This window comes from Meles meles, chromosome 16 (genome assembly GCF_922984935.1).
Source record: "Meles meles chromosome 16, mMelMel3.1 paternal haplotype, whole genome shotgun sequence".
Classification (NCBI taxonomy): domain Eukaryota; kingdom Metazoa; phylum Chordata; class Mammalia; order Carnivora; family Mustelidae; genus Meles; species Meles meles.
Window position 1 is genome coordinate 81,865,853 of NC_060081.1, and position 67,450 is coordinate 81,933,302.

At 60.3% G+C, this 67,450-nt stretch overlaps 4 protein-coding genes across 10 annotated transcripts in view; 3 read left to right on the forward strand and 1 right to left on the reverse strand.

The window, feature by feature from the left end:
- Positions 1-621: 621 nt before the first annotated feature.
- DIDO1 (death inducer-obliterator 1) lies at positions 622-49,522 on the reverse strand. 3 transcript variants are annotated; one of them, XM_045981694.1, is made up of 17 exons: positions 49,416-49,522; positions 32,757-32,923; positions 32,112-32,221; positions 30,537-31,353; positions 29,577-29,898; positions 27,513-27,725; positions 26,366-26,576; positions 17,485-17,941; positions 17,203-17,362; positions 16,075-16,191; positions 15,840-15,944; positions 15,488-15,623; positions 14,592-15,117; positions 14,019-14,172; positions 13,280-13,369; positions 12,255-12,450; positions 622-5,137 (listed from the first exon to the last, which is right to left on the reverse strand). In XM_045981694.1, exons 4-17 carry the CDS (start codon positions 31,349-31,351, stop codon positions 2,070-2,072), a joined length of 6,570 nt encoding a protein of 2,189 aa, XP_045837650.1. In that variant the 5' UTR covers positions 31,352-31,353; positions 32,112-32,221; positions 32,757-32,923; positions 49,416-49,522; the 3' UTR covers positions 622-2,069. The 3 variants fall into 3 exon arrangements, with proteins under 3 accessions (XP_045837650.1, XP_045837651.1, XP_045837649.1); XM_045981695.1 differs by having other exon boundaries at positions 49,390-49,489; XM_045981693.1 differs by lacking the exon at positions 49,416-49,522 and adding an exon at positions 43,642-44,198.
- On the forward strand, positions 42,237-44,175 carry LOC123926658 (basic proline-rich protein-like). The gene is made up of 2 exons (XM_045980595.1): positions 42,237-43,094; positions 43,129-44,175. The coding sequence occupies exons 1-2, from the start codon at positions 42,237-42,239 to the stop codon at positions 44,173-44,175; spliced, it is 1,905 nt and encodes a 634-aa protein (XP_045836551.1).
- On the forward strand, positions 49,438-55,570 carry GID8 (GID complex subunit 8 homolog). 5 transcript variants are annotated; one of them, XM_045981703.1, is made up of 6 exons: positions 49,438-49,878; positions 50,138-50,278; positions 52,368-52,497; positions 53,530-53,726; positions 54,187-54,384; positions 54,892-55,570. In XM_045981703.1, exons 1-6 carry the CDS (start codon positions 49,438-49,440, stop codon positions 55,063-55,065), a joined length of 1,281 nt encoding a protein of 426 aa, XP_045837659.1. In that variant the 3' UTR covers positions 55,066-55,570. The 5 variants fall into 5 exon arrangements, with proteins under 5 accessions (XP_045837659.1, XP_045837660.1, XP_045837661.1 ...); XM_045981705.1 differs by lacking the exon at positions 49,438-49,878 and adding an exon at positions 51,704-51,906 and having other exon boundaries at positions 49,955-51,409; XM_045981704.1 differs by lacking the exon at positions 50,138-50,278.
- Positions 55,571-60,907: 5,337 nt separating this feature from the next.
- SLC17A9 (solute carrier family 17 member 9) overlaps positions 60,908-67,450 on the forward strand; it is a 13,521-nt gene continuing 6,978 nt past the window's right edge. The window contains 4 exon segments of the mRNA XM_045981510.1: positions 60,908-61,099; positions 66,332-66,529; positions 66,930-66,993; positions 66,995-67,070. Coding sequence (XP_045837466.1) covers positions 61,032-61,099; positions 66,332-66,529; positions 66,930-66,993; positions 66,995-67,070 — 406 coding nt within the window. The 5' untranslated portion in view covers positions 60,908-61,031.

The window sequence follows — 67,450 nt, forward strand, 5'->3', positions numbered from 1 at the left end:
ATGGCCCCAGGGCACCGTGCTCCCCCAGCGTCTGTCCTGCAGAGCTGGGTCTTCCGACCCGCAGGGTCTGGGCGGCCAGCGGCTCTCTGTAGAGCGGCCCTCCACGTGGTCAGGGCTGGCCCCTCAGGCTCCCTGCGAAGCAGCAGGTTCCAGGGGCTTTCCTGGGCTGCCCCTCTGCCCCCGGGGTTGGCTGTGAGCTCCGCTGGGACGGGAGCCTGTCCCGCCGGAAGGGATGGCCTCACTTCTGCCCACAGCAGAGTAGGGGGCTCGAGTGGAGAAAGAGAAGTTCGGGCAAGGCGTCGCCGGACTGAGGACAGTAAGGCCTTCACCTCTGCTCCAGCTGCCGCCGCGGGCGGGTCCCCAGAGCCCTGACGGGACCTCGTCAGCCTGCTGCCCAGGCCACCGCCATGCACTCCACCTCGCCACGTGCTCCCCGAAGCAGCACTGGGCACGTCCAGCCGCACCTGAGCAGACAGAGCTGCAGGGCAGGTCACCCAACTCAAGGCCAGAGGTTGTCTGCTGCCTGAGGACACATGGTCGTGCCCCCCCCCCGCCCCCGCCCCCGCCCCCGGTCTAGCCCCAAAGTCCCAGCAGGGAAGTGAGGGCACACAAGGGACGGAAAACCTTCTGTAGACGTTTATTCTACCTCAAGTAACAAAACCTATGGAGTCGCATGTTTTAATGTACAGTGATACCATACTTTGCAGTATAAAATACAATTTACAGAAATTTCTATCAAGTAAACCTAAAGAAACACACTTGATTTTTACATTTGTGTATTTAAATTAGAAAAATTTGCTTTACATGTAAAAAACCCTTCACATCACATAGATAGATGTTGGAGCTCGGCACCGCTTCAATGCAATTCAACCTACTGACGCCGGGTCTGGAACCAGTCACGCGAGTCACCAAGCTCTCCGTGTTCGTTCTTATCGTTTGAACGTTTGTGCTAGAAAGTGAAAAATCGTAGTGATGTACAATGGAAGAGACTCCAAAGAATGAATGAAATTCTCTAATTTTACACTTGCAAAAGTAAGTCTATGAAAATATAAAAAAATTATCAAAGTGTATTTGTACAGTCAAATAAATTAGCAAGGGTTTCTCTGCTTCCCGCTTCGGAGGTACTTGACGATGTGCGACAAGGAGCAGCGACCCTCCGCTGTCGTGGAGCTACAGCACGTCACCGTCCGCCGTCTCTGACTTCACACAAATACCGTCCCACGTTCAGTGACAGACTGTACAAGCATCGTGGACAGGGAGCAGCCTGGGGCGGGCGCGCTGTCCCTGGGCCATGGGAAGGACTGTGGGGACGCCGTCTCACAAACCAAATGCTCCTGATTATGCAAATCAAAGTCAACCCCACCCCACCCCCGTTTTAAAGAACACTTAATTGGCTTCTTTTCTCACTTTCTTTAGGCTGGTAAAGGTTACACCCTTTTCAATAAATTGCTATTTAAAAAATGCAACAGTTTCTTCTTGGACAGATGTTGCTTTTAATCCTGTCTTTGAGGGGAAAAAACGTATAAGGTGATATACAAAACCAGCAAAACTAAGAAATGTTTTGTTTCCTGGTTGAAATTTGTAATTCAAATTTCCTTGTGACAAAAGACAAACGCATTTGTAAAGCTCTGTCTTTCCGCACACCCCAGGGAGGAGAACTCTCCCCAGGCTTTGGTGACAGCAGCTTTTAGAAACAGATACAGAGCGGATCTCGCTACAGGGATGGCTCTAAGGTCCACGGAAATTCCCTTAAAATTTACTATAGTCAAGTTACTGGAAAAGATAACTTTATAATCTGAAAAAGCAATATGCTTCTGTAAACACGTTCCCATTTCAGTCATTTTAAATGGAAATACCAAGTTCTTAGTTTTTAAAAAGCATCTGAGTTGTAAAGATGTGAAATTTTGTAAGAAACCACTATACACAAAATTACAGTAATTTCTGAAGTCCAGGATATTCCATTCTGCATCTAAGTTCATAGCTCACGTGCTCACCACAACGGCCGCGCCGGCTCTCCTGGATGGCAGCTGCGGGGAGGCCCGGGCCGGAGCAGCCGCTGCCGCCAGCCGCTAGTTCTGCCCCGCAGGGGTGGCGGCCCGAGGGGCGTCCGCTTTCGGGTCCCGGGAGCCCTCCTTGCTTTTGCTGCGGTCCTTGCGCTCCCGGCCGTGATCGCGGGTCCGGTCCCGGCCGCGCTCCCTGCTGCGAGAGCGCTCCCGCTCCCGCCGGCGCTCCCGCTCCCGGTTCCGGCTGCGCTCCCGGCTCCGGCCCCACTCGGACGCCCGCTCCGGCTCCCGGCCCCGGTCCCTGTCTGCCCCGCGCTCCCGACTCCGGTCCCACTCGCGGCCGGAGTCCTTGTCGCGGTGTCGGCCCCGCTCGTGGCCCCTTTCCCAGTCCCGCTCCCGGCTCCAGCGCCGCCCTCGCTCGCGCCGGCGCTCGTCCAGGGCCCTGCCGGGCCGGCTCTCCGGCGGCGGGGCCTCGGGCTCATCCAGAGGCTTTTCTTTGGGCCCCGCTTCGAACCGCTCCCTCGACCGCCCTTCGAAGGCCGGGCTCCTGTAGTCGTGGCCCTTGCCCTCTCGGAACTCGGACTCGGGGCCCTGCGCAGGCGCCTCGTCCCAGCGCTCGGGCCTGTGTGGCGGCGGGTGACTGGGCAGTTCCAGCAGCGGCCGGGGGGCTGCCTTCAGCCCCGGCGCTGGCGGGCCCTGGAAGTGGAAGCGGGGGGGCGCGGGCTCACTCTTCTCGGGAAAGGGCACAGACCCCCTCGGTCCGCCAAACGGAAGGGGTGCGGGTGCACGGGGGTTGGCAAACCTGGGCGGTGAGCTCACCCTCTGCTCCTCGAATGGCTGAGGCTGAACCCCCCTGGGTCCTGGCATGAAATTCGGCGCTTGGCCTCTGGGTCCTTCAAACTGATTGGGATGTGGCCCCCTTGGGCCCACAAAGTGGCCTGGGGGGGGCCCTCTCTGACTGCCAAACTGAGAGGGAGGGGGACCCGCTCGGGGTCCTTTAAACTGTGACAGCAGAGGCCTTCTCTGGCCTCCAAACTGGAGCGGCGCTGCACCTCGACCTCCCGCGAACTGGGATTGTTCTGCTCCTTCAAACTGAGGGGCAGGGCCGGCCATCTCATCGTATGGGCTGTCCTGGAATTCTCTTTTCTCCCCGTGGGGGTCCTTTCGCTCCTCAAATTGGGGTGGTGCTGATCCTCTGGGCCCCCCAAGGTGGGAGGGGGAGGGGCCCCTGCTGTCCCCATAGGGAGGGGGCCCATGTGGCCCTGAGAACAAGGAAGGAATGGGCCCCTTTTGGGCCCCGAATCTGGCCGGTGGAGGCCCTCGCGGCCCATCGCTATTAGAAACGATATTCTCTTCTGAAAACGGAGGCGCCGGCCCCCTTGGTCCTGGGAAACTGGGGCCATGAAGCCCCGATGTCCCAAACGCGCGTGGTGCGGGCTCACGCTGGCCCTGAGATGGGGGCAGAGGGGCCCCGCCTCTCTGTCCAGCTGAGGGGAACGTGGCGGCCCCCTCACCGGGTCTGCACTGCGGCTCTCTGTCTCCTTCGGCTTCGACCGCCGGGTGGTCACCTTTTTCAGCAAACTGAGCATTTCTCGGGCCCTCGTACTGGGTCGAGCCAAGCGGTTTTTCCTGAGCGGGACACACTGGTGCTGAGAAAGGGTCCCTCGCTCCCGGAGAGGGAAAGCTCTGCCCGTCGCTCTGCAGAGGGAAGCCAGGCTGGAAGGCAGAGCTGGGGGGCGTGGGCAGCAGCACCCTGCGGGCAGGTCTGGGCGCGCTGCCCGAGCCCGCCGAGGGAGGGCCACCGTCCGCAGGCGGCGCGACCGGGCTCGGGGTAGGCTCGTGCTTGGGGCCATCTGGCTTGGCGGGCAGGGCGGCCTCCGCACCGTCCTCCAGGGCTGCAGGGGGCCTGGAGCCCGCTTCGCTCTCGCAGTGCTCTGCGGCCAGCCGCCGGGCCTGCCGCGGGTCCCGACTCTGGCGCGGGTCGCAGCCGGGGCCCGCCGCGGGAGGGGCACTGGGGGGCGCGGCCGGGCGGCCCGTTGTCTGCTGCTCTTGCGGGACCAGCTCGGCCTGGGGCAGGGAGGCCTTTGGGGGCGGCGACATGAGTGCGTCGGCCACGGAGAAGTGCGCCATGGAGGCGCCCACGGCGGCCCTCTGCTGCCGAAGGGCGGCCTCCTGCTCCGCCACCTGCCTCTTCTGCTCCTCGATCTGCTTGCTGAGCTCCTCGATCATCTGCTGCTGCTCCGCCAGGGAGGGGGCCGCCCCGGGCGCCACCAGCTCAGCCGGCCTGTCCGCCGCGCCGCCCCTCCCGTCCACGCACATCCGGTTGGGCAGATCGTCGATGGCCACTGTGGCTTCTTCTAAAATGGTCTCGTCCTCCGGGTCGTAGGCCACCTCCTCCCGCTCGGCGGTCTCGGGGGCCTTCTCCGTGTCGGGGCGCCTCCCTCGCTCGAGCGGAGCGCCGAAGGCTCTCTCGGGGCCGTACTCCTCTTCGGGGTCATAGGGCCGGTCGTCTTCCTCGTCCTCCAGGGCTCTGTCTTTGGAGAACTGACCGAACTGCTGCACGATCGGATCCAGCAACGGTGCCGCGGGCAGCCCGCCTTCGGCCTTGGCTTTGGGGTCTGGGTGGGAGGCGGGGGCGGACTCTGCGGGCTCTCTGGCCGGGGGGTCAAAAGACTTCTTCTTCCCAAACAGCGTCTGCAGGATGTGCTCCAGGGGCGAGGCTGTTTTGGAGGCGGAGGAATTGGTGGAGGGAGCGGCCGTCGGAAGAGCCGTGGCGGCGGGCGCCGCGGGGCCGGTGCTCGGGGCTCCGGGTTTGAGCGAGGACAGTATCTTCAGCACGGATGACGAAGCGGACGCGGCAGGGGGCTCCGGCAGCGGGGGCGGCGGTGGAGGAGTCCCCGGGGGTGTGGTGCTGACAGCCATGTCCCCGGAGCCCACCTGGAACCTGGGGGGCTTCCGCTCGGACTGCGGGACCACAGACACTTTGGGATACACCGAAACCTCTGTCTCTTCCTGGGTCTGAGGGCGGGTCCGCTTGTCCTCTACTTTATCTGGTTCTCCCGCACCTGAAGGACGCTTTATTCTCTGGCAGATGACTAACCCAAGGATTATGTTGGGACGCGGCGACTCAAGACCTGAAAAACAAAACGGTTGTGAAATTTTAGAATCTAACCTCAGTCTTGGCTCTTCAGGCGCAAACGCCAACGACAGCGGTAGTGGGTGCGTCCCCACAGGCAGGAGGAAGGAACTCACTAAGTAAAATCAACGGTTGAAGAGCCGAAGTGCTGACTGGAAAAGACCGCCGTCCGGGTCCACACTGACCAGGCTGCCCGGCCCCCGCAGCACAACCACAGAGCCCAGGGCCCAGCTCCCGGGGTAAATTCGCCCCGACTGTCAGAGCTTACGCTACAGATCCGAACCTCAGATACAAAGCCGAAGCGACAGCATGACAGAGGGCACGGGGAAGGCCATCGTGCAACCGTCCGTCAACAACTAAGCCCCAGGGAGTAAGGCACAGACGCACTGGGAGGACCTGCCACAAAATCGTAGCCGTGTTCTCTCGTTTGCCTCTTGCTAACACATCAGAAAGGCAACAGCCCGTCCCGCCTTAACTGAGGATTTGTGCTACATAAATGAAGCTGTAGGTTCGAAGCAGAGGGCCAGGCCTACAGCTTGGTTACGACGCTAACCTCTGCACACGCCATTAGGAAAGTTCGACAGCTGCTGGTGTCCAGGTTCCTGTGAACGGGAAGGACCAGGCTGACTGAAATGGCTGAAGTAAAGGTTCTTCTGGGTTTAGAAAGACGCTCCATTAACATTAACTTAAGCAGATGCTCCCGGTCTTTGCAAGCACAGGCCGGCGCTGAGACAAGCAGCCCAGAGTGTTCAGAAACCCAGTGGGGGACAACAGGCCACACGGAAGACACTGCGGTTTCTGGGCACAGGACAGCTCTTAAACATAATCATTTCTTAAGTAAAAAAAGATTATTCCACTCTAAATCACACATCTTTCCAGGAATGTTAGTATTTCAATAATGATTCTCTACCCCACACTCATAAATCCAGACTACCAAAAGAGAAACAAACCCAAGTCACAAAAGAGTAATTTTAGGGAGAAAGGATACACAAAAATTTGTCAATAGTGAAAAATACTTAAAGTCAAACTGTGTACTCTCTGAGGAGCCAACGTTCCCGAAGCACACCTGTCTCTGCCGTACGTGTCACCTGTCGCCTGTCACTGCCGTCAGGCCTGTCTTCCCATTCTTTCTGGTTTTAAAGATGATCACAGGTGGCTTCAAAGAGTTGTTTTTGGACACCATTATGGAATTCTGAAATGTCTACTCATCTCCCCAAATCCCGATAGGGCTGGGTTGACGCACAGAGCACACAGGGTGGTAGATGGCCCACCCAGCCCCCGAGGAGCCAAGTCAGGTCTGAGCCGGGGAGACAGCCTCTGTGCACACAGCACGGTGCTTCCCTCCCTCCCTCCCATGTGGGAAGGGCCTCCTGCTGCGCAGCGGTCAGAGTGGAGATGCCCGTGGAAGACACCCACTCCTAACGCCAGGACCTGAACACCACCTTCATTAGAGACCCCACTTCCGGAACGTCCTCTCCCTGCCCCCCCCAGCCCCCAATAAAAGGCGCGTATCCAGGAAAGGAAGAGCCTGGCACAGGAGGGAGTAGACGCGGGAAAGTCAGGCAGCCCACCGAGTGTCCTGCCATGAGGGGCAATCTATCACGTTTGTTTCCTAATTAATACGAGCTAGCGATAGTTGAACTCGGAATGGCATCTCTTTTACTGTAACAGCCGTTTACGGAGCGCTGGATTGCTTACTCAGGCCATTGGGGGTACGATCAGTTGCTAAAGGCTCTCAGGGCCCTTCTGGACCTGCCAGCCGCACTCGACGGCAGCTCGGGAGCCTGGCTCCCCGAAGAACCGACATCTGAGCCAAAGTGAAGGAACATGCTCAGCCACGTGGGTGGGTGGGTGTGATCAAGGGCTGGGGAGTCTCGTGCAGGGGGAGGTCCCCAAGACCGCACTCAAGGCGGAGGGCCATGCCACGTCCTCAAACACCGTCAGGGCTCGTGGCTTGGGGTCAGGTCTCAGGTCAGTGAGCTGTGTGTGACGGGGAAGTCACTGTGTTCAACCCAGGAAGCCCTGCTGTGCGGTTCTGGTGCAGTGTGTCCCTCCGTCCCAAACCCCCGACGGCCTCACGTGCCGGCTGGAGAAAACCACCACGACACCCTAACCTCGCCACGCTCTGTAGACTCCAGCCTGGGCTGTCCTATTCATCACAGCCAGGATGGCGCTTCAGTTACTCAGCATTTACATTTGTTTTGAGAAGAGCAAGCTCTCCGGGCACAGGCAGCTAACGAAGTAGCTTACAACCCTCGCCTACCTACCTCACCCGCACAACCTGCAAGTGACCCGTAAGAAATCTGTAAGAAGCTCCGACTCGTATCAGTGTTAGTTCGGAATTTTGCCAAGTATTTTAAATTCAGAATGGGTGGTCACAAAAATGCACGTGTTCTGAAGCGGTCAGATCTCGTCATCGGACTCGTGTGCTCGTGTTATGGCTGCACGACTATCTGGAGTGTAACTAGCACTTGGCAGTAACGGATGCCCGTGAAATCAGCAGCAGATTCACTCATCTGTCTTGGGCCTTGGGATCCATCTTTACTGAGCTGATGGTGTCCCCCCAACTTGGCCATGCCCTCTACTGCCACAGGGCAGGGGCAGGCAGGAGAGATCTGGCTCTCCTCCAGAACGTCCCCCTCGCAGCCAGGGCCCTCTGCAGGCCTGCCCACTGCCCAGCGCTCCCCTGGAGAGGAGAGGGTGTCCGAGAAGCTGCAGCGGCGGTGACCACACTGGCTGCAGTGTGGAGACCGAAGGCTCCAGCCCAGGGCACGGAGCTGCTTCTCTGCAAAATTCCTCCCTTTGTCCATTACTAGAAGCAGAGATGCTTACTTACCCACTGCCCTTTTGAGGGTGGTTAGGGTTGTAACTCATAAAGCCGATGGAAACAAGCAACTAGATGGGTGGGAGATTGCCGCACAAGCTGAGCCAAGCGTGTCGTCCTCCATTTCCAGAGGAGCGATCACCGGGAGCAAGGGTGTCGGCACCCCCCGCTCCAAAATGCCGGAGCAAGAACGTCTTCAGGGGCACTGCGTGCGTCGCACAAGCCTCCTTAGCTGTACGGAGGCATTCCTGAATTTTCTCTGTGGTAGAGGCATTCTCTAGCCTCAGTGTCCATGGCTAACATCAGACCCGCGCAGAGAAAGTGGGCAGACTCAGGGACTGGGGATGGGGACATCTGCACGGTTGTGTGTCCACGGACTTCCCAACACAAGACCCAGACCAGGGCTGGGGTTCCTGTGTGCTGAGCAACAGGGAGGCCAGGGAAGGTGAAGGGGCGGCAAGTACAGCCTGGACCGCCCCCACATACCTCAAGCCCGACACAGCATGGAACAAAACTGTTTGAAGCCACCCGCAAGCTGACTCCTTACCCCCAAAGCTATCTAAAATGAAAGCTCTTCTAGTCTGAATCCATCAGAACAAACTTCTCACTCCTGCTCCACAGCAAGCGTGTGGGAATTAAGAGACCCTAGTTCTGCAGGAGACTTGCCTAGGAAGAGACGTGGCAAATACACGGGAGACACCAGATGCCTCCCCGACCCGCCACCACGACCACTACACGCACACGCACACATACGCACGCACTCTTCTCCCGTTTTCCATTTTTGAATCCCTAAGACCCGTGAAGAGCCCCTGGGCTCAGCGCACGTTTCAGGTCAAAGGGGAGTGCTGTGCGTCTTCGTCCGGGCTACGCGCCCAGAGCGGGTCGTGCTGGCTTACAACAGTAAGATGGAGACTTCCGTCCTCCATCCCAGTGGGCCTGTGACAGGTACCGAAGCTACCAGTTCAAATTCAAACAAACAGTGACCAGTTTCCAGGAAATACTTTTATTGATTTTGAAGGAGAAAGAGCGGTACATTGAATTCAATGCCGTGCTTGACCGTGAGGACGTGTGCACAGCCCCGGATTCTTTCGCGCGCGCGCAGGGAAACTGAGGGCGCTTACCTGACGACATGCACCTCACAGAAGTTTCCAGCTAGCTTAGAAAGCAGGTAGATGGGAATGCAGAAGACGGCACCGTGGGTTTCCAGGCTTCCAGGAAACCCGCCCTCTGCACTAAGCTCCTGGCCCCCAGCCCCCCCGGCACACACTCCTAGAAGCCCAACGCCATCAACAGGCGCTCGGGGCCCAGGCCTGTCGGGGCGACAGGGGACCATAAGATGAACGTCCAACGTAAGCTGGATCAGAACTCGGGCTTTCCAGGTGTCTTCTGAAACTGCGCCGTCCGGTTATTAAGAATGACACGTGCGACAGAACGAGACAGCCTGGCGTTTCTAAGGGACAAACGCTACTATTCACACGGACGGAAACGTCCTTAGAGAAGCAGAGCGTGCTCTGGGTTGTATTCTGACACGCTGCGTGGACACCCGGTGTGTGCACCGAGGAGCGGCCACGTGTGGACACACGCTCCGTGTTTACCGTCGGAAGCGCGACGCCGGGGAAGGACGCGGCGCTGGCCGAGGGGCAGGTGCACACGGAGTCCCCAGCTTGGGCGCCTTCTGTGTCCCGCTTCTCAAGCACGGACAGCAGGAGTTTGGGGGGAGAATCCCACGTGGACGACATCTATAGGGCCCCTGTACCTTGTCTCTAGGGATGAAGGGACCCTCGGCCAGCTGAACTTCAGGGAGGGCCGGGTATGCCCTGCTGCGACACACTGGCCGTCTCCACCTGAACCTCAGTAGGCCCCCGCCCAGACGGGAGGCTCCGCGGAGCCGGAGCCCCATGTCCACTGAGGCCTGTGCTCCACACACTTGCACAAAGATTAAGTGTGACAGGGGAGGTGCGGACCTGGGCACAACCAATTACTGGGTGTGTGACCTCAGGCAAGTGCCAACTGTGGGCAGCACGGGCCATCCCTGGGAGAAGGGGCTGCGGTGGGAGTGAAAGGTGCCCCTGCCAGGCTGTGGGCAGTGCTCGCCGGACGGCGCCTGCTCGAGTCCACTGGCTGTTCTGCTGAGGGACGCCACCCCCACCCCGGACTGGGCCTGTGCTTTCAAGGGATGCCACACAGAGACCAAGTCTGTGAGGACAGGGACCTCCGTGACGGGAGAACATCCCCACGCCCAGCCTTCCACACGCGCACACATACACACCACGAAACCAGGACACATGAACACTTGGACCTAGAGAGTGCCAAGTCACGCTGTGGCTATGTGAAGCAGGTCAGGCAGAGAACCTGGCCGAGGCTCAAGGCTGTTTGGCTGGGGAAGCGCATAAGATACACACAGGGACTAATGGTAATAACAGTATCAGGAAAACAAAAAAAATAAATGGGTGAAATTTAGAACCCCTTAGACTAGAAAAAGTCTTTAAAAGCTTATGCGCAGAATCTCACTCATCACTATGTTTCTCAGGCCCCCCGCCCGGTCTCGTATTTACTGTGGACAGAAGTCTGTGGCTGTCCAGGTGCCCCTTCAGGTGGCATGGGAGCTTCAGGAGTGCAGGTGGCCGTCACTGAGCATGTCCGGGTGCCCAGCGCCCATCACGCTCAGCAGACCAGGCAGGCGCCCTCCCCCACCCCCCTGTCCCCAGGTCACCCTGGAAGCGTCCCATGTGACCCCCGCCCCTCTGCTGGCTGGGCTGCCCCCACCGTGGCTCTGCTGGAGGATCTCCTCACCTGTGCACTGCGGGGAGCCCGCAACTGCCTCCACACCAAGCCCAGCTCCTGGCAGCCCTGCCCAGGTGGGGCCTCCACGCCGGCCTCCACCCTGCTCCCCGGGCAGCACCGTCTCCGGGGAACTCACCCGCTGCAGACCCTGCCGCCGAGACAGCGGGACGAGCCCTAGCCCGGCTTTAGGGAGGCCATGAGAGTCACCCGCAGCTGTCACCAGGGGACCCTACGCTTCTGCTTACGCTACATTGTGCACACGAGCTTCTATGCTGGTGACCGACCGGAGGCTCCTCCAGGGCCGGAGAGGCCAGCTTCTTCATCTTCACCCTCAGGCCTCAGGACGGTCATCCAGGGAGCCGCCCACACGCTTCCCACGGACGCTCGCCGAGAACCTCCAGGGAGGGCCTTCCGCCACCCACTAGGGGGCGCCTCTTCACCCCGAGGGCTCGCGAGAGGTCCCCCTCGAGTCCTTGGCTTTGAGAATGTACCGGGCCAGCAGCTGACCCCGACCGCGGGCCCCAGCCAATACCACGGCGGGCCACCTGTGTTGCGCAGGGACCAGCCGAGCACAGCTCAAGCGTTAACGCGCCCCGGTCAGGACCCGGGACGTGCCCACGGAGAGGGGGCGCTCTGGCCCCACAGCCCTGCTGGGCCCAGCGACAGCTCAGGCGCGGGAAGCGCGGCATGTGGCTGCGGCAGGAACGCTCGCCGGGACCGGTGACAGGGACACAGAGGTGCCAGGTCTAGGCAGTGCCACCAAGGGCCTGGCGTCCAGCCGTGGCTCTAGACCCAAGTACTCCGAGAGCGTTCACTGTGTGTCAGACGTGGCGTGTCTCATGTGGTCTCCATCCTTTGGGGACTTCGTGGCCGAGGAGGCACTTGAACGTGGCATCTTCGACCCACTGCGCAACTCAGTCACGTGGACCTCTCGGGGCTCACCAAGAGTTGGCCTCCCGCAGACCATGGTCCCTGGAGTCACCCTCAGCTCGACAAGCCTGAGGGCTTTGTCTTTGTGAAAGAGCTAATCTGTATGTGATCTTCTGAAACTACCATGTTCTAAGGAATGGAAACACACGGACCAGCTTTCCTGTCTCTCCGGCCTGGTGAAGGCTCAGCCCCAAGCTCCATGGCAAGCACAGGCGTCCCCCCAAGCCCACTGTAAGGATTACCTTCCTCTCTCTCTGGCCCTTTTCCGGCCTCCACTGACCCAAGGCCGTGACCGGCTGCCTGGACGCTGTGGGTTTTCCCCTCTTCCTGTCCCTTTTCTAAGACAATTCATGCCAATGGTAAGGGTATTTCTAGGGCCACTCTCCGGTGTCCCAGCAGCCGAGTACTACAGCTAGATGAGACTCCATCCGCATGCCTTGCTCCTGCGGCTAGAAAGCCCTGGTCTGGGTGAGGTGGCCCATCTACCCATGACAAGTCTGGCAGGACATGGTGTTGGGAGGAAAGGGCCGTGTGGGGTCAGGTGTGCCTGGTCACCCCTCAGAAAGTTGGTGCTTACCTGGGCCCTCAAAGGGCAAGAGTTTGGATGGAACAGGGTCCTTGGCACTCAGTGGGATCAGGTAGAGGTCCTTGACGTGCCTGCTGTTATTAGCTACAACGCCGAAGCGGCCACGGCTGCTAAAATAGGAGTAGAGAGAGATATAGGCCACCTCCTCCTCCTCGGTCGCCGGGTGGAAGCGGATGAGACACAGCTCCTGCAGCACAGACAGAGGGGGAGAGCGCGTTGGCCTGTGGCTTCGTGGGGAAGGCACCGCTCCCATCTTCCATCTAAACCTCAAAGGCCAACTGAAATGAGAGAAACGAGCACTTCTCGGCCCGTTCCCCACAGTCCTGCTGTCCAGCACGCCAGGATGGTGGAGCGGGAGGGACGGCGGGGACTCTGGCATCGGGTGGCTGGACTCAGACCTTGGTTTTGGCGGGAATCTCCAGGAGACCGCCCCTACTCCTAGCCCCGCCGTTCCCCAGACAGCCCCGTCATCGGCTGCGGCGCTAGCCCAGAGCAGCCTCTGGCACGGAGTGTGAGGACACCGGTCCTGATCACGCGGCTGTGTGATCTACACACGCGCCCAGAGCGGCTCCACAACAGGAAAGCTCAACAAGACCAGAGGGTCCAAGCCCCGGGTATGCCTGAGGAAAACCGCAGCCCTTCCCCACACATGCGCGCTCTGCTGCGGCTGCGGCTGCGGCTGCGTCTCAGGGGCTCATGGCTCACAGCTCACCCAGGGCCAGGGCCTCGTGGAACCAGACCTTCCAGCACCTGCCGGCTCCCTCAGTCACGGGAACCATGGGGAGACCAATGCCTGTATTACCCACTCACCTCGAACCACACACCCATTCCCGTACCGGATCACTCACACAACCACCCCACTGGAGATGGAATTTTCAACATTTACCTGGCAATATTTAACCACTTACAAGCTGACGTTGTAGGCACCAACCCATCAAGATGGAAAGTGGAAGAAGGAGCTGCATTGACACAGACGCCTTCCTCCACGGGTGCAGAGATTAGACTACGGCAAGTACCTTAGACACAGAAGACTTGAGTTTGCCGACATAATCCCAAACTGTTCTGGGTGTGATCCTTCCGCCAATGTGAATCGTGTCCGGCAGGTCCTAAACAGAACGTACTTTGGGTAAGTGACCAGTAAAATGATGTGGTTGTTTCCAGGCACCAAACTACCCGAGATTCCAGCAGACTGCACCTCCCCCACCGAACACGGCTAACGCTAGTGCTAAGCAGCGCCCGGTCAGTGTCCGGGATTAGGGCTCGCCCCCGCAGGAATGCGGCACGACGGCCTCCTGCTGAACAGGGGTCTGTGCTGCAGAACGTTTGTAGGTGATCGGTTGTGAACGTGGACGCACAGCAAGGACTCAGACATGATCCGGGAGTGACCTCTGCTCGCTAAGGTTGTAAACACTAGTGCTGTTCACACGGATTCTGGGAAAGCGAAGGGCTGCTGCGTGTACACACCGAGACAGTCACACGTGCCCTGCCACCCCCTCAGCCGGGAACGTGCACACACGGGCTCTGCGCCTCTGCTCAACGGAAGGGGGAGAAGAGCGACCCCAGCTTTTTCATAGACGTTGGGACAGTTTTCATTCGAATTTCTACCACTGTCCCAACGACTGAGCCTGCGGACTCTACCGTGCCTTCCCAGCGCTCACGCAGCCGGGACCTCTGCAGGAAGGCAGCCCCCGTCTGACCCCGGCCCTGGGTGGGACAGCTAAGGAAGACGTGTGCGCGCTCACGCTCAGTTCTGACCTCGCTGAGATAGTCACAGCACCCCGACACGGGATACGCCTTAGTGACAAACTTTGCCACACTCTGCATGTTAATAAATCCTTTCCAGATGGTGCTGAGTCGAGACAAGAAGAGGGTTGTGTCTCCTTCTGGAGGGGACCGTGACTCGGAGAGACTGTAAAACAAAACCACAGAAAACAGATCAATCTTTCTTCTCTGCTCAAACCATCTCCAAAATATAGACACTTTACGGAATTATAAGGGCAAGAGTGAATTCCCTTGAGCTTGGTAGCTTTTTCAAACTAGCTATTTCAACCGTAACGCCACAGACATTCTGGTCTAGAGAGAGTAGACGGAACGCGCCACAGACCTGAACGGCCGTGGAGCCACACCTCGGTTTTCAAGAGCTGTGTGTTTCAGGTAAGGGCCAGGCGTGCTAAAACCAGGCCTTCTCATGCCCATGCAAAGTGCCAAAGTGAAGTGTGTCCTGGGGGGGGGGGGAGCTGAACTACGGGCTCACCCCCACACCCCTCTTCTGTTAATCCACGGGAAATGAAACTCATGGCTTGCTCCCACTCCGTGTGTGGGACGCACCTGACGCGTGGGACCGGTGGCACCGGCAGGAGGTATCTGGGCTCAGGGGACGAGGACGGCTTCGCCAGAATGGACTTGGGCACCGTCACTGAGGTCACAGCAGGCTTCAAGACGTCTTGTCGGGGTTCTGCTGGGTGGGCACCATCCGGGCGGGCTGCTGCAGGGGCCGTGACTGTACATGATCCGCTGGATGCAGTCCTGGGGTCTCGGCCAGACACCGTGACCGTGGTGAGCACCGCGCCCCCACAGGTGGCCGGGCAGGAGGGACCTTCCAGGGCGGAGGGTTCCGGGTGGCTGTCTCCTGGCGGCACGGGAATATACTTCCTCTCCACGTGTGCATGAGCAGCGCCTTCCAGGTCCGGCTCGGAGGCATTTTCGGGCAGAGTTTCTGGCATCGCTTCGTTAGCGGAGCCAAGGACCGGTTCCGATGGCGGAGGCTCGTACTGCGGCTTCGGCTCCTCTTTCCTGGAAGCTGACAACTTCTGTTTTTTTGGAGCCGGCTCATCTTCCGATGAGGGAACCTGACCTGAAGCACATGAGGAAGACCTTCCTGAGAGATCCCACATTCAACAGCACAGCCTGCCCCGAGCAGATGACTCCTTATGCGAATAAAAAAGCCCAACACCGTAAGGTATTGTGTGAGAAAGCGAGCACGAGTAGGGAGAGCGGCAGAGGCAGGGGGAGAAGCAGACCCCTACTGCGCAGGGAGCCGACGCGGGGTGCGATGGCAGGCCCCCGGATCATGACCTGAGCCGAAGGCAGACGCCTCACTGGCGGAGCCCCCCAGGCGCCCCTGAAAGCAGCACCGCAGAGGCGAACTCCCTACACTTCAGGAGTATGATCCCGTCGGGATCGCTGACGTGCGCAAGAGGAGGCGAGGCCCCGGCGGCGCGCACCTGTGCAGATCTTGCAGTTGAGATCGAACAGATGCGCCCGGTGCTGGCCCGTGGTGTCCTTCAGCATGCTGCTGAAGACGTCCAGCAGCGGAGCAGCGCTCTGGTCTGGCACGGCCCTCACGGACTCCTGCTGCTCCTGCAGGGGAAGAGGGGACAGCTGAGCCGGTCACGCTTTCCTCTGTCTCCAGGGCAACAGCACAGAAACGGCCCAGGCCAGAGGAGCCACTGGCACGAAGGCGAGGGGAAGGCCGCTCCGCGCGGTGCTCGTTACGAGCTCAGGGTCCTGCCCGGTAAGCTGGGAGAAGGTCACTCTGACTCTGTTCTTGTTCCGTCCCAAGTCCCCAAGGCTTACGTCCGAGTCGGACACGGGTGGAGAGTCCTCCATGTCCGGCACAGGCTCCTGCTTCGCGGCGGTCTTCTTACTCTCGCTGGGCAGCTTATTTCTGGACTCCAGCACCTGACATGAGAAGGACACGGAGCCTGAAAGCCCGTTCAGGAGGCCTCGCTTGTGCCTTGCCCATCAACCGAGGCCCTGGGGACCCAGGAAGGCTTGGCACCGAGCGCCCTGGGCCCCTCCCAGCACTCACGGGCTTGGCCGGCCGCTCCCTCCACGCAGAAAGCTCCTTAGATGCCAGCTCCTCTGGCTTCATTCTCACCAGTTTGGCCGAAGAGATCTCCTCCCGCAGAACGCGATGGAAGAGTCCCTGTAAATGAACACGTCTTGTTTGCGCGTTCAAAACACGCCAGTGTCTGTTTCTAAAACACCAGAGAGATGCAAGAAAGACACAGCAGCAAAAGCAGCCTCTGCCGGAGGCCGGATGGTAGCAGGACAGGGCCGGAGGCCGGACGGCTGCAGAATAGAGGCCTGAAGCTCAGGACTGAGCCTGGCGGGGGGCCAGACAACACCGGTGCGAGTTGGCTAGTTGCACTTGTGTACCGCGCCACCGACTCTGCTAAAAAGACCCCAGAGAACAAAATCCACTTAAAAAGGTAGGTAGGCATATGCCTTTCTGTCTACTTGTGATCTCTCTGTCAAATAAATAAATAAAATCTTAAAAAAAAAAAAAAAAAAAAAGGTAGGTAGGCATAAAGGCAGCAAGAAATCACTTCTGCCGCAAGGTTACTATGGGGGCTGGAAGTCACACTCGGCTCCTTAGCACGCGTAGGAGTTCGAGGGGCCGTTGGAGAGGAGGCCTGAAGACGCGAGCCCCAGGCGGCAGGAGAGAACCCACCGTTTCCCAGGAACTCCCATTCCAGACGCAGCGGGAGAGCACTGCCCACCCATGGCTGCTAAGAAGACCCGGCTCCCTACCCCATGTGAGCACAGTCCGTCCACGTGGGAGCACCAACCGTTGCTCTGACACGGCCCAGACTGGCGGGCTCACTCAGCTGAGGGGATGGAATTAAGACCGAAAAGGTTGTCTGAAGCCCAAATACGGAGACACGCCTACACTTAAGACTAAGACTATGAATGTTACTTGGGAGCCAATGAAACGTCAGGACCGTGACTTCACAGCCACGTTGAGAAGCAGCTGGTGAGACCAGGCACGGCCTGAGAGTGCGTGTGGGAACCTGCACCCCCAGCCCAGGGAAGGTGCGGCGGCAACCTTGCGGCGGGACCCGAGCTCCCAGATGCTGAGTCCGGGGGAACGCTGCGAGCCGCGGCTGGGAGACCCCGCCAGCCAGCGGGCCCTGCTCCGGCTGCCTGCACACACCTGGTTTTTGGGGTCCTTGAGGTTGAACATGATGCTGCGGTATCTGCTCTTGTAGCGGTTGTCGGTGACCTGGAACAGGTTAAACATCTCCTTCTCGATGTGGAGGGCGATCTTCCCAACTTCGCTTTCTGTCATGATTAAGTCGTCACTGTCGTTGACTCTAGAAGGAACAAGAACAGCCCGCATGGGCCACGGTGCCCCCCACGGTCCCCGAAGTGTGGCGGTCACGATGTGACTGGACTCCTCTGCTCTAACAGTGAGAAATCAAGGAGAACCACCCACCTTTTCCATAAGATCTCCTTCAAGGAGCGTCTGATATTTTGCCGGATTTGCGAATTTGGCTGCGATAGGGCAGGGTTCGAGGTTCCCAGGCGTCCTGGGGCTGGAGATGCCAAGGGCACAGAAGCAGTCCCCGGCTTCCTGACAGCCCCCACCAACGTGGCCGAGCTGGGGAGCTTTTTGGAAGCAGCAGCCCCAGCTGCCAGGGCTGCCTGCTTGGGGGCAGGAGCGCCGGTGGAGGGCGTGGCCGAGAGCCAGGGCCGCTTGGGTCCAGGGCCCTTGAAACCCGAGGGTGACTTTTTGATGGCCACTTTGGCTGCCGCTGTGTTTGCAAAGGGCGGAGACTTCTTTGGAAGGAGATTTCTGGGTGGAGGTTGTCTGCTGCCTGCCGAGGGGCCCACAGGAGCCATTCTCTTGGGTGCCATGGTCCTCTCCTCCGCCCGCCTATCCTCCTTCGTGGCTGCAAGAGATGCACACACACTTAGCGAAGCCGCGCTACTGCGGGAGAGCAACTTAAAACAATGGACTCTTAAATCCAGGAAAGAAACGTTCCAGTGAAGGGCAGCCAGCAATATGCATGACCGTGACCTTATTTCAGAAGAATACGCTTTGCTACGTGTTCGGACATTAAACCGTCCACTAAAGCAACAAACCCTAGTTACCACAGGCTTAGCTTACATCACGAACACAGCATAAAAGCAGAAAGACAAACTGCGTTAATAAAAAGATGCAGAAGATCACTTTTGCTAAGAGTTCAAGCGTCAGTTTTTGTAAACGCGAATTTAGGAAATCTCAGGACAGGTCAGACACATTCCCCTTAAACGGACGTCCATCTGTCCCTCTGCCCACTCTCGGGGCCTCGGGAGGGGAACCGCAGGGACTGGGGCCGCACACAGGTGCTCACCACTGAGGATCAAAGTCAAGGGGAAATGACCTGGATAAAGAGGGAAGGCGGATGGGGGTTTGCGGCACGGGGACGGTCAGCCACTTGACACGCAAACAGAGAGAGGCCGTGTGACTGGCGTCCCCAAGGACAGCCTCTGCTTGGACCTCGCTTTGGGCAAGACAGAAAATTAGTGTTTTTGGTCTAAGCAAGGCTCGCAGTTGAAAGCTACAAAGTCAAAACCTCTCAAGCTGCACAAAAACCTATATTGCCGGCACTTTTCCTTCACCGAGAGAGGGAGGACGTGAAGGACTGACCACATCCACACCGTATCAGACCATCACAGTCAAAGTCTCTGGTGAGCAACAAGACGGTTCTGGGCCAGCGCTGCGGCCGCTGGGTCTTGAGGCCGGCCAGGTCTCCAGGGACACAGCGGGTCAGGGAGCCGGGGGCACAGGGCGCGCGGCAAGGCCACACACGGCCGCTTCTCCGCACGCCAGAGGGACGGATCTGGAGGAGCCGAGTGGCCAGAGAGGAGGGCCCAGCAAGCGGGCCAGGACGCCACATGGGGATGCCATCGAGGGCGGCAGTCAAGTCGCCGAAGGGACCCGGGGACAAACCCACCCCCCCCCCCCCCCCCCGGCACAGGCTCCTCCTGAACTTGGCGCGCAGCAGCCGGCCTCCTGACACCAAACCGGGGCTCCGTCCCACGCTCCAGCGAGCCTTCGGTTTTACCCGGGGAAGAAAGTCATTCCGGCAGTCACCAGTCGCCGCTCTAATGAACAAGGGCGAAAGTCTCAAATCTGAGGGAAAGAGGTGATCCTTCCCACAGAGAAGTCCAACCCGACAAACAGCGCTCCTGAGGCTGCCACAGGACCTTGGCCATCTCGGCAGAGGGCCAGAGCCCCCGCTCTCGAGGTCCTCCTTCCCCCAGCGGCTGGCGAGGCCAGTGCTGCAATGGGGGCTGAGAGCCCGGCACCTCTAGTTCCCCCAGTTCGCAGGAGAACCACCACCTCGTCGCCCATGGCCGACAGCAGCACTACAGGGTCCACACCTGGGGCAGCGTTCCGAGTCCTCTGCCGCCAGGCGTCACGGCTGACTTTAAACCCTGCACCTTCCACACACAACGCCCTCCAGCTGCGGGTCTCATGCCTGACCCTGCCCAGCGTGGCCTGGCCTGTCTGCCAGAAGCCAGGGCTTGCCGGCAACTCAGCGCCGCCCCCACGCCCATGGTCTTCAGTGGTCACACCTCTAAAAGCCTCGTGCCCCTGGGGACGGGAGCTTGGAAGAAAGTACACGACGGAACGAGAAGCGTCTCACAAAGCAGACGACAGGCACTCGGCAGGGACGGCGGTCAGCAGGTTTCCCCGGAGCACCTTATCACATCGAGCGCGCAGGCTTGGACAGTACCGCACCCCGACACCTAGAAGCCAACTTTCACCTGCTCAGATTGGCTGCAAGGTCCACTTTGCCTGGGGGACTGCTGGTTTGGGGTTGAATCGAATGGATGGAGGTCCCTTTTCTTGCAGGAAGCCCGGGGAAGGGAAGGGTGGCACAGCAAGGACAAGGGGCCCGGGTGGCATGGCCCACAGCGCACAGACCGCGAGCAGAGAGAGGCAACCACCTGCCAGCAGCTGCGAATGAAGGGGCAGCCACCATGAAAAGCGAGGCCCAGAAGAGTCTGGTCCCCGCCCTTCCCGAAGCCCATCTCTGCTGAGGGTGCTTTAGGAGCACACTGAAGAGCCGGTCTAGGGCACGTCCAGAAACCCCAGCAGAGGCGGTCACGTCCCGAACACCTGCGTCCCTGACAGCTTAAGGTGCTGCAGACGGAAACGCTGACTTGTAAAAACCCACACTGCAAGGTGTCCCAGCCAGAACTGCCCGTGGTCTAACCAGTATTTCCCTACTCACTCTGCAAAAAGCCAGGTCAAGACTAATTTTAGGACAGTCCCATATGTGATTAAAGTGACCTCTTGTCCACAAGCGGTTCAGTGGTAAACAAACCCAATCTTTCAAAGCCCATGACGGCTCTCCTCAGCCCTCACAACGCTGTTCTACAGACTCGTCATTGCTCATCACAGCCAACAACTGCTATCCCCTACCTGTGCTCCGGGAAGTCCATCGACAGCTACAATTAGGCAAATAAGCAAATTATTAGCACAACACCCTGACGCTGAGGGGCTCTGCCAGCAAGCTGGACGTGACCCTCTTCCACCCTGAAATGCTTCAGACGTTCGAAGGCCCAATCCGGCAAGTGCTGCGGACGCAGCTGCGCTCAGTCCCCTGGCAAGCCGGCACTGCGCTGGCTGCGGCCAGTGACTGGCCCCGGACGGCACCGCACTGTCCGCACAGGGAGCACACACCAGCAGCTGAGTAGAGCTAAAATCGAGTTTGCACATTCTTCACCTTAATTCACTGAACGTATTAGACCATGTGTTAACTTACAGGACAAGAAGTAATCGTGTAACCAACCAGAAGTCTTAGTCTAAAAAAGCAGACAAGGGTGTCTCCAGGGGACAGCTGATCCCCCCAAGCAGTGCAGGACTCTGTGGTCGGCAGAGAGGAGGGGCCCGAATCCCCCCGGAAGCTGCCGTGTGTGGGAGGCAGCCTGCAGGGAGCGTGCCGAGCCCGTCACCCCGGCAGCAAAGCCTCCTGCAGCTCCCACGCTCTGGGGCCTGCTTGTGGGGAAGGGCGGTGCTGCCACGGCACCAAGACAGGCAGGACCTCAGCAGCTACAGAAGCGGCCCCTACGGGTCGGGCCATCACCCTGGATGGAGCTGACCGTGCTGGTCCTGGCCACTCGCCTGTCGTGGAGACGAGCTCTTCTGGGTGCCGCCTGGCTGAGCGCAGCGGGTTTGCGTGTAGACACTCTAACCAGCCAACTTCCAACCAGCCCAATGCTGCGGCCCTGTCCCCGTGCCAGGCGGAGTGACGCAGCGGCATAGCTGGCCACTGGGTGGCACTGGCGGGTCTCTGCGGAGCCGGGAGCACGGGTCTCCGCCAGAGGCAGTCGCGGCGGCCCAGGTGAGGTTCCAGCTGGCAGGGCCCAGCCCGGCAGCCCCAGACACCCACATCTAGGGACAACCCTTCACAGGGGCCGCTGGGAAACCCTCAGAGCAGCGGCAAGTTGCTTTAAACTGTTTGAGCTCTGGCCCTGCCCCAACTAGTACTAGTCTACCCTAAAAATCCCCAAATTATGAAGTCCCACTGGTCTCAAGGGGGGCTCACCAGGTGCCTAAAGTAACTGGCTGTAGAAGCCAGAAAAAGAACAGAGAGAGCTTCTGGTGTGACGAGGGTTCAAGCATGGGTGCACTCCATGGGGCAGGTGAGGCCCCAAAGGCCTCAACTGAGACACCACGTGTTCCCTCTCCACTGGCTCTGAACCTCAGCCCGCTTCCCACCGCCAGCCACCTCCGTGTGCCCCCCTCATTCCCACTGGGTCCCCAGTGCGGCTGGCGGGGACAGTGCTCTGCGCTCAGCTCAGGGAGACACGTGCACAACGAGGTTCCCACTTCAATTCTGACCGGCAGGGCTTCTGGTGTGAGAGTCAAATGAACGGTGGCAAGAGAAAACCATCTGCTTCTTATGCCTTTGCTTAAAATCTTTAAAGTGAGTTTTTTCCTGGAAGCATAATCAAGTACCAATTTGCTTCTGCATCAAAATCCATGTATGATCCCCCAATTAACACTCAAGAAAGCCCAAGCTACATCCTGGCACTCTTCAGGCCAGGCCTCGTCGTTGTGTAGACCCCCAGGCACACTGTCTTGGCTTGGGCTCCACAAAGCTTTTCTAGGCTTTTTTCTTCCTGATGTCCAGTATATGAGTGACTGACACCTTGGTGGAGAGAGGAACAGAACTCTGCACTTGTGAAACAAAAAACCCCCCAAGGCTAACCGTGGAAGCGAGACCCCTTCCTCGCTGTAACAGCTCCACTCCCTGCATTCTGAAAGCAAGCCCGAAGCCTGAGTCAGGCTGAACGGGTGACCTACAGGAGGACCGGGCAGGCCGTCCTTCCACACGAACCACGCAGACAAAATGGGACCGAGGCCGTGCGGGGAGACAGGGGCTCCTTCACTCTTCTCCACCACACAACTGGGATCCGGTGAGCGGACCACTGTCCGAGCGGGAGTGGATGCGGGGCCCGGGACTCACTTGGGGCTGGATGCTTTCCCGAGAGCTCTCCTACTGGCTAACAGGCATGACCATACTTTTAATAAGGTGAAATTTTAACCAGTTACCATTGTACTCAAACTGTCTACTAGTTCATCCAACACGTCCCTAGGGGGCTGAGGCTTGTTAGAAGAGCTCACTGACCCTTCTACCCATCCCTGTCCCAAAGGGTCCCATTCCACAGAAAACCCCAAGGCTGCTGGCCCTGTGCAGACCAGAGTCGGGGCCCTGCGGCAGTTACCTTTGTGTGCTCCTGGCTGAATTTCTCCAGGTTCTCGGCACTAGAAGAGGGCCCGGCCTTCGTTTCAGGAGAACTTTGGTTTGCAGAAGCAAATAATACAGCTATGTGCAAGGGGACGCAACTTCACTTTAAGAATGCTCCAGCTTAATGCAAGCGCGCCGTAGAGCTTGTGTGCCACACTGGAGGGGTTACGGGGCACCGACACAGACGCCACCAAAGGGACTTCCCCACAGTATGTCTTTAGACACCATAGTAGAGCCACAGCTCCCCAAGGCCACGTGGAGTTCGCCGGAAGGCAGGTGGAGGGAGCCGATCCTCCTGGAAACTTCCAGCGGCTGCTGCACTACGAGACAGCAGTGTCCCGTGCTTGAACACATCCCCAGTGTTCAAGTCCACGTATGTGGGAAACCTTTCCCTGACCTGATTCTCCGAAGTTACCCAGTTTGTTTTGGTTTCAAGCTCACAAGGCGTGGGGAGTCCGAAATACCTAAAGAACATCACTGAGCGCCAAGGAAACCCCAGGCACACGGCCAGCATTAAGGGCAGTCGAGCTGCACCCTTTCTCAGTACGAGTTCTGGGTTTCCCTCTAATGGGGGGGTGGGGGGGAACCTCGGTTCAGATGTACCAGGTCTGCTTTGTCCCCGACTGTTCTTTTATTGCCAATGACGATTCTGGAATAGGTTGAAAATGGCTCTTGTGATACAACCCTAATCGCTCACAGGGAAGGATGCACGTTTCTACCAGACTCCCGGGTCCCAGTGCCCCCTGCGTATTTATTACAGGAAACTTGTTTCCACTCAGAACTTCGGAAGCGCCCCTCTGCAGCCGGTTCCCGTCCTCCCCGCGGCAATCCACGTTCTCCTTGCTCCACTCCACAAGCAGGCGGACCCTGAGTGGGTGCCCACAAATACAGGGAAAATGCTTCTATCTGCGGCAGACTGCTTTAGCAGATCGTGTGAGTCTGGGAGTCCCAGTTCTTAGGGTTCTGCATTCTCTCAAAGCTAGTTGAAACTGTAGAAATCTCACTTTCCAGTCAAGATCTGCTCAGAACCCCGTGTGTTACGTCCCCTAATGACCACTTAGGGGCCCGAGATACTAGGAATTGTGCCTACAAGCGTCAGAACTCCACTTCCAAACGCTAGCATGTCAGGGACATTTTAGAAAAAAATTTTAGCCCTTTTCTCTTCATGCCTTAATAGGAAGTTGACCCAACATTGAAAAAGAACAGAAATAAGGTCATCGAAACAGACACGTGGTGATTTAGGAGTGGTAAATAAAGCGGCAGTGGGTTCTACATGTGAGTAGCAGCCGCGCAGAGACCAGTGAGAACTGTGACTGTGAACCGCGTCACCTGGGACACAAAGCATCTGTGGGTCCTCTTGTGGGAGAAGCAGAGTGAGCTTCCCAGTCCCCATCTGTTCCATGGGAGGTCCCCTCACACCCTGCTCACGGACAGCTGTCGCTCCCCACGACCCAGCAGCGGTGGCCTGGCGGGGAGGGGGAAGTCTAGGGTATGTCCTGGGCAGTGCCTCTCCCTCAGCAGTGGGCGCTGTGGGCGGAATGGGGGTCGTAGCCACAGACTCAACATGGACGCAGGTCAGTGTAGGAATGCTTCCTTCCAAAAAGGGCCCAGGACCGGCCGCGCCCCAAACCTAGCCACCCCAGCCCAGAAGAACATGCTCTGCAGCCAGCCAGAAAGGCAGGTGGGGCTCCTCGTGGGGACACAGGGTTCTGCTGTGTGTATGCGCGCTGCCCGATGCCCCACAACTGTGAGGTGATGGGTCTGGGGGGAAGGCGGAGACACGTCTGCTACTCACCGAGGCTGAAGCTGCGTATTTTACCAAGGACTGGAGGATGACAGTTCTGGGATAACAAGAAAGGATCAGAAGCAACTAGCTAAAAAATACGTCCCTTATGCGTGCTATCCGCCTTGGGTATCCGCCGACTTTAATTGTGAGATGTGAGTGTGCCGAAAGGGCCGGCGGTCACCGGTCCCAGCTTCGTCTACTGAAGCAGCTCGCGCTTCGGCGAGGAGCGGAACAGCGGGAAAGGCAGGCAGGAGGGAGGGGGACAGAGAAGCAGGCCGCCTCCTGGCCTCCACTCCCCTCAAAGACCAAATGAGGGAAGAATCCGGGGACAGGAGCCATCCCCGTTTTCCCCCTCCCTGTGCACACCGGGAGCCTCGCAGCAGCTTTCCCGGCCTGGCTGGTAAAGACGGAGCTGTACTGAAGCCCACCACCCAGGGCTTCCGGTGTCCCCAAGCCCCCACTGCTGCGTTCTGTTATGTGCCTGTGACCAACTCCGAGCACTGACGCACGAGACTCCAAAGCGAGTGCTCCCCACCCGCGTGCTCGCTGGTCCACGGTGCTTATGGAGGTGCCCCGCGGCAGGTCTGAGACGTGCTGTTAGCACGGAAGTAGCTCCAACCGCCTGACGTGTGTCAGGGACTCATTTTAGCCCAGCACCTGGGTCGCCCTGCAATGGAACAGCTCCCTCCGGTTCCCCCCGTCCCACCCACCCCCGCGGCTCTGGGGTCACTCTCGTAGCTCTCCAACCCTGTAGACTCCAGCAGGGCCCTGCGGGAGTGCTGGCCGCGGGACAGTGTGGCACATGCCCGTGGTCTTGAACTTAAAGCTACGTGCCTTTTGGTACTTTTCTAGAAGGCACAAAACATAAGACGACATAAATTAAAACTGAGTGAAAATAATCTTAGTAATAGCCTAACATGTGTCCTATGGACCAATTTAAATTGCCAGAATTTAAGTTTGGGGTGCTTGGCTGAGAAGCCAAAATGGAGAGAGGAGCCAACTGCATGATCTAGAGCAGGGTCCTACGCAGCTTTGGGACCAGTCTGGGGGCGAGGAGGTTCTAACCCGACAGGGCAAGCCTCCAGGACAGAGTTAGGTCCCGGTTCCTGCGGGTGCGCTCCCTGCGGGGAGGGCACTGCTCCAAGGGCCAGCATCACTCACTTACCTTGGAGCATAAGCAGCAGCAAACAGCCTTCAAAACTTGAACGTACGTACATACGCGTGTCTGTGTGTGTGTGTGGGGGGGGGTGGTACTTGAGTGGCACACACAATAATTCCTGTTGGATCAAAAATAACGTAACCCCTGAAAACCACACTTGAGTCGAGTGTCAGGTGGATCCTATCTGCAGAAGTGGATTCCCGCAAGAGGCAGCGAGTGCGTGGAGACTAGGTGAGCTGGACAGACTCCCAAGTCAGCGGAGCCGTGACAAGCCTGCAAGGGCCGCGTGGCCAGAGTCTGGATGCCGGGGGCGCGTTTGCCCAGTGTGACCTCGCCGAAGACCACACCGATACTCACCAGAGCCTGACAGTGAAAGTGAAGGAGGTTAAAGACAGTGGTTGCCAGGGGAGACGTTTAGCCACGAGGCTGGTGCAGCTTTGTGAGGTTTGTACTCATAGGAAGGGCCGAGAGACCGAGGGGCGCGCGGGGCTCGGGCACCTGCTTCCGTCTTTGCAGACGCAACATTACACACGGCTAAAGCTCCTGGTCCTGGACAGGCCTGAGCGACAGCTGTCCCGAAAGACCAGGAAGGGTCCAGGTGCTACCCCTAAGTGATACATACATTTATACAACAGTGGCGGCCAGAGGGCAGCAGTCTGTTCCGGCTTTACTGCATTGTAATTGTGGTCACTCGCCCAGGACGGCGTGCCTTCACTGGCCGCTTCCTTCACGAGGACCTCACTGCGCGACGGGGCCACCAGCGCCTTCTTTGCGGTGTTCTCTTTCTTGTCCGGAGCCGGTCTCTTGTGCACAGCAGAGATTCTAATGCCTGCCTGGATAACCAGCAAAACCCCAATCATTAAGGAGGTCAGAAAGGAGCCTCCGCTCATCACGCTCCCAATGAAGGTCACAATATGCTCTGTGGTCAGGGTCACGTGAGGCCCCTCACCACCCCAACCTTGGGCTCTGCATCTGCTCGGCAGCAGGGCTGGGCTACCCTTGCACATCCAAGCGATGTGGAGAGATGGTCACAAACAAGGACCTGGGCTCCAGGCACGGCTTGGGGACAATGGGAGACAGGAGGCAGGCGATGTCCCGCCTCCTGTGCCAGGCGCTCGGCATGGTCAGCACGGCACGCCGCACAGCGGCAACCGCTGCTCTGCGGGTCCAGGGACTGAGAACCAGCAGCCGTACAAACCATACCATCTACAGGCCAAGCAAGCACTCAAACAGCTGGCCGGGCCCCCCAGACGGCACTACTCAGGCCTCGCTCATCACAGATGTAACGGGGCTGCAATGCAGCCCACAGACCTGAGCTAGAACTCCGGGCCACTCCCGAAGCAGCCGCGACTATTCCCGAGTCGCATACGGCACAGCAGAGAGACAGGTCTGCGAGCCAGGACTCAAGGCGAGGCACACAGTCTGGCCACCCAAGACCCACTCCCCACCCTGGGCCGCCTGCGAATCTCAGTGCCACACAGACCCTGGCAAACCCCAGCTGGTCCCCGACAAGTGCCAGCTCCCGGATGGAGGGCTCAGCTCCCACACCTGCCTCACTGCGGTCTGTGCCAACGACGCCCACCATGGGCGCGGGAAGACAACATCCGAGTAATGACAGGGCAAGTGTGTGAGGCTGGACGCCGAGTGCGCAGGTGCTGTGTGTGTGCCCGCCGTGCTCCACGCGCTGCGAGCCAACCCGCTGTGCCCGCCCGTGGCGCGCAGACATGTCCCACTTCAACAACTCAAACGGCTGGACTGGATCAACTTACCTGGACGCTACATTTCGGGAGAATGAGCTTCTCTGGCTTCGTCTTGGTCTTTTCTTTAGGTTTTGGCTTTTGCTCTTTACCTGAACTGAGAGATTTCATCGTCGCCGCGGCGTGCTTGAGAATACAGTCGCTGCTGCAGTACACCGAGTCCGGCTGCGCCGCACGGGAGCACCCGGGCCCGATACACTTCGACGCCCCGGGCGCCTCAGCCACCTGCAGGACAGAATGCGCGGGCTCCAGCAGCGTCCCTCCCGCTCCAGCAGGCACCCGTGCTCCCCGACTTCCTGGTCAAGCCTCGGGGCTCACTATTTCTAACAGACACGCTAGCGGCATCTTTCACACCGGTAAGAACATGTCCCTGCTTCTCCAGAGCGCCGGCCCTGCTCTGCCCCGCGGCAGGGCCTTCACGGTAACTGCAGGGCTGGGAGGCGGCCCCCGGGCCCTGCCCTGGCCCACAGGCTCTGGGGACTCTTCAACACCACGGGCTTTCACACCCAGAGCTCGGTTCCAGTGCAGGGCAGACGGGGAGCTCGTTGGATGCAACTAAGGACGCTAGCGAGAGGATTCTCAGCCAGGGAAAGGGTCTGTTTCATCAACGGAAAATGTCCGAAGAGGGCCTGGGCCTTGCAGTAGAGAGAGGACTCCACCGCTGGTTCTGAAGGAGCAGAGGGCCGCGTGGGGGGCCCTGGTGGCGAGGCTACCGGACCACACCCAGGACCACCCCTTCAACGTGAGTCTCAGACAGACGACGGGCGACTTAGCACTGCTGAGCCCCGCACAGGGCACGCGCACACAAAACCACCGAACCTTGCAGGGGTGGGTCCTTGCCTAACCGAGCCTCTGAGGAAACCTCAGCCTCCACTGGCACGGGGGTGCCCTCCCTGAAGACCCTGCGCAGAGACCGGCCAAGCCAGGCCCAGGCTTCTGCCCCGCGGAAGCTAGTAAGTGCGCGCCGTGGGAGGCCACTACCGCCGGATCCCTGGACGCGCAGCACGGGGCTCTAGTGCGATCGAACCTCAGCCATGCTGGAGCCGAAGCCCGTGTCTCCACCTCGGAGTTCGGACACTGTTTTTCTCCCACTGGATCCAAGTCTGATCAAGAATAAATCTAAGCTTATGCAGCCTCAAACATCAAAAATAAAGACACGATATGGGGGTGACTTTTCCCACTGTTCCATTTCCACGAATTTTTCCTAATGACCAAACGAGGTATGAATAACCGTCATATCCCCACTCGGTGTGTCCGGACATCTCCACGCTACTGCTTACGTGGTCCAGACCTCACAGCACTTCTGCCTCGAGGGTCCCACAACTCTCAAAGCTTCTGCACGCCCAAGGCCCGAGGACAGGCCTCCAATTTAAGGCTGTGTAGGGACTCCGAGGACTTGGGGGAACATGCTCGTGAGAGCCCATGATAATGTTCCTCGGCATCAGAAGCTGGTGACACAGGAAAAGCCACGGCCCTACTAGCGAGTGCCTGAGTGTTCCAGAGGGGGACGCCAGTGGCAGCTGAGGAGGTGCCCTGGATGCCGGGGATGAAGTGGAGTGCCCCCCAAACCCCGCTGCCCCGGGAGGCTCAGGTCGCCAGCACTGCTCTCCGTGTCTCACAGCAAGACAGGTGCAAGACCACGAGCTCTCTGAGGACGACGGGGTCAGGTCAAATAGGTGCACGTTTACGTCAGGAACTCGTAATAATTTGGTTAGTATCTGTGCACGAATTGACATTCCAAAAAAAATATTCAAGAAAAAACTAACTTTAAAAAATGAATCTGTTTAAGGAAAACATTAACTCAACACTAACAGTACAGGAGACCGATTAAGACTTAAAGAAAGGCCCGTCACGGTGTCCTGCAGGAGCACAGAGCGCAGGAGGCCCACGAAGCTACGTGCAGGGGAGACTGCCTGCTCGGAGCCCAGCCTGCGGCAGACACAACGCTGTCTGGAAGGAAAAACCCAACCTGCTCCGAAAGAAAGACCAACTGTCGGAGTCCTGACGTTTCTGCCGCCAGGAGCCCGAGATTTACGTCGTCCCCGTCTATCACTGGCCTCGCAGACAAGTACTTACAGGCTGGAATATCTTGAGCTTTTTCTTGCCACTTGGGTTCGCAGCTTTCTCAATTCTACCCTTTATCCCCTGGTCTTCGCCGGACTTCTGCTCCACCGTCCCCATGCTCGTGCAGTCCGTGCCGTCCACGTCCGTGGGCGCGCACTTGGCCTCCTGCTGCTCTGAGCTCTCCGAGGTCGTCTCGTCCTGCACCTGCAGGATGGTGCAGTTGGGGCAGATGTAATCTTCGCCATTCCTTTCGAGGAGCCGTCCCCGGGCCTCGGAGATGCCCACGCAGTCGCCATGAAACCATTCTTCGCACCGGTCACAGCAAATCATGAACCTCGAATTGTAAAACACTGGCATCAGGAACATAAAGCTCGATAAACTGTTTCAGGCTTATTAAAAGGCTGAATTCAGGTTTTAACCCATTATGAAAAAAAAGAAAATACAAAACAAGTAGAGAACAAAGAACAATTCACATGCCCTGCTCTTGACTTTTTCCTGAGAGAAGCATTCTGAGCGAGAGCTGCAGGCTTCACGGCACTCCCACCCGGAGACTGCGCCCTCATCCCCACGGCCCAGCACGTGGCTCTGTCCCAGCGAACACAGCAGGCGGCGCTCCCTGACGCGGCCCAGCACGCAGCCGGCCACAGCCTGCTCACGAGTGCCCCCAGGACAGCCTAGGGCAGTGTGTCCAACACCCGTCTACAACAGGAGCGCCTGAGTCTGTACGGACTCATGCGTCCTCCCCCCGACCCACAGCGGCAGTAGGGGGCCTTGTGTGGCTACAGAAAGTCCCTCCCCTTCTGTGCCCCCACCCCCGCCAATGCCTCGTTCATCTTTTCCAACTGAGTCACTCATGCAGCCCAGCTCTGGAAGGTGTCCCCTCAAAATGAACAGAACCCTAACTTGCAGTTTCCATGCCCTGGATCTCTCTGGACGCTGGGGGCCACCAGCGCACCCCACACCGTGGCCTACCTGTTGTTGTGTGGCTGACGACAGATGCAGTACAGAGCATTGGGCTCATAGGCCTCACACTCGGGCTTCTGCCTGCCCACGTCCCTGGGGTCTCCACCTTCGACTCCCTGAGCTGCCTTCCCTTCCGGCTCTCTGTCTCCGCCATCCTTCTCAGCCTGGGACACCGCGTCCTGCTCGGCCTCTTCCTGGCGGGGCAGCACGCTGTCCGCGGCGCTGCCCGCCTCCACGTCCACGGTCCGCGTGGGGTCCTGCTCCCGGCGCTTCTTCCTTAGGCGGCTCTTGGGGGGCCCGTCAGCCGCTTCTTGCTCCCGCTGTCTTCGCAGGCGGTTCTGAAGCTCTTTCAAAGTCAACCCATCGCTGTCACTGTCAGAGGTGTCGTCCTCATCCTCACCTCCTCTGGCCTTCACGGAAGCAGCCGGTCGTTCCTTATCACCCGCGGAGCCCGAAGGGGGCCCGCCCTTCCCCTCGGAGGTGCTCTCCACGCTCCCTTCAGACGCCGTCTCCACATCTGTGACGGGACAAGACGCTGGTTCGCTGGAATCCTCGAGGGAGACGGGCGCGTTCTTCCTTCCCCTCCGCCGGACCGTCGTGAGAAACTCCTCCACCCGCTCCGTCCGCTTCGGCTGCCTCCCGCTCCGTCGCAAGGAGAGGCTCTGCTGCGGCTGCGGCTCCGCGGCGTCTAGGTCGGCGTCCCCAGCGCCCTCTCGTTTGGCAATGGTGGTCCTTCGAAAGCCCCACGTCTTCCTGAACTCTTTGCTGGTGGGTTTGATGGCCTTGGGGACCTCCTCATTGCTCGGATCCCCGTTCTCATCCATACCTAGCGGTGAAAAGGGAACCAAGCCACAAGCCACGTTAATGGGACATTTCTTGGCAAAGAGCGAGTCCCCGAGCCGCGAACACAAAGGGCCTCAGATTCACGCGGCGGGAGCGCGGCCGCGCAGCCCATCACCGCCTTCTGCGACACAAAGTGAAGGTGTCGATTCAAACGAGTTCTCTTGATTGGGACTTCCTGAGAGGTGGCGTGAGAGAAGATCGGGGGGACCCCGGACAGAAGTCAAGAGTCGCGTCTAGCGCTCAGTACACAACCGCAGCCAGCGACTCAAGCCCGTCCCCCCGCACTCAGCTGGGCGCTGTGAGGGCGGGAGCGGAGCAGGGCTGCAGTACTGGGAGGGGCCCGTCCCCGCCCCCACACCCTGGGCACAGAGGACGGAGAGCCAGGCCGGCTCGAGGCCCAGTGCGCAAGAGGACCGGCCGCTTCCGTCCCCGGCGCGGGGCCCTGAGCCGTGGTGTAAGTGGCCCAACCACCCTGCTGGAGAGAAGGGCACCCCAGGCCTGCTGTGCCCGAGTGCCAGTGTCCCCCTTTCACAGGCTGCCGGTGGAGATGACGGTCACCAGGCTAAGGTCTGCCCGGACTCCTGGGCCCCGACTCCAGGTTGACTGTCACGCAGCAACAGTAACTTGGCCACTTTAGAGCATGACGACACGGAGACGAGCTTTCTGTGCAAACATCCTTTCTCGCAGACAGACTACTAAAGCACTGCACTCGTGAGGAAACTTGAGAAAGACCGTACGTACCTTGAAAACTGTGTTCTAAGCCAGCCAGGCTTCACCGCATCGAACGCCGATGCTGGCTCAGCCTTTATGCCACATTCCGTCGCGGGAAAGGCCTGTGCCGGGATGAAAACCTGCAAAGATACAAAACACATCAAACTCAAAACCACACGCAACCAGATTTGTTTTTTGTTTTTTCTTTGACTTCCCGTTTTCTGCTGGCTCTACCGACCCTCCACTCTCGAGCCTGGCTGGCGCGCTCCCAGGTCACTCGGAAGCTTCCGGGAGCGGCTTTGACGCCGGCACGTGCCCCAGCGAGGACCACACCGCTTTCCTGGTCCCGAGACTCTGCGCGGGAACAACTCTCCTCAACACACACTTCTCACCGAAGAGAGCCTCAAACGACCAGTACTCGCACCAACAAAAAGCCAGTGGAAACGTGACAGAGTGCCCCGAGTAAGAATTCTCAGCACGGGGCTGAACATTCCCCTGCACTTCGGGGCTAAACCCGCGACGTCATACCACGTACGAACGCCAGACACAGGAAGTGCGAGCGTCAGAGGAAGCGCTTGTTTCCTCACGTAAAAGGGCACTCCAGAAACAGGACACCCGCCTGCAAACCCATTACGAGAACAGCGTGTCCCTGATGCTGCCACAGGGCCGTGTTACCTGCCCCGAGCCCCGACGCTCCGACGCCTTCTCCGGAGGTCTGAACGCCTGACGGACGGGATCGTCTGCTCCACAGGCACAGCGCGGCCTCCGACACTGCTGCGGTCCGTCACTGGCCACGGGGAACAGTAAAGATCATCTCAAGAGTGAACCCACGGAGAACGTGCCTAAAAGAAAATAAGAAAATTATTTATAGATTCAAGTAACTGTAACATTAAAAAAAAAAAGCATCAAATGTCCCAAGTAATCTATTATCTGAACGTATGTTATAAACTGTGACCCACTCAGGGAGTTGGAGTGGGGGAAGAAAAGGAAGAAAACAAGGAAAGGCAAGAACACAGTCCCCTTCTTTAAGGCTTGACTTGTGCAGAAGGAAGACAGGCGACCGCACTGGGACGGAACGTGGCTAGGTGGTCATGGAGGGGCGCCAGGTGCTGGCCGGCCCACTGGGGGGTGGCGGGGAGAAAGCTGCCCTCGAAAGCGCAGCGGCCCCAGCAGCATGGCGGCTTCAAAACCCGGCGCGGATTATCAGCTGCTTTCCACGTATGAGCCCACTTTTGAGATGGGTTCAGCTTGATAAAGCCAAACACAGAGAGAAGCACGAAAAGGCTGAACAAAATCATCCACGGAGAGAAGTACTTACAAACTCTTGATACTGGAGATACGCCATCATTTAGTTAATAAGCCCAAGAAAGATTTTAGGAGACTCATAATCACTTAACGTCGATGTGCTACATTTCATCTACATGAATTTTAAAAAGTTCTCCTAAATTACAAAAAACTCATACCTAGCTGGAACGCGCACCAAACAGGCCTCTGCTCCTGGACAGGTCCTCCATATTGCTCTCTGCACACATTTCACACTCCGGCCCCCAGGGTGCCTCCCAACCCCTCTCCCGGCGAGCCCTCCCCTCCGCTGCTCTTGCCCTCCTGCCTCCAGGTGGGCACTGCAGGCGGTACAGCTGTGGTCTCCTTAGGGACGGCAGGACGAAGACAAACATTCCAAGGCGTCTCCTCTTAAAGAGACAGTGCCCATTCCACCCATTCCACCACCACGACCATCAACTCTCTCAAATGGGGTAAATGCATTTCAAATCAAGGCTTTAATGTTCAGATGCCTTTCCTTCCCAGGAGAAACTAAAAATAAACCTTACTTCTGTATTTCGTAACACTGAGCGTTTATAAAACAACTTACGAATGAGAGATTTAAATACACGTTTACCTGAGAAACACACTTCTGGGTTTGAATTCTGAATCATGAATTAAAAAAGGGAAATGGAGGGACACCTGGGTGGCTCAGTGGGTTAAGCCTCTGCCTTCGGCTCAGGTCATGATCCCAGCGTCCTGGGATCGAGCCCCGCATCGGGCTCTCTGCTCAGTGGAGAGCCTGTTTCTCCTTCTCTCTCTGCCTGCCTCTCTGCCTACTTGTGATCTGTCTGTCAAATAAATAAAATATTAAAAATAAATAAATAAACAAAAAAGGGAAATGGAAAGTCTATTTCCCTGAGATTTCTGAACAGATCAAATCCTTTAGATCATCTGATTCACTTAACTTTATCTTTGCAAAATCGACATTTTGATAATTTCTTCAATGTAAAAATTCTAATAAAAATTTCAGCAATTGCAACAAAAGCGGATATATCAAGACAAAACAGCAGAAGCCCACGCCGAGCCCCTGATACAAGCAGGCCGGGGTGGCAGCACCCAGTGGGGAAGGGAGGGTGTGCTCAGGGACCCACACCACTCGGGGGTAAGAAGCGCCGTCCTGGGGAGCAGAGAGGAAGGCGGCTATCCCTGACACGGGGAAGAGAACAAGCGGTGCACACGGAACGCGCCGACAGAATGGAGAGCCGGATCCCGAGCCCGAGGCCAAGCCTGAGCCCGAGTTGGCCCTCTGGGGAAGCTCCCGCCTCTGGCCGCCACACGTGCCGGGCCACTCCCAGCACAAGCAGTGGCCGCAGCGGCCGGGAAGCATCTGGAATACGCAGCTTTTCACAGCTTCTGCTCTGGGCTCCACTACACCCTTAGAAGCAGGGGCTCCAGGGGCGCCTGGGTGGCTCAGTGGGTTAAGCCTCTGCCTTCGGCTCAGGTCACCAGGGAGTCTGCTTCCCCCTCTTCCCCTGCCTGCCTCTCTGCCTGCTTGTGATCTGTCAAATAAATTAAAATAAATAAATAAAAGAAAATAAAAAAAGAAGTGGGGGCTGCAAAAAGCTTCTGTTCGTGTGGGACCAGTGGGTCTTTCCAAAGTGACCGCTGTGGAAGTTTTCAGGTAACTGTGGGTGTTCTTGGACATGGGGCCGAAATTCGACCAACAGGAGCTTCACGAGGAGAGCCGCCACGCGGGGGCCCGAGACCTGACCCTGGGACCTGACCCTGGCCGTGAGCTGCCCGCCGGGACCGCGCACACTCACAACCCTATGACCCGCGTGGCGGGCACGTCAGTGAGTGACACAGGTCTGCACAGCACGCGCCACCGCGACAAAGACACACCGTTGTTAATGCCGCCACCTACCTCCTCAAAAGTCCTTTTCTTTTTCCTTTTTCCAAGATTTTGTTTGACAGAGAGACCAAGTGAGAGCGCGGTGGGGGCAGGGCCAGAGGGAGCGAAGAAGCAGGATCACGACCTGAGCCAGAGCCCCCGGGGCGTCCCTCTAACGTTAATCCTGGGAAGCCATCAAGCTCGTGTTGGGCAGACAGGAGCTTTTGAAAACTGTAATTTTCACTTGAATGCTCAAATTTTATCACGGGCAACAAACGAGCAACAAGTATCGTCCACTGCTTCCTGGAGACTCAGGTCGTCCTCTCTGAGAAAATGCCCAATCCTGGGTCTGAAGCCCAGCGCCTGTCCACACTCCCCAGCACAAGGGCTGGCCCACGGCAGGCGGGGGCGGGGGCGGGGGGTGCCGCGGCTGGGCCGGCACAGGGCTCCTCCCGCCCGCCTGCCTGCTCTGGGTACGGGAGGGCTCTGCACATCCTTGCCCATTGGGTATGGGGAACCTGAAGCGACGGGACGTGGCCCTGAGTGGTGGATGCAACTGAGCCAACAGCCCTTGCCGCCTCTCCAAGGACACGCTTGGGGCAAAGGGCACAATTTCACGACCAACTGGGGCTCAGCAGCACCGGAATGCCACTGTCTGGACGGGCTTCTGTGGGCCACTGCTACCGTGCAAGCCGTGCCAGCCCCCGGCGTCCCAGGGACACACGGGGACGCGCTTGTCACACCCCACTAGTTAAGCGCACTCCGGAGAGGCGCAGAGCAACAGCCCATCTCTGTGCTCCAGTGTCAGAAGGGACCAAGCATCTCCTTCCACAGAACTGCTCTCAAACCACTAAATTCTCCCTTCAGAGTCTCCAACTTTTCAAAACGTTAAGCTGCCAGATGTGGTTTCTTAAAAACAAAAGCTCCACAATTGTTAAGCGTCAGTGATGCGCGACTTTAAACCCTCCTTGTAAAGCTGCAGGCGCAGTTCCAGATGCGGTGGCGAGCGCCCACTGCGAGCACTCTGGTTCTGCGGACCCGAGAGCAGCTTCTGGAAGACGCTGGGCCGCGCAACCACAAGGAAGCTCCCGTCTCCACAGCAAGACAACTAGAGAACACAGCCGGGCCCCTTCTCAAGAAGGAAACACGCAAGTGCGCGGCGGTCCCACCGGGGGCCCAACACCGTCTCTCGGAACCTCTCACCTGCCCTCCAATGTTCAAGAACAATTCCAACCTGCCACCAGAAGCCACGTATGAGTCGCAACACAGCCTCCTTATTTCTGCCTCTGTTAACGGAGATTTTGAAATGACAGGCCGCGCCCAAGTTTATATTTTGTACCGAAGGTCGCGCTCCCCCCCCCCCCCAACTAACCCTTCCCTGCGGGTGATGAAGGTTGCCAAGACGCGAAATTCTAGCAACTACTTAAGGCGGCAGGCTGCCCCACTGCAGACTCTAACCCAGACCCATCACGAGAACCGCCACTACCCAGCACCCGCCCACGGTTCCGCACACACAGCAGGCCCCGAAAGCAGCGTGCTGCGTGACGTGCAGCCACCGCCCGAGCGGGAGGACGGGCGGGAGGCTCTTCCTCTCCCCCTGTGCCCTGGAGGTCTGCAGCAGCAAACACCCGCCTGCGCTCTGACCACGGACAGCAGAGGTTTGGGCCCACAAAGTAAACTAAGAAATCCAGTCTCCATTTACTCGAACATCTGCACGGAACCGGGCTTGAGTGTTACATTTAGAGCCTTTACAGCTAATTCAGAGTTTTGCTGTTCCCGAGAAACACGGCCATCATTACAGTTATGCCGAGGAAGTGATGGCGTTCCCGGCACGGGAAGCTTCTCAGGAGACGAATATAGAGAGAAACCCAGAAACAACCTGGTCTAAAGTTTCTTAGTACCCTGCGCTCACACATACGCGGTCAAAAAGCCAAAGGTGCTACCTGAGACCTCTTAGGGACTAGCGCCCAGCCAGGCCCCGCTGTGAGGCCGGGACGCCGGCTCGGGATGGGGTGAGCAAGGGGCCCCGGCCTCTCTCTGGGCAGTTTCCACTGCAGAACACAGGCTCGTGACCTTGGTGGGCAGCTCTACATGGGCGTCAGTTACCAGAACAGCCCCGTCACCTCTACCAAGGTCAGGGGGCAGGAAAGGAGGCTTTCACTGTTCCATTTCATGGTGCAGTCTCCCAACTGCTACCCTGGACAGGCTGTGGCCATGGTCTGCTCTGTGTGCCCCAGCCCCCGAAATTCATGCTGGAACCCAGTGCCAAGGTGACGGCACCATCAGGAGGATGGGGCCTTTGCGAGGCGGTTAGGTCATCACGTCATGAATGGTGTCAGTGCCCTTAAAGAGCCCCGAGAGCTCTCCTCCCCTCTGCAACCCTGAAGACACCTCGCCAGGACCTGACCGCACCAGCACCCTGACTGTGGGTCCCCAGAGCTGTAAGAAATACATGGGTTTTCCTTCTTTTTTAATTTCCTGACAAGATTTTTTTTTTTTTTGAAGATTTTACTTGTCAGAGAGAGGAGAGCGAGCGCACGCACACACACACACAGAAGCAGGCAGAGACAGAGACAGAAGCAGGCTCCCCGCTGAGCAAGGAGCCCGATGCAGGACTCAATCCCAGGACCCAGGGATCATGACCTGAGCCAAACCCAGCGGCTTAACCCACTGAGCCACCCAGACGTGCCGGTACGTGGGTTTTCTATTACCCCCCCCCCCAGCCCACGGTTTTTGGTTAAAGCAGCCCAAGCAAACGGAGGCAGCAGCTCAGCTCCCTTTTGTCTCTGGACAAAAACATGGTCTTAAACCTGCAAGGGACTATAGGAATCCTACATCTTGGGGGGCTGGTGCTCCTGAGACAAGGCCACCGCCTCGCTCTTGTGATCCCTTGAACTGTACAGGTTCTTGGGCTCATAAAAAAATCTGCCCTATGGGACAAGTCCAGCTACTGCTAAATACTGAAGAATGACACCGGGATGGGTTCCCAGACAGTCTCCTCCCTTCCTTCCCCAACAGAGAGGGGAGGGACAGGTGTGTGTATGCTCGTGGATGGGATGAGGGCACTGTCAGTCATTTCCCAGGACAGTATGACATTCAAGGGCCAGTCGTCCCTGCTAAGCACTCTGGGGGCTGTTTCCCCTCAGAATGAGTTCCCAGGTCCTGTAGCTGTTCAGAACCCTCCTCTCCCAGGGAAGACCCTGCCCAACCGGCCGCCCTACGGCTTTCACACCCACGGCAGTCCAGGGGGAGGCTGGCGGGCGCCCCTTCCGGCACCAACGGGGGCACTGCTGCAGAACCCACACCCTGTTGTGGTTTCCTGGGTTCAGGCCACGGGAGGCCGGTCATTCCACAGTCAACATAGGCCACCCTCACCCCCATTTTCCCTGCAGCAGGAAGGCAGGCCCCAGCGAAAGGCTGTGGGTCATGAAAGGACAGCCTACAATCAACGCAAGGGCTGCTTACACGCTCAGACTGCAGTCAGGCCACATGACCTAAGGCCAAAGGAGGTCTCAGGGCCCTACCACCCAGCCAGCACCCTGGCGAGGCCCTGGGCCTCTTGCTTCCTTGCAGGCGATCTACTGGAATGAGGGGTGCACTGGAATGACAAATCGTCCTTATCTCATGCTCTTTGCAAAAAGCAAACACACAGCTGAGCCAATTAAAAAAAAACCAGAGACGGGGTCTACCTTCCTGCACGTAACCCGGTTCTGCAGGTGTTCAAGTTCAGTCAACTCTTGTGAAGTTCTCTTTTCTTAGCAGGAGCAACTCTAATCACAATTTGAGTTAAAGTTACCAAAATGAGGTCCACAGGCCTTTCGGGAGGTCCCTGAGGTCAAACTATCTGCACAAACACAAAAGACGTCTGCCCCTCTCACCGGCACTTATGGGAGTGTATGGCAGAGCTTTCCAGAAGCTGAATGACAGTGATGTTACCACTGTCTGCCTCTGTGTGCAGACTGGAGAATCCAGCTGTTGTCAACTAAGCCAGAAGTCAGAGATTTAAAAAACACCTTAAAACAATGCTACCGCTTACTGTTTTTGTCTTAGAAAAGTTTCCATACACAACGTTATTCATGCTAATGCATGAAGTTCTAGTATTTCAAAATGAGTAAGTTTACACGCCTCTTTTCACGCCAAGCCCAGTAAATACCAACAGATGTGAGGACAGAAACACAAGGTCTGCGGTGTCCCCAGTGACCGCAGGGTGCGAGAGGCTGGAGTTCAGAGGTAACCTCACAGGACTGCCCTCCCAGTCAGTAAGCCCAGGAATGGCTGCGGCACCCCCACACCCGCCCCGGCCCTGCCTCAACCACCTTCAAGTGATTAGGGAGAAGACGCTCGTTTCGGACGGTGGAATGGCAGCCTGGTGCAGCGCCTGCCGCCCGGATTCGAAGACAGCGTGGTCTGGAGAAGACGCAGAGGCCCTGCGTCCCAAGCACCTGCTTCCCGAGTGGCGCTGTCAGAACTGCACGCCACGGGCCAAAAGACAAGAATCGCGACTGGGGACTTCAAGTCAGGAAGCCACCGCGCTTCACCTGGGGTGCTGCCTTCTTTCCCTGAGAGAGCAGAGCTCAGTGCCCAGTTTTGTTCCGGGGGGGGGGGGGGGGGTCGTGGACAAGGCCCAAGGTGAAACGGAGAAGTTCCAGAATAAGAGGACGTTCTGTATCAGTTTCCAGACTCCCAATCTGACAGCGGGACCGCACGTCGACCTCACTGCTGCACACGCAAGAAGGGCAGAGAAAGGGTCTCTTACTACAACCCACGCTGAGCAAAGGAAGCCTGCTTAACCACAATCTAACAAAGCTGGAGAGGCCACAACCAGGGTGCACTTAGCCCTGCTAACCTCCATGGGGTGGCGGGGCACCTGACGGGCCGTCCCACAGCAGCCGGCAGTGCCCCCGCCCCGGCACAGGTGGGCTAGTCCTCACAAGCAGACTGGCGTCGGGAGGCTCTGGGCGGCAGCGGGGCAGAAGACGAGAGCACAGGCTTCACAGCAGGACGCCCTGGCTGGGCTTCCCCCCAGCTGCAAACCTAACGGGCGGACGCGCTGAACAAGCTTCCCTCTGGGCTGCGCTTCCCTGCCTGGGAGATGTGGGCGACCGTGAGCACGCAGCTTCCGACAGGCCGCGTGAGAATGCGCCCTGCCGACGGCCGTCAGCGCTGGCACGGGGCAGGCAAGCGGAAGCAGTAGGTGTCATCTCGTAAAACGACAACGTCCGTGTCGCTGGGCGTTTGGGGAGACAGGCCCTCTGACGAGGGTCTATTTGACAAGTATTTACCAAGATCCCCTTGTGCACTTGACAAGGGACAGAGCAGGCAACGTTTTTGTCCCACGGACCAGGCGTGACCCGCCTCTGAGAACTGGGTACGGGCAGGCGTGTTCGTAAGGGTGCTCCCAGCCACGCGTATACTGTATTTTTTAAACAAAGGGACACAAACCAACGTCCATCACCAGGACACTTTTTCGGGGGAACAAAATCAAGAAACATCCACGTAACGGAATTCCTTAAGAACCGCAATTAAAGGGTGATAAACCACAGAGCCACTGCCACGGAAAGAGTCCTGTGCGAGGGAAGAGCCCCGGTGACAAGGCGGCCCTGTGCAGTGGCCACACTCCCTAAATACATCCTGCCGCACCCACCCAGCCGCGTTCACGAACGGGAGAGCAGCTGTGATGTGGGCTTCAGAATGGGGCCATTTCTGGTGTTTCTGCTGCTTTTCTTCTATTTAGTTTTCCGTGTACGTATTTGTGACCCAACACACAGCAACGCTATCTTTACACTGCGGGGTGGGCTCATCCCATTTCTTATAAAGGTGTATCAAACACCATTTAGAAGTCCGTATCAGCACGTGGAGAACAAAGCCACAGCATCTGAGTCTGATCCTCAAAGACGTACCTGTTCGCAAGTGACACACACGGTAATCGCCCGCCGCCTGAGCACGTTTTACAGCCGCGGCTGCAAGAACCCTTACTAAGATACCTCCGGCTACGGGTCCGACTACCGGTTCAACTCCGCGCAACCACGGGCCCTGAGAACCACCACTCACCTAAGAACGGGGCGTAAACAAGAGGAATTCTTCTCCAGCGCTGTGAGCCCGATTCAGACCCTTTCCCAGTAGTGTTTCCGCCAACTGTAAGGCACAGTCCTCCTAACGGAGTCAGCTCCCATCCCGTGACACTAGCCACGAAGGCGCGAGGACCAGACAGCCACTCTAAGGGGCCCTGCCACGTAAATAAGTGGATACCCAGGAGAGAAACCCCATTTAAGAAAACACCCTTCGTAATGGGCTGCTGGAGTCCACCGGCACGTAAGAACCAGGCCTCGACCACAGACAGCCACGCTGCAGGGACCCAAGGGCAACCGTGATCCGGCGGATCCTGCAGACACGCCCACCTCCGCTCTCCCCCCAGATCACGGGAGGAGCGCCAAGGGGGAAAACGCACCGCGCCAGCAAAAACAGACAAGCAGAACCGCAAACGCGGGCAGACGTACGCCAAGCCGCAGAGCGAGCCAGTCCCTGAGCCGCTCCCCCGTGGGAGAAGGACTCAGCGTCAGCAGCAGGATCTGGCTCCAGCACCACACAAAGCCGAGTCCCTCCTCCAGCCGCACCCCCACAACCCCACCCAGGACAAGGCCCACCTGAAACCCTGAATGCACCGACCTCCAAGACCTCCAAGCCCCAGCGACACGACCACTGCGATGGTCACGCAGGCACACCCGCGGGCAGCAGAGGACGGGGGAGCTCGGAACCGTGGGAACCCGCACCGCAGGGAGCAGAGCGACTACCCTTTCCTCCTATGGGACGGAACTCAGCGGCGGGAAATGACGTGAGTTTAGTCGGATGCTGACGAGGGACCACTCTTGGTGAAAACCGGCAGTAAAGCTGCACACGACACCTAAATCCGCTGGTCGTGTGGGCAAGACCAGGACCAAGGAGGTGCCTAGAACACGCATCCGGCACGAGGTCTCGCAGCAGGCTCCCGGGATACCTCCGAGATGCCCGCGCTGCTGTTTAAAGCCGCGACACCGTGGACTGGTGCTACCGAGATGCCCACGCCCACCCCAGCCCCAGATTCCAGTGAAGAAGCCCAGTGTCCTCGCAAGTCCCCGCTGCACCTGTCTCCAGGCCGGCGGAGACCTTTCAGGTCGCCGCCAGAGCCACGGGGCTTAGCACTCGGGGGCACCGGGCATCATGTGCCTGGCGCACCGCGCAGCCCTGTGAAGGGCGGGGGCTCCGGCACCTCCCCCGGCAGCGAGTCTCAGCCGGGCGCGCGGCTCTGCAGGCCGCGGCACGTGCGTCGCGGCGGGGGCGACAGGCCACCCAGCAGCAAGCCCCGCCCCGTGCTTCGGTGCCCGGAGGTCGGAACCGGCCCCAGCGCGGGTGCACCAGGCTCGCGTCTCCTTCCTCCCGCGGCAGAGGACTCGGGTGCCAGCGTCCGCGGCCGGCGGATGGCTCGGGGCGGTCTTCAGCTGAACTCGCGGGCGACGCCGACCCCCGGAGCCCACCTCGAGCGCCTCACTGAGGAGCCAGATTCGCAGCCCCACACCTGGCCCCGAGCTGCGGCGTCCCCCCGGCACTGCGGGGCAGCGGAGAGGGGCCCGAAGGCCTCGGTCAAGCCGCGGAGCCGCGAGTGGGGCCGTGAAGTCTGCACGTGGCCCTGCACAGGCGGCCGCGCTCTGGCGGCTCCAACCTCGGGGACGCGGAGGCCCAGACGGAGCCTGGCCGGGAGCGCGGCGCAGGGGTATGCGGCTGGGAGGCCCGGGGCAGCGGCCGGAGAGCACCGGCGGGCTCCTGGCGCCCCCCGCCTCCCTGGGACGCTCCCCGCCGGCCCCTCCTTGCTCCCGGACGACCCGGTGCGACACAATGCGGCCTCCCTGCCTCCCGCAGCACCGAGCGCCCGCGGCCGCGCACACGCATCCGCTGCCGGACCGACCGCCGCGCCCCCGGACGGCAGCCCGCGGCCTCCAGGCGCCGGCAGGAGCGGGCCGCGGCCCGGGCAGCGGACCCTCCGCGCCTACGCCAGCCGGACCCCGAACTTCGCGGAAGAAGCCGTTTCCTCCCCCGGGCGGCCCCGCCTCCCGCGCCGCCGCCGCGCGCCCCCCACTCCCCAGTGCGCCCGGCCCGCACCCCCTCGCGCGGCAGGGGCCTCGGCGTCGCCGGGAGCCCCCCGCGTCCCCCTTCCTCACCCCGCGCCGGCCCTCTCCTCCCCCCCCTCCCGCCCTCCCCGCGGCCGCCGCCATCTTCTCTCCTCGGCGGGAGCGCAGCGCGGGCCGGCGCGGACGCCGCGGCTCTCGAAAGGCCGGGCTCCCGCACCCCCGCCGCCGACCCCCGCCCGTCCCCGAGTGCGGCCCCACGGCGGCCGGCCCCTCCCCCCCGCCCGGCGGCCGGGACGCCACTCACCGCGGGTCGCAGGCCTCTGGGGTCCCGCAGCCATTTCCTCGGAGCTCCGCGGAGTGGGCGGGCGGGCGGGGTCGGCGCCGGTCACCGAGACTCAGGGCTAGAAGGGCCGGCCGCGCCCTGAGCAGCGCCCCCGCGCGGAAGGAGGAGGCCCCCGCCCCGCCCGCGCGCCCGCGCTCTGCGGATCCCAGGCCGCCCCGCCCTCCAGGGGAGCTCCCCGCCGCCCGGGCCGGCTTTGTGGCGACGGGGCAGGGACGGCGCTCCTCGGCCACCAGCCGCGCTCTCCAGGTTCTGCTGGACTCCGGTCCCCCGCCTCTCCTCCCCGCACGCACGACCGCCTCGCAGCGCCTGCGAGGACAGGGGGGACGGTCACTGGCCAGAAAGGGAAAAGGGGGTCTGGCCGAGGGTCACAGCCCTCCACTGGATGTTCTTCAGTCGGGGCGCCGGCCCCGGCCAGTCCCCAGACCCGCCACAGACGGACCGCGGGGCACTGTGCGCACCGCACGGCTCTGCCCCGCGGGCAGGAGCTCCTCGTAGCCCCCATGACGCAGGCGACCCCACGGCCCCCCGCCAGCGCGGCCCGCACAAGCCGGAAGCCCCGGGCTCCTGGAGCGGCGAGGCGCGCTGTGTGCAGCCCCGCCGCGCGGCGGACCCTGCAGGGGCCTGGCGATGCGCGGGCCGCCGCCCTTCCAAGGAACACGTCTAGAGGTCCCCTCCAGCTGCCCAGGCCTGCTCGTTTGCCCAGAGCCGGTCGGCTTCCTCCCGAGTACAAGGCAGCTTGTTCCTGCCGCTGTGGTTCCGTTAGGACCAGCGGCCAGGAATCTGGCAGGGCTGGGGGTCCACGCTTCCATCCTGACCACGTCTTCAGGTCTGCCCGGTCACGGGGGGCGGGGAGTTTAGAGGCCAGGCAGGTGTAAGGGGACAGCAGCTGCAACAAGCGGTGTGACCCGCGGCCCGCCCACTGTAAAACAGGGCTCATTTGCTGGGGGAGGGAGGATCACAGGAGGCCTCCCGGGTCAGAAGTACCAGCGCGGGGGGGCACCTGGGTGGCTCAGTGGGTTAAAGCCTCTGCCTTCGGCTCAGGTCATGATCTCAGGGTCCTGGGATCGAGCCCCGCATCGGGCTCTCTGCTCAGCGGGGAGCCTGCTTCCTCCTCTCTCTCTGCCTGCCTCTCTGCCTACTTGTGATCTCTATCAAATAAACAAAATCTTAAAAAAAAAAAAAAAAAAAAAAAGTACCAGCGGGAACCCCGTGCAGGGTCTTTAAAGGAAGCAAACCCAGCATCCGTGGCCGGCGAGGTGAGGCTGGGACCCCAGGGAGGCTGGTACTTCTGACCCGGGAGGCCTCCTGTGGTGCTTGTGGGATGAGAGGACAAGGACAGGGACTTGGGGCAGTATCTACATCAAGGAACGAAGGAGTGTGTGTGACACCAGGTGATGCCGAAGTGCTCTCCTCCATCCTCCTGCCCGCGTCCAGAGGCGCTCACGTGGAGAAACGGCTGCGAGCGGTGTTGGGGTCACACTCCACAGCGCCCGCTTGCTCCTTTCACAATGGCATCGCGCTGTGAGTTCAGGGAAAATAAGTCGACTTCAGGAGAAACCAGTGTTTTAATGAGTGTGAAGCATGAGAACTGTTGTTTCCTTTCCGGTTGCTTTCATCTCCCAAGTCTCTAAAGCAATTCATCCAATAAAAACGCCAGACAAGGCAGTGCCTGTTGCAAGAGCCCGACAGAAAAGCGGCTGCGCCCACGGAGGCTGGGAGGGCTAATGACCACACACAGTGTGTGACAGAGGAGGGCCTCCCTGAGGCGAGAGGCTGCTCATCACCACCAGTAAATCTCAGGCGCCCGTCTGCCGCCTGGGGGGCCCTCAGGAGCAGGGCTCTGCCTACAGGTGTACAGGCTATAATCGAAAAAAATTGTTTCCAAAATCAAACTACTCAAAAAGTGAGAGAGACCACTGAAACGCGGGGCAAACAGCGGCTTTCTGGATTTGTGCAGAACAGAAATACTGTATGAATTACGTCCTCCTCCCAACCGGCTCGTGGGGCCAAAGTGCTGAAGGTTAGCACGGACGTCTGCAGGAAATGCCAACCAGAGGGTCAGAGACTCAGCCCCGGAGAGTTCAAGAGCACACCCGGACAGCTTTATTCTGGACTTTGACAACATCGGTACACACAAATCACACAAATCACCCTTTCGCCACCACGGCTCTTCCTGAGTTCCAAATCAAACAAACGGCGGCTAAGACGTAAGAGATGCCGGCAGGCGTGACAGCCCCCAGTCTGTCCAGGGAGGCGGGGGGCCAGGACGCTGCCTTCGACGGAGGTACGGAGAAATGAAAACTCTTGGGAGTCTGTCAGACACACAAAAGTTCTCGTTCCAACAGAAAACAAGCATTTGAAGAATATAAGAGAATTTTAAAGTCGAAAAACCAAAAACCAGTATTTTACACGTGTGTTTCTAAAAACAGCAACTGTGGGTATTGACTGGGAAAATCTCGTCCTGGCTTCCACCACGCAATCAGGCACCTGATCCCGGTCCCAAGGCCGGGTTTGTGGAGGAGGGGCGGGAATCCTCAGAGCGCGGACCGGCAGAAGTGTGCACGGGACACAGTACGTGTGTCCGTGCACGTATGTGCTAGTTCCGTGCTTTCATTTTAACTCAAAAGAGAAAGGCTAACTCAGCTGTCTATCAGCTTCCGACCCACAAGGTCTTGAAGCGCTCAAATGCGTCTGAAACAGTGCAGGACCAGCACCTCGACCGGGCTCAGCGGGGGGCAGTGGCGAGCCGTGCGGCCCCCACGCCCCACGGACACACCACGCTGCACACAGGTCACGTCATCCCAGGAGGTACCTGCTCTGGCTTTTACGCACGCAAGGAAACTTCGAGCCGGTGCTTTCTGATTCGATGGTGCAGTCTCAACAGAGAGACACCATCAGGCGGGGGGCAGGGGCACATCAAAACCCCATTAAACGTGCTTTCCCGGGTCTTCGAATTCAGCCGAGCCGCCCAGCCCCTGAATGTGTGCAGCCGAACGAACGATCATACAATTCGCCCTGACTCTCAACACCCTCACGAGGAAACGGAGCACACCGTGAGAAGCGGAAGCTAAGGCTGGTGACCTCTTGGTGCCAACGGCCTTGTGCGGCAACGACCCGGGGCAGCACTAACGAATCAGTTTACGCGTTACCCCGAAGAATTAGGTCTGTTTTAGCCAAATCTCTTTGAAAGCAGGGTCTCCAGTACACACGAGCTTGATTTCACGCTTTCAGGTTTTGAGAATAAGATGAAAGCGCCCGTGGGAATGCTGTTGTTCTGGGAGACACAGCCGTGGCCTGCTTCCCGAGCAGTCTAGGATTTGAGTACACGCAGTGCTGTGTGCTTCATTCCCAAAATACTTTCCCCTTTTAAAATACGCTTTAAAGCTCTTTTAAGACGAGCAAACTTTTAACACTACCCTGTGCGGAACTGCTCATCTGTTAAAACGAAACCCTCCGCCCAGACGTGGAGAACGGTGGAGGCTCTGGCCGCCTGGCAGCTCCCCTTCCACAGCCCTGCCTCTTTCCTGTCCACCTGGTCGCTGCCCCAGGCGGTGACCAGAGTGGCCCACGTCCCTCGTGCTACCCCACACCCCAGACTCCCAGCGGCATGGGGTGTTCAGGGCCCTGGCCCAGGCTGGCCTCCCATCTTCCTTCCGCACACTCTCCACACGGCAGCTCCCTCCTGGGCTGTGCCCAGACCTGGGTCCATCCACTCACGTGTTCCCCTGACTCCTCCACCCGATGCCTCAAATGCACCTCAGAACCTGACGCGTGCAAAAGGAGCCCCCGACTTCTGAGCGTCTCCTCCCATCAGGGCCTTCCCTGGTGTCCCCAGTTCGGTGCTGGCCCCCCCCCCCAAACCCAAACACACCCGCGGGAAGCTTGGAGATCCTCCCTCCCGTCAGCCACCAAATCCTTTTGGTTTAGCAAAAGTTAATTTAGTTTTAAATGAGTTAGCTTAAATTGTTAGCTTCACGGGACCGAGGGCACCCGCTGCCTGCTCTCCACACATGCTGCTTCTGAACGTGTCCACGCACGTCTGTGTCCCCCTCACCCTATTCACCTCTGGACGCCCTGCCCTCTGACGTCGTCCCTTCCCGCCGTGTCCCTGAGCTCCTTGCTCCGTGCCCACGCCCGTCCAGGAGGACCAGCGGACCGCCTTGCTCCGCTGCTCGTCTGGGTCGTCTCAAACTGCCCACCCCGGGGCTTCCCCGGGGCCCGCCTCAGCCCCGTCCCTGTCAAGCCTCTTTGCCGCCTTCGTGGACAGGTTCTCTGGGTAACAGCCATCTGCTGCCGTCCTCTGGATCCTGGACTGCTCCGCTGCTCCCGTCTACGGGCTTTCTCTAACCGCACCTCTCAGAGGTCACCGGCTGCCCTCGTCTCCCCTCCAGCTCTCACGGCCCGCAGGCACCACGGATGCCCCGTCTCTCCCCCGCCGAGGGCTCTTCCTCCGCAGGCCGCAGGTCGCAGCACCATGCAGTCCCGGAGCTCCGTCCCGGAGGACCGCCGCCGTTCCCTCCGCAGGGAAGGTCCGCCGTGCGGGCAGCGCTGGCCGGGAAGGTCGCGTCAGCCGCTCGCGGGCTCCTTCCGTCCTCAACAAACGTCCCAGAGCCTCGGCGCTCGGGAAGCTCCCACGTCTGGGCCGAACGCTGACCCGTTACCGGGCCGCCGTGCGCGCAACCGCGGCGCGAGAGCTCCGGACGGCTGAGGACGCGGGGGCACTCGTTCGCTCTGCTCGGGGACGCCTCCCCACCCTGCCGAGCTGCCGACCCAGGGGGACCCCAGGGAGGCCCCGGGGAGACGGGGAAGCCCCTCCGCTCGCCAGGGCCGGCGGGGAAGCTTTCCGGCCGTGCTCGCCCGCACCGGGCCGCCGGGGGGCCCCGAAGGCGAGGTCACCTGCCGCCGCCGGCTGCAGGAGGGCACCGCGCAGGACCCCGGCACGCGCGCTCCCAAAGCAGAGGGCGGCGTCCGTGTCGGGGCGGAGCTGCCCGCGGAGGGCGCTGCGGGCGTGCACCCAGCACGGGGAGGTGGGGTCTGCGCGGCCGCGGCGGGAGGGCCGTGCGCCCGCGACCCCGGGAGAAGGCGCGGGGAGCTCCTTCGGGCGGAGCAGTCCGTCTCCGGGGGCGCGTGCGCCTCTGCCGGGGCCTGGAAGCGCCTCGGCCGCGCGCTCCGCCGGACGGCCGCCCGGCACAGACGGCCCCGCCGACGCCAGCGCCGAGCGCCCCGGGTTCGCGTCGGAACCGGGGCCCGCAGGTCGGCCGCCGCCCGCGCAGCAGCCACAGCAGGCGCCGCGGCAGACCGACCCGCCCCCGCGGGAGCGGCCGCACGACCCCGGCGCGCCCCCACTTCTAGCCGAGGACGACGTCGCCCTCGACGCCCGGCAGCCCCGGCCCCGCCGCCCGCCTGTCCCCGGCCCGGCCCGGCCCGGCCGCACGCGCGCCCGCAGCCCCGGCCCGACCTGGCGCGGCCGCCGGACCCCCGCACCGCAGGCCCGTCTCTGCGCACTCGTGAGGCGCCGGGCGCTGCCGTCCCCGAGCGGGCGACCCCCGCGGCCCGCCTCAACCGACAGCGCGGAGACTCCCGCCGGGCGCGCGCGGCCGCCTCCTCCCAGGCCCGCGCGGAGGCAGGCGCCCAGCGGGGAGGGCCCCCCAGCTCGGGGCGGCGCGCGGCACCGGCGCCTGCCCCCCGCCCCCTGCCCTCCGAGCTCACACAAATGACGGAAAGGAAGCTGGGACCTTGGCCTCCGACTCAGTCTAGATGTCGCCATCGCGGCGCGAAGTTCCCCCACAACACCACCTCGACGGCGGCCATCTTGTCCAGGGTCGGCCGACGCCTTTTGACTCTCGCGCCAACCCGTACAGCGAGGGCGTCGCGAGCGGCGTTCTGCGCAAGGACGGAAGCCGGAGTCCCGCGCTTCCGGGCGGCGGCCGCGCCCCGCCCCTCCCGCGGGAGCTCCTGATTGGCTGCGGGCTCGTGAGCCTGCGCTCTCGCGATCTCGCGGGAGGTGCCTGGAGGGGCGGCCGTCGGTGCGTCTGCCCTCGCGTTCCCCGCCCCCGCCCCCGCCTCCGCCGCCCCCGCCCCCGCCTCTGCCGCGGCTCCCGCCTCCGCTCCCGTCTTCGGCGCCTCATCGCCCTCCCGGCTCGGCCCGGCCCCCGGAGCGGCCGCGGAGACCGCGCAGCGCGGGAGGCGGGATCGCACGTAAGATGGCTGCGGCGGACCCGGGCGGCGGGCCGGGGCGCGGCTGGGCGGGGGCCCGGCGGGGGCCGGGGAGGAGCGCGGGGCGGAGCGCGGGCCGGGGGCGGCGGAGGGCCCGGCGCGGGGGCTCTGCCGGCTCCGAGGTCCGAGCGGGCGGCGGGCCGCGGCCCTGCGCGCTGCACGTCCAGCCGCCCCTGCTGTCCCGGCGGCGGAGGCCGCTGACCCCCCGGGGCCGCGCCGTAATTCGGTGTTTGCTCCTCAGGGCAGAGCGCGACAGGCGAGGGCTCCGACGTGCCGGGCTGGCCGCGCGCTGGAACGCCGGTCCTGCCGCGAAACGCCGCGCCGGCGCGCCCGGGGAGAGAACGGCGTCTGGGACACGCGCGGCGGAGCGCTCGCCGGCCGGGTGAGGACGGAGCCCGGCGGCTTCCGCCTGCTGCGCTCTCGGTGCGCCACGCAGGGCGGGTCGCCGCTCCCCAGAGGGGCTCGCGCTGCCGGCAGCGTCCCGGGGCGGTGGCGGGAGGCCGGGGCTCGTCTGGGAAGTGGCGTGCGGCCCGAGCGAGGTCCGTGCTTGCCCGGAGGCACGGGCTCGCCCGCGGCCTTCCTCTGGGCGCTGCGGGACTCGGTCTTGGGCCGGTGCTTCCCCCGCCGGGCTCTCCCCCGCGCGGTCCTTGCCCGGCTCCTGGCCCTCAGCATCCTCGTCCGGTGGGGGCCTCCCAGCGCCGAGCCCGGCCTGCGGCGGAGGGGCCTGCGGGGCGTCCCGGCTGCGCGTCGGAGAGTGGGCCCAGACTTGCCCTACCGCTCGAACCTGTTCCTGTCCTCCGGCCTCCCTCCGCGCCGTGGCCCTGTCCGTCCTCCCAGGTCTCAGGCCTGAAAGCTCCTGCGGGCTCAGGGGCTGCTGTTGTGTGTGAGCGTGTGTGGTTTAACCCTCCGGGCGCTGTGGGCAGGGCTGTGGGCAGGGCAGTCGCGTGTCGCCTGCTGCGTCTCTGATCTTCCTGGCTCTGCTCTCAGGGTGGCTCCTCGCTGGCCACCCGGTCTCCACCGCGGAAGTTCTTAATTCAGCGTGGACTCCGCTGGCGTGGAGTCGCATCCACACTTACGGGCTGCTTACGGGGGACCGGATGGCTCACCACCGTCTTGAGAGCCCCGCTGGCGCTCCCGGGGCACCTGTCCGCCCTGCCCTCCCACGGTAACCGCTGCTGAAACGGACAAACGCTGCAGGCTCGCGTCCCTCTGCAGCTGGCTCGTGAGAGGCACCCGTGCGGCTGCTCGTACCGTAACTGTTCCAGTCCGTTTTCTTACGTGAGCACACGATCGTGATCCTTTGTCAGCGATCCTGACATCCAGATAGCTCTGAAAACCAGAAATTTTTTTTGTGTTTTGTTTTTTTGAACTGTTGGATGGCAAAAACCCGAGTTGATGAAAGCTTTAATAACTTCTGCTTCACTCAGTGTGGGTGTTCAGACCTGTGCCCAAAGAAGTAGTACTGAGCGTGGGGTGCCGCCCCAGGCCGCAGTGCGAGTGTCCTGTGTTGTAGGTGGGTTGTGCCGACGGGCTTTATGCGGCCTGCAAGATCTTTACTTCCCAAACATACCTGCCTGAGGGCTCGGGGCCTGGGGTTGTGGTTCTGTGACCCACAGTCTGTCTGTCCATGCTGCTACCGAACGAACAGCTGGGTGGGGAGCTCCCGTGTTTCTGCCTTTTTGAGCGGCGGTCCTGAGAGTGGGTTCGTGCGTGTCTGGTGCTCAGTGGGGAGCATTGAGGGTCTCAGTCTTGTGGTGGGATTGTTGGCCTGTGGGCAGCTCTGCAGAAGGGCCAAATACGTCCGCAGTTCCCATCTGCCCTGACGGCAGCGCCGGAGGAGACTTCGAGGGAGCTGTGTGTCTCCGCGCACTCCCCAGTGTCGGTCGGTCCGGCGAGCGTCTGGCAGCGGACTTCTCGTGGGCACTGTGTCCGAGTGCACGCTTCCCTCGCTCCCGGCCCTTGCGCGGCTGCCCTCTGCCTAGGAGAAAATTAATCTCAATTCCTGAGCCTGTAAAGCCTTAGTATGACGCGCCGCACCTCTTGACCTGGCAGTTCAGAGGCTCTTGGCTTTCTTTGCACACATCCTGTCTCCTAACATCCCAGTCTTTTTTCTGGTCCCCACACTGCCTTTGGGCATCAGAGCCTTTGCACTTGCTGTCCTCCGGATTTAAGTCCTCCCACTCTCTCTCTGTCACCTCGCACCGTGTCGCTGTGTTTATCTCTGAAACGATCCCAGTTGTCATAGAATTCTTAGGAATTTTTTTTTTAACTGAAGTATCGCGGAGACCAGTGTTAGGTTGTTTCTCGCGCACCGTGTCGGGACTTCACGGCTGTCTGGGTTGTGCCGTGCTCACGAGTATAGCCGCCCTCTGTCACCGTCCAGCCCGACGGCAGGGCCACTGAGTGTGTTCCTGTCCTGGGTCTCTCATTCCCATCCTCTTCACTGGTCTTGGAAATATTTTTTCTTGTAGAAACACGTCGGAATGAGTTACGCAGAGAAGCCTGACGAAATCTCGAAAGACGAGTGGCTGGAGAAACTCAACAACTTGCATGTGCAGCGCGCGGACATGAACCGCCTCATCATGAACTACCTGGTGACAGGTAACGGCCCAGCTGGCTGCTGCCCGGCGACGTGCCCACGGTCAGAGCTGTGCCGCCGACGTTCCTTGGTGAAGTTGGCTTGTTTGCATGTTGTGTAAAAACACCAGGCTGATTGAGCAAATTCGCGGATCAGCACAGTAAAGATGAGGCCTTCCAGAGATGAGATTGTCACTCTGGGTCTGAGCTCTAAGGCGAAAACCTGTGTCTTGACTGGTGACATGTTTACAGTTAATCAAGATAAGTAAGAACGTTCTGAAGTACGGTGAAAGCCCCAGGTAACTGATCTTTTTGGGCCAGTCTGATAAATTTACTGTCTCTAGAAGGTGCGCCTAACTTGCAAGAGGAAGGGGGAAGGGTAGAAGCCTACAGAAACAAACAAACGGGGTCTGTAACTAACAGTCCTCCTTGATACTGGGAAGGAAAATGGTAATTCTGTACCCGGTCAGGAAATCCAGTTGTTTCAGATAGGTATGACTCTCCTTCCCATTGTTCACAACACACTCCTTTCCCAAAATTCGTCGACCGTCATTTGAAAGGCGACGAGGATGTGTCTTCCTATTGCTGGTGGGGTGGGGTGGGGTTCAGCACACGCGCTGCTCAGGTGTTGAGGAGAAGTGTGGGCTCCCGAGAGGCAGGGGTGACCAGGTCCCTGTCATCTGTGAGGGCAAGCCAGTGTGTCTGGATGTGCCTGGGGGACACATGCCTAGGACAGGCCTGCACCTTCCCTGCCCCTGGGCCTGGGCCACAGCCCTCTTTAAGGAGCCCACAATGTATTGGGCTTCGTGGCATTCGTTTTCACCCCTGGCTGGTAGGTGAGAGGTGTTTTGGATGGGATAGGAAGGAGTGAAATTCATTCTTTCCATTTTGTCTATGGGGAGTAACTGGTAGGTGACAAAGATGTTAATATGCAATCCCCGAGAACGTGCGGGTCAGGTTGAAGGTTACTGGCGGTGAGTGGGCTTTCTGGGGTTCAGAATCTTCGCATTCGTGTCCCGGTAGCTTTGCGAGACTGAAGAAGGTTGTCATTTTCAGAGGGCTTTAAGGAAGCAGCAGAGAAGTTTCGAATGGAATCTGGGATCGAACCCAGTGTGGACCTAGAAACCCTTGACGAGCGGATCAAGATCCGCGAGATGATCCTGAAGGGCCAGATCCAGGCGGCCATCGCGCTCATCAACAGCCTCCACCCCGAGCTGCTCGACACCAACCGGTACCTCTACTTCCACCTGCAGGTGAGCTGCGGCGGCCGTGCGCGGCGCCTCCCGAGCTGGCGCCGGGCGGTGTCGGAAGTCAGGAGGCCGCGTGGCCTTACCGCGGCCTGTTTAGTTTGCGTGGGGGAGGGGTTTCAGGTAGCTGTGACTTCTCTATTTCAGGAGACGTGATGCTTTAAAAACGCTCGTTTCGGGGCACCTGGGTGCTTCAGTCACTGAGGCACCCAACCCTGGGTTCAGGCTCAGGCCATGATCTCAAGGTTGTAAGGTTGGGCTCTGCTTGCTTCTCTCTTCCTCTCCCTCTGCGCCCCCCCACTTGGGTGTTTTCGGTCTCTCTCTCAAATAGATAAAATTTTAAAAAACGCTATTCTGGTAACTCAGGGATGCTAGGAGGTTGTCCTCTAAGGTGACCTTTGACTAGGGACTCACGCCGCACTGCCGGACATGGCGTGTGAGCCCGTGTGCCTTTGCCGGTGACCAGCAACAGCACCTCATCGAGCTGATCCGCCAGCGGGAGACCGAGGCGGCGCTGGAGTTCGCGCAGACCCAGCTGGCAGAGCAGGGCGAGGAGAGCAGGGAGTGCCTGACGGAGATGGAGCGCACGCTGGCCCTGCTGGCCTTCGATAACCCCGAGGAGTCGCCATTCGGAGACCTGCTTCATATGATGCAGAGGCAGAAGGTAAGCCCGCCGAGGGGTCCCCCGTCTCCCCCCCACCCCCCGCGGGCCTTCGGGGTGGGGCTCAGAGACCACAGCGGCCGCCTCTGGCGGGTGACGTAGGGTCGCAGCAGCCGTGATCCTTCCCTGATGTGGGCTCTTTGACTGTGCGAGGCCCAGAGCAGAGCGTTGTGACGTATTACACAATTTTCAGACGTCTTTGTCAGCTTCTCCTTTATCATAATCTTTCTCTTTGTTCGGAGACTTAGAAATAGGTGTCCTCGGGCCACCTGGGTGGCTCAGTCAGTTTAAGCGTCTCTCCCAGGCCAGATGTGATCGGTGCCGACCGCACCACTCGCTCCTTCTGGGCGAGGAATGTGTGTTTCACATCGGTCGGCACGCCTCCTGGTGACGGGCTTCGAGTCTGCTCAAATAGGGAACGAGCTCGGCCTGTGAGAGCGGCTTCCAGGAAGTATAAAAAGTATAATGAGCAGGCGCGTGGTGGATTTATGGGACGTGCTTGTCTTCTAGGTGTGGAGCGAGGTTAACCAAGCTGTCCTAGATTATGAAAATCGGGAGTCAACGCCCAAGCTGGCAAAATTACTGAAACTCCTCCTTTGGGCTCAGAATGAGCTGGACCAGAAGAAAGTCAAATATCCCAAAATGACAGACCTCAGCAAAGGTGTGATCGAGGAGCCCAAGTAGAGTGCGTCAGTGGCCCCGGACTCCTCGGAGCAGCTGTCTGTGACTGACGTTTTTACTCAGTAGAGAACTCTTACCCCTTCTCCTCCCTCCCTCCCTTCCTTCCTTTCTTTTTTTTTTGACCTGGCATCTTTTTTAAAGGGAAAGTGGCCCTTTTAAGCGCTGGAAAACTTGCAGTGAATGGCACTCCTTGGAAGTGTGGTGCAGACCGCTGGCAGGGCGTGCTCCGAAGGCGCGGACGGCGGCGGGGCGCTCCTGCACCGGTCCCCGAAGGATCGCACCCGGCGGAGCGCTCGGTCAGGAGGGAATATTGCGAAACGGAGGCTTCCCGCTCAAACCTGCGAAAAGCACTGATGGTTATTTTGCTTTCTGTTAGCTTGTAGGCAGAGCATACGCTTTCTCAGATCTCCTAAGACTCGCCAGGCCTCGGTGCAGAAGTTGTTTCTTACCCTTGGTTTTTCGTTTTCGTTTTTTCATAGGAAAGACTATATAAATTTGTAAATCCTAATTCACGGACTTTTCTTGTGTGAAGGCGTTGAGTTTGATTTGTTTTCCCTTTCGGTCTGGGTTGTGTGGCTTTTGGGGAGATGTGTGCCTGAGGGGTGGGGCTGTGTGTTTTTTAATTTTTTAAATATCTAGTTTGGTGCTGGTTGTGGTGAGAGATTCTTTCCTGGTGGATCAATGAACCTTCTCTTCTAGGCAGTTTTGTCGAAAATAAAGGTTTCTCTTTGATCTCAAGAATGACCAAACGGCCTCTAAAAAGTTTTAATCTCAAACCTTTTGCTTTCGGGGCTTGTGTCCCGGTGGTGATGCTGGTGGCATCGCCTGTGGCCGGAGGGCCCCTGTGCCCCGCGTGGTCGGCTTGGGAGGGAGCACCCGTGCTGACGGCTGAGCCTCGGCGGCAGACGTCCCTGGCGGGAGCGCGTGCTCACCTCGGGAGGCTGGCGCCACAGCAGCTCGGTGTGTGCTTGCGGTCTTCCGGTGTTTGTGAGTTCCCGGGTGTCCTGATTCTGCGTGCTCCCCAGTCCCGCCACCGGGGCAGGTGCTGGGGCCCTTGTGACTTGGATGTGAACACGTGTGTGTGGCCGCCCTGCGGGTGTCACTGGGCACGGATTCCGTGGGGCGATCGTTACAGAGCCGTGTCTCGAGGTGGTGGTGACGGTGCCCAGGAGTGTACGTCGCCTGGCGGGAGCTCCCAGCTGCCGTGGCGCCTGGGACTCTGTCCTCACTGGGTGGATCCTCATGCTGGGATGGCGTCCGGCTTCACGGAGGGAGATGCCCATGGCAGCTGAATGGCCGGGGGCATGTTCTCGTGTCTGGCGAGGCTGGGCAGGCTTGTGGGTGCTCCTATCAGTCAGGTGGTGGCTGGGCCCTGTCCCCCGTGTGCCCGCAGCCCTGGGTGGTGGCGTGAAGTGACGGCTCTCAGCCCCTCTCCTGCCGCTCTCTGGGAGCAGTGGTTTCCTCCGCTGGGCAGGAGCCTTGGGCAGGGTCAGCTGCCCTGGGGGGGTCAGCGACGCAGAGGCAAGGCAGTGCGGGCTCGGGGGGCTGTCCTGGCCTCTGACTGCCCTTCCGCCCTTGTGGTTTTGTGAGGATGGAGGGCGGTCTTCTCAACGCCGGGGAGCAGACGTGTTTCTGCTCTGACCGTCTGAGCAGTCCTCCACAAATGGGACCTTTCTTGGGGGCCGTTTCCTCTGAGGCTTGAGCGTGGTAAGTCAGAGCTGAGGTTTTGATCTTCAGGCCACGAGTCATCACGTAGAGCAGAAGCTGGAAGAGACCGCAGCAGAGAGGTGTGCGTGAGCCTGCGTTCGAGAGCGCCGGAGGACTCAGCACGTGTCTAGTCGTTATGTGAGGTCACTTATGAGCATAATTTATATATGATCACCCTGACACGTTCTTCACATCAGAGGGTGTGAGATGTGTGGTGACGGGAAGGTCTGTAAGCAGGAGCCACCCAGGAGCCAGCAGGGCCCGGACGGGCTTTGTCACGCGCAGGAAGCGCGAGGGAGCGGCCGAAGGACAGCTTTCTGGCACAGGGTCACCTGTCGGGCCGCTGCCGGTGCGAGCCGGGTGTGGTGCGACCGGGAGCGCTGGCTGTGCCCCTGCTGGCCTGGCTTCCGTGCGGCCCGCCTCCTGCCTCCTGTGGGGCCCTCACTGGGGACCTGCTGTGGCAGGAGCGGCTTTGCGGGCTTTTCCTGTTGCGCCTTGTGCGGTCTCTCTGCCTTCAGGCAGACGACATTAAGCCATTTTGAGATAATGAACATTAGGTGTAATTTAATTTTTCTTTTTCTCCTTTGGGTCTTGCTGTTTTTATTAAAATGTGATGTTTTACATAGTTTATTCTTTTTATATTTTCTTGTGGAAAGTGCCTTGAAATAAATAAAATTTGAGAATACCCTGGTACTCTGCGTTCCTGATATCGTGAAGTTGTGTGAGGAATAACCCCCAGTTTGGAGTCCTTACGAGGCGTCGGGATTATTGCAAACCCAGTGAGAGCTAATGGTACTTGGACATTTGGATTAAGGTTTCCAGGTTCTAGAAAAGGCAAATGTGTTTCGGGACTGGTCTTCGGGATGGACTAAAGACCCCGTGTGTGAGGCATCGGGAGCAAGGAGGCGGCTCTTCGTGCAGTCAGGGTGCTTCCTGAGGACAGTCTTCGTCAGGCAGCATGAGGTCTGTGTCCTGGGACAGTGTTGGTTTGGGGGCGGGCGGAGCCGGAGGTGCAGAAAGAACAGTGCACGTTTTATGTTCAAGTTGGTGGCGTCTTTGGGGGAATGGGGCAGGACCCGCTTCTGGGAGTTACAGTGGAGTCCCAGCATGAGCGGGAGGCCAGACCAGGACCGCCAGGCTGTCCAGCCTCAGAAGCCCCGCGGTGTGGCATTTTGATGTGTTATTTGGAAACTGTGCCCTTCGTTTCTATAGCGGGTATGTTTCTGTTTCAGAAATGTGTTGCTTTTTCGGATTTAAGAGTAAATTATATTGTTTGCATCAGTCATGTGACTTTGGTGTCCCTCCGTGGCCAGCCGCAAGCCTCCATGCACCCCTGATTCCGAGTCCACGTTGCTCCTGAGGGCACATGTGCCCGCCACAGCGTCTTCTGAGAAACGCAGAGTAGGTTGCTTTTGGTGCCTCTTCTTAAATTCGTGGTCAACTTCTTATGTTCTTCTCAGAGGGGTTGCCCGGAAGGTCTTTTGTACTTTTCCACATGAAGATACTCTAGTAAGAATAAGGAACTCGGCATGACGCGCAGTCCCCCGGAAGCCCGTCCACGAGAGCCGGCAGGAGGGAGCTTCAGCCTCGCTCACCTTGAGGCTCTGCTGTTCGTCCCCTCTGACCGGCACCATCCGGGGGCGCGTGTGCATGGCTGTGCGTGTGCCGTGTGCCGTCTGGGCTCCAGAGTGGTGGTCCTGAGCTTTCATTTTTGTGAAGGAAATCGATTGGGGCCACCTACCACGTGATTCTAACCTGAGAAGTTATTTTTTAATACTCCTGAGTCTTTCCAGACATTCAGAGTAGAGGAGCTACACGGTGAGCACCAGGGCCCTTCTCCCCGTAGGGCCTGTGCCACGGGAAGCCGGGGTCGTCAGCCCCTCGTGTGAAAGGCAGTTGTGGGACGCTTGGCAGAGGCTCGGAGTGGCAGCTTTCCAGTGCCTTCTAGCGCAGTGGCATCGTGGACTGTGGCCCCCACGGGTGCATGGACGTCGGAGAGGGGAGAGCAAGCCTCCCCATCACTCTTCCCCAGGTGGCGATGGTGTCTGAGGCCTTCTTCATGCCAACGTGCCCCTCCTTGCAGGAGGCCCTGCGGCAGTTCCTAGAGCTGTCCCCACGTGGAGCACTGAGCGTTTGGGTTTGCACTCGACACCGTCTGCGGTGTTTGGCTGGGACCACAGTCCCTGGCGCTGAAGCCTGCCTGTCTTGGATGTTGTGCCTTAATTCCCAGATGCCATCGAGGCCCTTTTCCCGTCTTTGTCGTGATTAATGTCCGTGGATGTAAAGACGGGGTTTGCGTGGGCCTTGGGCATCTGTGGCTGTGCAGATTCCGTACCCTGGGGGGGTCCTGAGCCGCTCAGCCCCCGCAGGACACTAGGCCCCAGCTCCAGCAGCCCGAGGGCCTTGGCGGCCGGGGAGGAGCGGTCTGGGTGAGCTGGTCGTCGTATCCCCCATGCTGTGGGCCAGAGGTCTTTCTCGTTGCAGGGCGGATGTGGTGGGGCGGAGACGCCTCTGTGTGGTCGGGAAGGCCCCAGCTGGAAGGCCAGGTGGATGGGCTCACCCTGACCGTGGCAGCGCACGTCTGTCGGACTCCTCTGTACTCCGCTCCAACCACAACCTTTGGCAGAAGGAGCGAGAACCGGGGGCAGAGAATGTGCTTTATCCCCACGTCCTGAAGCAGGTCGCACTGCAGGCCCCTGCCCAGCTGTGGACGCGGCCCAGGCCAGCGTGCGTGCCGTGTGCTGTGGGGCTGTGCCTCCCATCTGGAGCTGGGGGTGAGGAGACGAGGCTGCCGCTGGCCCCTGCTCCTGGGACTGCCGGACTCCGGTGTCAGAGCGCTGCCTGGCTCTGACTTCTCTCCCTGCCACGCTGCGACAGACTGCCCGCGCAGACCAAGGCATCACGCGGCTGGCCGCCTCCCAGCTGGCTTTCGGAAGGGAAGCAAGCCGGAGGGTCATGGAGGACTCCCCGGCTAGGCCATAGGGGCCCCGGGGGGCTGGGAAGGGCGGGCAGCAGAAGCACCCAGACCCAGGGGGAGGGGGCGGTGCTGGTCCCTGCACGGCTCCAGACTCATGGGCCCAGTGAGTCCGGAACCTCTGGGCGTCCAGGCGTATTTTTAGTGTGAAACGCGTTGCACAGCGCTGTTTTCAAGACTCACGTAGTGAACTCACCAGCACTTTGAAGAGAATGATCTGTTCCAGAACCTTCAAGAATTCCACATGTAGAACCTATATTGCATTAAATTCATTTATTGTCATAAAGTTCATCTTCCTGGTTTCCAGTGAAATTATACACAGTTCCTTGCCCTTGTTTCTCTCTGCCGCTGTTCATTCTGCTCAAAAGATGGCTTCGGCCCTCCTTTGGTTCCTGCGCACATGGAGGAGGGGGCACACGGGAGGCCCGGCCGGTCCGCTCCATCCCAGTGGGGCTGGCTGTGCAGGCTGGGGAAGGCAGGACTCAGCCCTGGGGCTGGAGGGCGGGGCAGGTGAGCCCTGGGCTGGAAGGCTTTCCCAGGCTTGGTTCTCAGGGCAGCGAGAAGCCTTGGCAAGACTGGCCAGGCTGCCGCGAAGTGCGTGGGCTGGGGGGGCGCGTGGAGGCAACAGGGCAGCCCAGTGCAGCCCAGAGTCCACTGCTTACCTTGGCAGAGTCAGCATGCTCGGCACACCTTTGCGGGGAGCTCCGGCCCCTTCTGCAGCCGCCTGTTGTGTGGACGCTGGCCCAGGGTGACGAGGCTGGACCCCACCTCCAGAGATCCACGTCGACAATCGGCTACTCCTGACTGAACTGTCCTTGCACTCCGTGAAGACTGTCCCCGATGCTCACAGCCCTGTGATGGGCAGGGTGGGGGTGGGGGCCCACCACCGTCCCCCAAGTCACGGCAGGCCTCCAAGGTCAAAGTCAAAATGCCCTGTGCCAGCACCACCCGGCACAGGCCCTGCACAGCCCCACCATAGCCTGGTCTGTCCAGCCTGCGGCCGGGAACCCCGCGCCCTCCGCGGCTGCCGGCGCCTGTGCCCCCAGGAGCAGCAGGGGGGTGGACCGGAGCGCGGGGCGGGGATGGGGCGGGGACGAGTGCTGTGCTCCGCCCCGCCCGCCCGCCCGCCCTTCGCGGTGGCCGTCGGGGGCGACACGTCCTAGGAGCGCCAGACGGAAGCGCTGCTGGGACTGACACGTGGCCTTGGGCGGTGCTGCCCCTGTGGGTCCGCCAGGCGGGAGCCCAACCTGGACGCGCTAAGCCCTGTGCCCGCGGACGGCCGCCCCCGATGCAGCCACAGCCACTGCCGCTGGAGGAGGCCCGCAGGGACGGGGCCGAGAACACCCAGTGGTCCAGGTGGGGCCAAGGTGTGGGGTGGGGGGAGTGGGGGGAGTGTGGTGGCTTGGGGAGGGGCCGAGGCCACCGCTTCAACCCCGGAGGTCATGCACTCCCCAGACCCAAACCAGGACCCTCCTCCCTTCCATCCAGTCCCAGGGCCGGCCTGTGCCCCTTGAGCCCCCTGCAGGCCCTCCAGGGTCCTAGGGTTGTGCAGGCAGGAGGAACTGCAGGAAGCCTGCCTGGGGGCAGGGGCTGTTATCCCAGACGGTGGAGAGGTGGAGAGCCGGCTCACGGGCACAGCTGGGAGTCCTAGGACTGACCCTGCCGGGTAGGACCGCACGGATTTCCAGGCCTGAGGGCCGAGGGGAGTGGTACAGGGTAGCCGGGCAGGGCAGCTGGGGAGCCTGTCGGTGGGGGGTGGGCCTGAGTCCCGCCGTGGCTGTGTGCTGTGGTCTCCGTGGGCAGGGCCTAGGCCGACTGCCTACGCTTTCTCATACTCTGTGTCCATGTCCACTGCCACGTGCACAAGTCCCCAGGGCAGGAGCACACGCAACGGCCCCTCCGAGGAGACCCCAGACCACATGCCTCAGCCTTGCTCTAGTTCTGTGGACTACGGCCCCTCAGGCCAGCCAGCCGGACGCTGGGTCCAAAGTTGGGCCCTGGGATCCCAAGGCCAGTCCGCCTCCAGCTCCGAGTGCCCGGGGAGCCTGCTCCCTGCAGGGTGACCGCTGGTTCCTGCCTCTGCGTCCAGGCACAGGCTTGCAGGAAGCCTCCAAGGGGAAGCCCCCCCCCCCCGAGGCTGGGGCAAGTTGAGGTCAAAGCTAGTGGGGAAGCTGGAGAGAGGCCGACATTGCGAAGTGGCCCGCAGAAGCTGGAAGTTTCCTGCAGGACGGGGAGCGGAGAGCAGGCCGAGAAGGGCCGGGTCTCCCTGCCAAGCATCCCCCGGGACAGGGCGCTGCGCTCCGGGGTACGGCCGGGTCCAGGAGTACCCTGTGGCCTGCCTCGCTCTTGTCTTCCCTCGCTGCTGTCTGGTTATCGAGGTGCTGACCCAGGCTTCACGGCCGTGTGGGCAGTGTTGTGGCCGCGGCTACAGCGTGTTCTGCAAACTTCCCTCTCGGGTTCGGTTTCCGTGGCTCTGGTTGGCCTTCCCTTAACTTCTTTCCTCTGTGGCTCAGGAGGGAGCACCTGCACCTCCCCCCCCCGCCCTCGGCAGGTGAGGCAGCAGTTCTGGAGGGATCTGGGGGGTCCTGGATGGACCTGAGCTCTGCTGAGACGAGGTCATCCCCACCCCCACCCCTGAGTGGACAGTTATGTCAGTCACAGGAAGTGTGGCAGTTTATTGCAGCCAACGTGGCGTGCCCTCCGCGTTGACAACCTTGCATCTGCTCTTGTGGCCCTGGGAGGCAGGGCCGCCACTCACCAGCCGTGTCCCTGGGGCCGGGGGTGGGGGCAGCCGGTGGCCCTGGACCTGTGTGTGCTCTCCAGGCCTGCAGCGCTGGTACAGTGCCCTTTTCTGAATCAAGGAGCCACGTGGCCACACATTTGCTCAACCGTGGATGCTTCTTATGCACAGGGGCCGTTGGCAGAAAGCACAAGATTCTAGAAGGTTCATAGGAAGCATTCTGCTGAGCTCAGGGCACAGACCTGAGGCCCAGGACCGGGCAGAGTGAGCAGGATGGAGCTTTTCTGGCTCGTCCTGCCGTAGCCTCTGTGTTCCCAGCCAGCCCTCCACGAGATCAAGGAGTCTGGGCCCGGCGTGCTCACCAGCCCTCAGGCAGCTGTCCTTGTCGGGTCGCCGCCTCTAGCCAGACTTGCTCGTTCTGTGTCCCCACCAGTTGTAGAGGAAGTCACTTCACCCGCCTCCCTGGCAGTGCCTGCCAGCTCAGGGCCTGGGGGGCCTCCAGGGCCCAGGGAGGAAGCCGCAGCACCTAGCCCCACACAGGCTCACAGCAGACGGGTGGCCTGCATGCCGAGGGGCCTTTCTTGGCATGCTGTGGTCACGAGGAGGCCAGGGGGCTGCATCATGTTCTCGGTGTGGGCCACCCTTCCCGAGCGGGTCAGCCTCAGCTGGCCTTCCGGTGTTTTTTTTAAAGATTTTATTTATTTATTTGACAGAGATCCCAAGTAGGCAGAGGCAGGCAGAGAGAGGAGGAAGCAGGCTTCCTGCCAAGCAGAGAGCCCAATGCGGGGCTCAATCCCAGTACCCCGGGATCTTGACCTGAGCCGAAGGCAGAGGCTTAACCCACTGAGCCGCCCAGGCGCCCCGATGTTTCTAACTGGACTTCTCATGCGAGCTCTCAGGCTCACCAGGAGAAGCCCCCGATGGCCAGGTGGGCAGGGAGGATGCAGGTGACCCTCCATGGCTTTGACCACAGAAGGGAATAAAGCTCCTTTGTGTGGGCCCCTTCGGACGGTGGCTGTCAGGGGATGTTGAAAGCTTTGCTTCCACGTCCGGCTGTCCTTCTAGTGCCCTCGGGCAGGCACATGGATGCTGGCTGCGAGCCCGAGCGCGGAGGAACAGGGATACCGTGGGCCCACATGGGTCACCCGGGATGGGGCATCTGGAGGCCACAGCAATGCCGTGGGGCAGGCACGCCCCCAGGGGCTCCATTGGCGGCGGCCGGCTAGGCACAGGCCAGCAGCTGGCGCGGCTCGAATGGGCCATTTGGACTGTGTTCCTCTGGGTCTCCCTAGTAGGCCAGCAGGGCTGTTCGACAGGCCTGCTGCCCTCAGATGGGCACATGGGGATGGACGCCGAGATGAGCGCTCACAGGGCAGGTTTGGTCTAGGCCCAGGGAGGGGCACTGGGTAGACGGGCTGTCCTCTTCGGGTCTGGAACCCCGGAAGAGACGGATGCCCTAGCCCACAGGGTCCTGCGTCCGTGGCTGATGGGCCCTGAGCAAGTGCGGGTGCCCACCCCCCACCCCCCGGCCCTGCCACGACCTCATGGTCTTCTGTTCTGGATAGAAAACTAGCCGAGAGGGAGGGCCAGTGAGCTGCCCTCCAGGCCGGCCCCTCCACGCTGCTGTCTCCAGCAGGCAAGGCCGCTGAGACCTGTCCGGTCTGCCCTGTTGTCTTGGCTTCTGAATCATTCCAGGGACATTTTAAGAACCAGGAAGTGGCGGGGGGTATGATGTTGAGGGATCACTGGCCCATTTCCCAGTGGAGCGCCCTCCCCCAGCTCAGCCAAAGCAGGGTCTGGTGTCTGGCTTCTGGATTGACAGAACTGGGTGTATTTTTAGCATGGGACCCTATTTCCCGCTGGCTCATATGTGAGCACAGAGGGCAGCAGAGGGGTGCCCCAGAGTACCGCCCACGGCACGCCTTGGACACCGAGACCTAGCTTGAAATCTGGGGTCCCACCTCTTCCCCGTGCAGCCCAGGGGTGGGCCCAGATGGCACCCCAGCCCCTCTGCCTGCAGAGGTTTCTACTGCACCGCACGCCCCATGGAGAGCCGGCTGGTGCGTTGGACCTGGAATTCCCAAAGCAGCCCCAGACGGGGCCTGGCCTACAGATACGGGTCTGCTGGGGGACGGAAGGCCGGGCTGTTGGAACCGGACTCATTCACCCCAAACCCCTGCGTGGTCCTGGCGAACCTCTCGTCAGCTGTGTCTGCTGGCGGGACTGTGGCCTCTTCGAGGGCAGCAGCCATGGAGGGATGGTCCCGCCACAGGCCTGGCCAGGCGGAGGGCCTCCTCCTGACTATGGAAAAGTACACGGTGGTTTGCAAGGGGGACGCACGCACATGGACATGCCGGCCAGGGGACGAGGGCGTGGCGGCCTTACCTCCCTCCCACGCAGTTGCAACGGCTCCATATTGGGACATCGGGAACTTGCTGGTCACTCTGCTGTTTACTGACCCATCAAGGAGGCAGATGTCATGGGCATGAGCCCTTCTTCTTTGAGGAAACAGGCTCCAAGAGGCCCATCCACAACCCCAACCCGAGGTGCCCACGGGCTAGCCGTGCGCCCCACAGATGGCAGGTAAACTCGCACTCCCCGGTGAGTCCCCAGAACGACTCCCACGGTCAGCCGTCCACCCTGCTGGGCGGGGGCAACCTTGGCATGCCCCTGGCCAGCTCTTCCCCCGGAGAGGCGGGCCGAGTGCCAGGTTGGGGCCTGTGGGGTGACAGACGCATCTTATTGGGCCCATCGATCTGGCTCCTGGCTTGGGCACCACCTGCCGGCAAGAATGTGCCCTCAGAAGTGGGAGGTCGTTCGTCCTGGGGGAGAGGCCGGCCGCCTGCCCCCGTGCCCTACTGGGGACGTCTGGTGTCGGTGGGACCCCTGAGCTCCCCGCCAGTCTGTTGCCCTCACTGCCTGCCCCTTGGCGCTACGCCCACCGCCTGAGGCATTGCCAGCCACCCCCCAAAACCCCGGCCGCCACAGCACCCCGCCTGTCTCCCACCACGGGAATGGTACCCACAGCTCCTCCCTCTCATCGGGGAAGTCAGCTTCGTCTCTGAGGACGGTTCTTGATTTCCAGAGTCTCTCTGAAGGGTCCAGGATCCCCTATGCCCAGGGCCACTCCTGCCACATCTGTCCGTGTCCTGCCTTTGTCCCGTCAGCAAACGTCAACACAGCACTGAGAGCCAAAGCCCATCTTTCTTGGAGATCCTGCTGTTTGTTTCTTGGAGATCCTGCTGTTTGTTTCTTGGAGATCCTGCTGTTCGTTTTGACGCCCCCGACCCCATACGGGGTCGCACGTGCATGTGGCTGTCATCTCCTGGCTGGCGCGTTTCGGACTTGCCCGGTGTCAGGGCCAGTCACGGAGCATGGGCCAGGAGTCTGAAGGACGATCCCTGTACGGACACCTGCCCTGGCAGCCGGGGCTGCTTCAGCCCTGCCCAGGTTCTCCAAGAGCCGACCGCCCTGAAGACGCCGTGTCCCCTGCCTGAGGTCCTCTGCTGGGCAGATGCCGCTTTCCTGGGCACCCTCCGGGGACCCACTGACCTGCTCCGTCCTGTGGGCGGCCGTCCCTCGGCCTCAGCGCCAGCGCCCCCTGGTTGGCTTACTGAGCTGTCAGCTGCTTGGGACCTGGGTGCTCTGGTCCTGACTGCCAGTCCCAGAGGGTACAGCCCTCCAGCTGCAGCCCGTTTTACCTGTGTTTCCGCCCGCCGGCCGGTCATTCCCGGCCCTGCTGCTGCGAGAGGCTCCTTCGCAGTCTCAGCCACAGACCCAGGGGCGGGGGTGTTCGGAGGCGGCCGTGCTGCTCCTCCGGGCCTGATGCGGCCCCTTCTGTCCTGCAGGGCTGAGTGCCAGGCGTGGACGGGAACGCTGCTGCTGGGCACGTGCCTGCTGTACTGTGCCCGAGTCAGCATGCCTGTGTGCGCCGTGTCCATGAGCCAGGACTTTGGCTGGAACAAGAAGGAGGCCGGCATCGTGCTCAGCAGCTTCTTCTGGGGCTACTGCCTGACGCAGGTGGTGGGCGGCCACCTGGGGGACCGGTGAGCCACGCTGCTCCCCACGCGGGGTTGGGGCTGCCCTGGGGCCGGGGCTCCTGCAGAATGAATGTGCACCTGCCCGCCCCCCACCAAGCAAGACATGAGCTGGGAGGGCCGAGCTCCGCGGGGGGGGGGGGGGTTTGCTGGCAGGTGCACAGCTCCCCTGGGGGCGGTTAGCACCCTGCGGAGCCCCCGGCAGCCCAGCGCGGTGCTTGTTGGGACAGACGGACAGGCTGGACCTGCACTCCTACCGCCGGCCTCCTCTGCAGGGGAGGACAAGGCACAGGCCTGTGCGGGCTCTGGCCGCGGTTTCTGCGGGTCGGATCTTCCTGTGGGCAGGATCTCAGCCTGCCTGGCTGTCCGGCTGCAGCGCTCCCGTCACTGTCCCCCTGTCCTTCTGCAGGATCGGCGGGGAGAAGGTCATCCTGTTGTCCGCCTGCGCCTGGGGCTTCCTCACGGCCGCCACCCCCGCTGCTTGCCCACCTCAGCGGCGCGCACCTGGTCTTCATGACCTTCTCGCGCGTGCTCACGGGCTTGCTCCAAGGTAGGGCTGCCTCGTAGCTTCCCTCCTGGTCTCAGCCGCGGGAGAGCGAAGCGGGTGCACACGTGTTCTCCACACGCGCACGTGCGTGCACACGCCTGTCCTCACGAGTGTGCCCACGTGGGATGGGCCCTAGATCGGAGGAGGCATGTCCACGGCCCTAGGTGGCCGGAGCTTCAGGCCTGGCTGCACGGCCCTGGGCAGGGCGGGGGAACGCGGACCGCGCTGGCAGACACACGCTCTCAGCGACTCTCACCGCCTGGTTTGCCTGCTCTGGAGACACTTCCCAGCCTAGCACATTCTCACATCAGACGCCCTCCTCTGCTCCAGAGACATGGCGGCAGCCAGCTTGGTGTGTGGTAACTGTCGCCACCGTGGCCCAC

What these genes read in the sequence shown, in the direction of transcription:
- DIDO1 (XM_045981694.1), bottom strand. Translation starts at nt 31,351, where the DNA reads ATGGATGAGAACGGGGATCCGAGCAATGAGGAGGTCCCCAAGGCCATC. An exon ending in CGTCAGCCACACAACAACAG is followed by an intron (nt 29,899 to 30,536) that starts GTAGGCCACGGT and finishes TTACAATTCGAG; the next exon opens with GTTCATGATTTGCTGTGACC. An exon ending in CCACCGGTCCCACGCGTCAG is followed by an intron (nt 14,173 to 14,591) that starts GTGCGTCCCACA and finishes TTTGTTTTACAG; the next exon opens with TCTCTCCGAGTCACGGTCCC.
- LOC123926658 (XM_045980595.1), top strand. Translation starts at nt 42,237, where the DNA reads ATGCCCGCGCTGCTGTTTAAAGCCGCGACACCGTGGACTGGTGCTACC. An exon ending in CCTTGCTCCCGGACGACCCG is followed by an intron (nt 43,095 to 43,128) that starts GTGCGACACAAT and finishes TGCCTCCCGCAG; the next exon opens with CACCGAGCGCCCGCGGCCGC.
- GID8 (XM_045981703.1), top strand. Translation starts at nt 49,438, where the DNA reads ATGTCGCCATCGCGGCGCGAAGTTCCCCCACAACACCACCTCGACGGC. An exon ending in CGCGGGAGGCGGGATCGCAC is followed by an intron (nt 49,879 to 50,137) that starts GTAAGATGGCTG and finishes TTTGCTCCTCAG; the next exon opens with GGCAGAGCGCGACAGGCGAG. An exon ending in ATATGATGCAGAGGCAGAAG is followed by an intron (nt 54,385 to 54,891) that starts GTAAGCCCGCCG and finishes CTTGTCTTCTAG; the next exon opens with GTGTGGAGCGAGGTTAACCA.